The 61690-nt window shown below is 54.8% G+C and overlaps 2 protein-coding genes across 5 annotated transcripts; both read left to right on the plus strand.

The window, feature by feature from the left end:
• The first annotated feature begins 3785 nt into the window (after positions 1-3785).
• Positions 3786-29478, plus strand: LOC139676954 (diacylglycerol kinase beta-like). Of its 2 annotated transcripts, XM_071566429.1 has the most exons (25): positions 3786-4171; positions 9193-9460; positions 11616-11692; positions 12683-12848; positions 13617-13847; positions 14671-14841; positions 15174-15223; positions 15811-15885; positions 15986-16105; positions 16955-17072; positions 17346-17434; positions 17840-17956; positions 18070-18168; positions 18340-18453; positions 18541-18614; positions 18735-18809; positions 18898-18983; positions 19190-19279; positions 19641-19801; positions 20736-20800; positions 21693-21783; positions 24444-24645; positions 25776-25896; positions 25985-26045; positions 26606-29478. In XM_071566429.1, exons 2-25 carry the CDS (start codon positions 9394-9396, stop codon positions 26702-26704), a joined length of 2619 nt encoding a protein of 872 aa, XP_071422530.1. In that variant the 5' UTR covers positions 3786-4171; positions 9193-9393; the 3' UTR covers positions 26705-29478. The 2 variants fall into 2 exon arrangements, with proteins under 2 accessions (XP_071422530.1, XP_071422531.1); XM_071566430.1 differs by lacking the exons at positions 3786-4171; positions 9193-9460 and having other exon boundaries at positions 11622-11676.
• A 1956-nt stretch (positions 29479-31434) lies between these two features.
• ETV5 (ETS variant transcription factor 5) lies at positions 31435-45300 on the plus strand. Of its 3 annotated transcripts, none has more exons than XM_071566610.1 (13): positions 31435-31605; positions 31954-32229; positions 32419-32506; positions 32656-32703; positions 32807-32857; positions 37814-37943; positions 38055-38312; positions 40020-40279; positions 40979-41038; positions 41504-41572; positions 41856-42025; positions 42749-42850; positions 43516-45300. In XM_071566610.1, exons 2-13 carry the CDS (start codon positions 32185-32187, stop codon positions 43735-43737), a joined length of 1503 nt encoding a protein of 500 aa, XP_071422711.1. In that variant the 5' UTR covers positions 31435-31605; positions 31954-32184; the 3' UTR covers positions 43738-45300. The 3 variants fall into 3 exon arrangements, with proteins under 3 accessions (XP_071422711.1, XP_071422710.1, XP_071422712.1); XM_071566609.1 differs by having other exon boundaries at positions 32093-32229; XM_071566611.1 differs by having other exon boundaries at positions 32093-32229; positions 32422-32506.
• The last annotated feature ends 16390 nt before the right edge of the window (positions 45301-61690 follow it).

Genomic DNA, 61690 nt, shown 5'->3' on the forward strand with positions numbered 1-61690 from the left:
GTGCAGGCTGTTTTCTAGGCACAGAGGCAGTGATGGACTCAGCTGGCAGCCAACAGCTGAGCTGTGGTTTCCTCTCTGATGCTCAGCACCCCAGTGCAAGAGGTTGGGAAGTCTGCTGAGGTGACACCAAGTCCTTTGGGAAAATCCATTGCAGTGAAAGTGGTGGAGCGGGTGACTGTCCTGCCCTGCCACCAGCTCAGCTCATGGGGTGCAGGAGCCCCAGCAAAATGCCCAGGGCACCCGTATCACCATGACTGGCAGATGGGAAGGGGCCAGTTCAACCACATTGGCATCCCCTGGCTCTGAGGTTGAGTCCCTCTTGGGGTATATCCCATCCCTGCAGCGTTTTCTAATTTCTAACCTAATCTACCTCTCTCCAGGCTCACCGAGGCTTAATATAACACTGGCAGCTTCCTGTGAGCAGGAGCTGGAGAGCTCATCCTTCTCCCAGGGCATTGCTGCCAAGCAGAACTGTACAAAAATCACCCTGGAAATTTCTCAAGTGTTTTTGGGGGGCTTTACCACTTTTCCTGTGGTCACTGAGAAATAACCAGGGTGTGAAGGGCTTCCCAAGGAGCTGCTTGTCTTTGGAGCAAGAGCTGGGACCAGGGGAGTCTGGGCTCTTGTTAATTTTGTCTTCACTGCAGTGCTCATTGCTCTGCAGTACCCATCTGTAATCACACATTCAGTAAAATAATCAAGTTATAATTGCTTGGGATTCCTCCTCCCCTACGTCATAGAACCCAGGAGAGGAAGCAGTGCTACAACTGACTCAGCAGCCAACTCTGGCGTTGCCTCAGGCCAGCATTTCAATAGCAAATTAAGAGAGTTAAAGCAAGAAGAGGGCTGATAAAAATCCCCCAAACCTGCCCAGATGATGAAAAGGCATTTTTAACCTCTCCTTTGCTTGTCACACTGAGAAAAGCATTTCTTCCCTCAGGTGCCCCAAAAATAAGGCTGGGTCTGTGCCCACCCTCTGCAGAGCAACCATCTCCATGGGAGCCCAGGTGCCCAGGGTGGGCAGGGAAGGGGTTTCAGCCCCCTTTCTGCTGATCCCCTCAGGCTTTGGGCTCTGCCAGGGGGAACCAGTGAAAAAGAAGAAATCACTGAGGATCAGAACAAAGAATCATAAGTGACTCAGGTTTAAGAACAATTTCTGCCAGGCAAAATGTGATGGCTTTTTTGGACAGGGATAGAAAGTGGGGCTGCAGCTCTACTTAATCTATCACTTGTATTAATCTGGAGAACAAAGGTTTGCCAGCCCTGGTGTTGAGGTGCAGGGCTTGGCAGGGGCACTGTGCCAAGGGGCACCAGCAGCCGCAGCTGCAGCATCTCTGGTGGGTGATGGGTCATCCCAGGGAGCCATCGGCACAGCAAGGAGAGAACTGGCAACTGACAGGGGCCAGGAAGGCATGACAAATCCCCAGGGTAGCATGTCCATGCTGGCACCTTGTCCTTCCCACTTCTCCAAACTGGGCATTTACTCCTGTGTGGGGGAGGCAGCACTCAGAGGCTTCACAGCTGCTGCCAGCACCCCTGGACTACAGCTGGTGCCACCCAACAAAGGGGTTCTCCTTCTCCCTCAGGTACAGAGCACTGTGCACTGCATGGTCAGGGCTCCCAGGCTCAGAAATTGGTGTCAAGGCATCCATAAGTTGCTCTCATCCTCCCAAAGCTGACCCCAGTGTCCCACTGAGGGAATCAATCTGGGGGGTCAATCTGCTGCTGCAGCCCTTGGAGAAAGTGGGAATGTGTCAGGACACAGAATGCAGATCTGCAAGAGAGAGACATCACCACCAGGGCTTCTCACTAACCATAATAATTTGGTCTTTCTACCATTTTAATTTACTAATTAATCCCTGGAAGGGATACCTACTTGGATGCAGGGAAATAATGAAACTCTCTTATCTGGGACTGCTGGGAATTTCACCAGTAACATTTTGCTGGGCCAGCAGTTTCTCGTGGTTGAGCTGGCCACTCTGCCTTGGAAAAACATTCATGCCCAACTCCTGCAGGGCCATTCCAATGGCTGGAAAACCTGGGGGAGTTCCCAGTCATCTGGAAAGCCCCGGGGGACTGGTGCTGGCTGGAGAGAGGTGTGCAGCCTGAGTGTGGTGGTCCCATGCAATGTGGAATCAGCCCTGATCTGCAAAAGGTGTCATCTGGTGTGAGGTTTCTTTTGGGAAAGAGCTCTGTGTCTGCCAGCTGAGCTCTTGCAGAAGGGATTTCATCAGCTCTGGCCAGGTCTCTGCCTGCCCAGTCCAGAGATAATGTGCCCTGACACCCTCTGTGCAGGCAGTAGTGGATGTCCAGCCCCAAGACTACATCATCCTCCTCCTCTTCCTCTTGCCCACGTTTGGAAAACTGTTGCCTCCCTGCAATAGTTGGTAATAGATGACAAAACTAATTTATTATGAATTTCTCACCCTGCCTTGCCATAGCACCGGGGCTTTCCCCACATCCCACCAGCTCTTCTCTGTGCCCTGCTGCTCCCCACCCCCATCCCAGTCCCCAGCCCAATCCCCATCTCCAGGACAGAGGAGAAGTGACCCAGAGCCATCAGACAGGATGAGGACAGGGCTGGGACGCTCATCTCAGGGGAGAGGAGAGGTCACCCACTTTGGCTCAGTCTTGGTGCAGGTTACAGCTCCTGAGGGAGACAGTTGGCACGGATGGGAGTGGGAAGCTCAGGGTCCTCTTCATGCTGCTCCAGAGTATGGAATCCTCTGTGGTTTGGCACAGCCCATCACCAGAGACTGGTTAGTTCTTTGAAGGAATGCTCTTCTTTCCTGGGCACAGAGGACAAGTGTCACCATCAAAAGTTAATGGTTGGACTCAGAGGTTTTCTCCCACTTAAACGATTCCATGACTGTCTCCCCTAAAACTGGCTCTGGGGACTCCATCATCCTCAGCATCCCAGAGAGGAGCCCCAACCCATCTCTCTGGAGTCCCAGACAGAAAGGAAGTAGGGAAAATGGGGCTGGGATTGGAGAGATCCCCAGTGTAGAGCAGGAATGTCATCTGGGACCAGCACGCAGTTATAGATGTGGATCCTGCTCCTGTTTCTCTCAAGAAAGTTCAGTCCCAGCTGTCAGTCCCCTTCTGCTTTTTTTGAAGCTGGAGAGCTACGTGCATGGATGGCGTCTCTAATTAATATAAATATAGTGAAACATAAATAATAGACATGCCTGAAATAGTGTCACTCCCAAGCAGGCAGTCAGACGCGTCATGGAAAGAAAATAAAAATGCTTTTTATCTGTTTTGGCATTTTTTGTTTGTTTGTTTTCAGTGGTTTGTTCCGTTCCTGAGGAAAGAGCAACCTTTGCCATGAGTGAAACTGCTTGAAAATGAGAGACCGATTTGCAGAGGGAGGGAAGGCCCGAGGAAGAGAGTGGGATGGGGACTGGGATGGGGACGGAGACAGGGATGGGGATGGAGATAGAGATGGGGATGGAGATGGATGGGGATGGAGATAGGCAGGGAGGGACAGGGACAGGAAAAGGAGCAGGGATGGGGACAGGGAATGTCGAGGTTGTGGGGCAGGGTGCGGGGTCAGTGGGAAGTGGGGAAAGCCTTGCCGCTGTGGGAAAGTGGGAGTTAATAATAAATGAGTTTTATCCTGGAAACGCGACTGCCGCTGCCCCCGCAGCCGGCTCTGCTCTCGCCACGGCGCTCCCCGGCGCTGCCCCGGCCCCGGCAGGGGCAGGGGCAGGGGCGGGGGGGCGGTCGGGGCCGCCAGGCTCTTCCCTTCAACTCCTCCTCCTCTTCCCGCTCCGTCCCCCACCGGTGCCGGCGGAGGCGGGTGGAGCGGAGCCGAGCGGCGGGGCGGGTCGCGCCCGTTCGCATCCCTCCATCCCCGCCCCGCCGCGGGAGCGCGGAACCACCGGGCTGCCCAGCGCTCCCGGGCACCGCCAGCCCCGCAGCCACCGGGGCTACCCAGCGCTCCCGGGCACCGCCAGCCCCGCAGCCACCGGGGCTACCCAGCGCTCCCGGGCACCGCCAGCCCCGCAGCCGGAGCCACCGCGCTGCCCAGCGCTCCCGAGCACCGCCAGCCCCGCAGCCGAAGCCACCGGGCTGCCCAGCGCTCCCGGGCACCGCCAGGTCCGCAGCCGGAGCCGCCGCTGGAGCGTCCCGGCCGGTCCTGCCGATGGCACCGCGCTGCCGCCGCCAAGTAAGGGAACAGCGGCAGGGGGACGCGGGCTTGGGCAGAGTGGGGGCCGGGGACCCCTGTGGGCTCACCCCTTTCAGTCGTGGGCAACCCCCCTGATCCACGTGGAACCCCCCGCTCTACGCCGGAGCGGCTCGGCAGCTCACGTCGGTTCCCGTGCGCTGCCCTCGGAGTCCCCGACTCTCCTCGGGCCGGTCGTGACTCCCTTCCCGAGCAGTCTGGGGAGCAGTACAGGCGCTGAAGGAATGGGGCAGCACTGGGGTTGGGGAATCGGGATTCCCGATGCCCGGGGTTTGGCTCGGCCCGTGGGAAATGCTTCCCGAAGGGTGGAGTGGGAGAGGGCAGCATCCTCTCGTCCCCAGGGTGGGGAGCACGGCAGCCAGCAAACCCTAACGCAGCCCAGGGTGCTGTGCCACCTTCACTGGTGTCTCAGAATGTGTTGCTTCTCAGCTTGGCTATAAAACTACACGTTCTTTGGCTGGGCAGAAGAACAGTCCGATCCAGCCAGGCCAGAAAAGCTCGTTAGTGTCTTTCTTGTTAAGTAAAAATTGCTGGGGCCGTTGGCTTTGGAAAGCAGGAGGACTGAGGAGGTACTTGGCATGCTCGGCCTGCTGAAGGAGGCTGGATGCGACTTGTTCTGCAGGTTGTGTTGGGAATGAAAGGGGAGAAGAATGTGTTTCAAAGCTATTGGAAAGCAGTGTTATCCTGCACAAGGAGTGGTTAACCCATGGGACCCATGGCTGCAGGACTCCTACAGGGAGAGAGCCAGAACTTCCCTCTGTCAGGTTTGTAGCATTCCTGGAGCCCTGGGCTTAGTGATGAAGGTGGGATCCCTCGGGAGAATCCTGGCCCCTAGGCTGTGGGACCAGCATTTGCCTCCCTGTCTGGCATGGGAAGGGGCTTTTCCATGAGACAAGGGCTGGTCTGGCTGGGACCTGCATGGACAGTGGTGTGGGGATGAGTCTTGCTCAGAAGGCATCCTAGCTCAGATCCAGTGTGCTCTGAACTCAACCAACAAAACTATTCTCTAAAAAGGCAATGGTAGTAAGTCAGGAAGTTGTTGGTGTCCTTGGGATGTGAACAGAGTTGTCCTGACCCTGGGTGGGGACGAGCTCCAGGGGTGCAGTGCTGGGTTGCTGCTGTCACAGGGTTGAGCTGAGGTCTCCCAGTGCACATCTGGGAGTCAGTACATCCACAGCCCAACCGTGGGGCCAGAGGAATGGCTGTGGCCAACCTCCTCCCTGTGTCACTGTGAGGGAGAGCAGGGATGTTCTGGTCACCTCTGCCTGCATCTTTGCTTGCCCTGGTGCCATAAGGGTGCTCAGAACTCAGAGCAAAGTTGGTGTGAGGTACCTGGCTCTGTGTGGGTGGGTGGTTGAAGGGTTAGGGGAACACGTAGACAGCAACAGGCTTGGAGAATGGGAAAAGGTGATCCTGAGTGTCCTCCTGGGCTGGCAAAATGAAGCAAAGTGCCTTCTCCTGTCACTGCAGAAAATAGTTTGAGCATGACTTGGTTGGGGTTTGTTTGCTGCAGTGGGACAGGAGGGATTTACACTCCACCCACTGCCTCAGGGGCCTCTCCCCATCCAACACAAAAATAGGCTGATCTTTCCAAAAGATGGGGCGGGGAGGCTGGAAAATGCCATTCCTGCAGGGACCTGCCGTGCTTCTGTCCCAGGAGGAGATACAGCACTTGACTGTGGCTTTCTGTGGGCCTGGGCAGGGATGCAGGCAAGAGCTCAGAGTGTTGTTCCATGCTGTGTCCCGCTGCCCTCAGGGAGCCACAACCCCTGCACGTGCCCATGTGTGTGTGCTCAACAGGAGCATTTCCTCCTCATGGCGTAGCTTGAAGCTCAAGGACCTGATGTTTTTCCTTCCCAAAAGGCATCTGAAGCAGAAATCTCCTGCAGGGCATTGCTGCAGCCCCGTCCACAGGCTCCTGTGGAGCTGGTCGGAGGCTGGAGGCTCTGCTAACACCTGAAAGCTGCCATCCCACTGCCCGTGGTTCTCTGCCCCAGCATGGGCAGAAGTAGGTGCCCATCAGTAGCTCAAGTCCTGGAGAGGCCAGGGGAGTGCCAGTGGAACAGGTCCTCTCAATGCCATGGTGAGCCCCACAGCACTGTGGTGTGACGGAGAAGCTGAGTGCTCCATCCTTGGGCAGCATTGGGCAGCCAGTGGCCAAGGGCTTTGGGGAGGCCCCTGGCAGGGATGTCTGGGTATAAAAACAGCTCCTCTGCTGTCCCATTGCTGCTTCTGGGAGACCCCCATCACTGGACAGTGGCAGTGCCCATGGGACAGCCCTTTCTCGGGGATATCATGATGTTTCCAGTGCCCGTGGCTTGGTCCTGCTGCTTGTCTGGGCTCTACTCACCGACACAGACTGGCCCATGGCCAGCTCCTGCCTGGCATTTCCCTTGTTGACGTGTTTCAGGCCCTACATGGCTGTGCCCTGGCTCCCACTGAGCCCCACCTCTGCCTGCACCCTTTGATGCTCCCCATGGCACCTCCTTCATCACCGGGGCTGGCAGGATGCTCCACGCAGCTTCCCAAGGGCTCCAGCACCATGTAATCCCCTGGGAGGGTTTGGAGGACTCCAGGCTCCCCCCTCTCCATCCTCCCCCAGCCCCCTGAGCCACCCTGAGTCACGCCATGCCGGTGCTGCTGCCAGTGCCAGCAGAGCCCAAGCGCGTGGCTGGCGGGCACAGGGCGAGGAGGGACAGAGGGGCCTCGTCCCGGTGAGCACTTTCAGGCAGGGCAATCCAGTGTTATTTGTAACACTAGTAGGGAGCTATTTATAGCGAGAGGCAAATTTGATTTAATAGAACATAATTTGCCGCTGACAATTCAGAGGGCAGCCAAACGAGGAGCAGCTGGATTCCTAAGGAGGCTTTCTCCTGCCTTTCCTGAAATCCAAGGCTGACGTGCCAGAAGTGGCATTTGTTATTCCAACGATTGCTGGGGGAAAGCCCCTTGGGATAGCCCAATTAGCTCTGCTTGGTGCCGCCCCATTGCCCGCCGTTAAAAGAAGCAAGGGATATTTTTCCTGCTGTCTCTTATGGGAGGGCTCAATGCTCCCAAACCCCTTCAGGCAGCTGGAGCCACCCTTGTCCCCCTCCTTTGCCTTTACTTCTCACTACCTCTGTGCTCTCAGCATCTCCCTGGACAAATTTAGAATGAATAACAGGTTCTGATCAAACCAAACAGCTCATTTTCCAGGAAACACGAAGTTTGTGGGCACTTCTGGGGGTTGTTCTTACGGATTGAGTTCTCCTGGACCAGCCTCAGAGATACTTTGGGACAAACCCATCACCCAGGAAAGGAACAAACAGCGTGTTCTTGCTTGTGCTTTCCCCAAGATGAAGGTTTCCAGAAAACCGATGTCACTGTGGGAAGACATGGGGTAGTTCTTTCCTAGCCCTACCTGTCCCCAGTTGGTGGGATGGGGACAAAGAGCTGCCAGGATGAGGTGGGACAGCCACATGCGTTGCCCTGGGAACGCCGAACCCTGATGAGGGTGGGAAGGTGACATTTCCTCCAGGATTATGTGTTGTTCCCCCACAGGTGCTGCAGGGCAGAGCAGTCAGGACACTCCTCCCTATCCTGGGACAGCCATCCCCCCACCACCCTGGGCAGGAGCAGCATTTTGTAGGGTCCCCATGCTCTGCAGCCCTCTGAGCAGCCTCAGAAGCAGCCTGGAAGCCCCAGGCCATGGAGGGGTGAAACAAGACTCCAGCAGCTGTGTCCTCCCAGGAGGAAAGGACCGAGAGGGACTAAGCATTGCCATGATGTTTAACTCCAACAGATGTATGCCCAGAGTTTGCTGGGCTCCTCTCTAGATGTGCAGTCACTCCCTGCAGCTGGAAAAGCCTTTGGCAGCCACCTGGATGGGCACTCAGCCCTGTGCACATCGCCCTGAGGGGGGGTTGCTCTCTCCACTGCCAACACCAGGCTTTGCCCCTGGACCACATCTTGCCCTGGAGCACTTGTAGCAGCTGAATATAAAGCCAAAATAGCATTAGTAAAGAAATACCAGGGTAAGTCCTGAGAATGAGGGGTTAAGTGACTGCTGCACCCCATATGTGAATGTCCCTAGGGATACCACCTGGGATTAATGTGGCATGTGGGACCAGACAACTCCCCAAAAAGACTGGCTCCCTTAATCAAATACCTTTTTCTGTGAATGAGAAGGTGCAGTCAGCTGGGGGTTGTGGGTGCTGCTTAAGCATCACCCCCAGTCCTCTGACCTTTCCCAGCTCATCCTTGCTCTGCTTTTTCCGGTCTGCCAGGAGACAGCTCAGGCTGGTGGAAACTGAGAGCTAACATTTAGCAGGGAAACAGCCCTAAAATGGAGATCTAACTCCTTAGAGAACAACCACCTCCTTCAAATGTTGCCCTTTGCCTCATGACCAATTCTGTTAAATGAAAAAACTAATCAGTTTTGAAGCCTGAAAATGTGTGGGCTGGAGAGGGCTCCTCAGTTTGGGTTTCTCTGTGACACAGGTATTTCCCTAGTCCTCAGTGTTGACTGTAGATGTTCATTTAGTGATACTCTGAAGGTCACCACCAGCTTCAGAGGTGGAGGAGTGAGCTGGGAGTTTCTACTCTTTTGTATCTCCTGCCTCCAGGTGCTACATCTTCTCTAATTAATCATGCCCTTCCTTCTGCTACTCGTGCTGGGTTCCCCTGGGAAATGCTGGGGGCTCCCCCCAGGGACACCAAACCCTGGGGATGGTCACACAGAGAGGTGCCCTGCTTCTCTTAGTGCCCACCCTTCTTTCTACCCACCCCCTGCTGCAGTGCACACACACTCCCCTCCCTGTTCCCTGGAGAAGTGGTCCCCCACAGGGTCCTTCCCAGCTGGGAAAGCACCCTGGCACCCTCTTTCCATGCTCATGCACCCCCTGCCCCACAGCCCTCCACCGCTGAAGGTGGCTGTCCCTGGGGAGCTGTGGCAGGGCAGCCCATGCAGCAGGACAGGGGCCAGGGCACTGCTGACCTCCCCCTCTCTTTCTGTCCCCCTCCAGGTAGGAAGGTGCTGACCAGGGGCTCTGAAGCTCTGGGGTTCACTGCCCACGGGCTCAACAGGATGATTCCAGCAGTCCAAGAGCCCCCCACACCCCTCCCAGTGCCGATGTGACCGAGTGGCCAGCGGGGATCTGTGGCACTGAGCCTGGCACTGTAGTGCAGCAGCTGGTGGCCCCTGCCACGGGCCCTGCTGCCCAAAGATGAGCGATGGCATGTGGATCTCACTCAGTCCCGCTGAGTTTGCCCAGCTCCAGCAGTACACAGACTGTGAGTACCCCCTGCCCCCTCCTGGGACAGGGAGAGGGGCTGGAAAAGTCCTGTTGTTCCGTGCCAGACTGGTGTCCTATGTTTCCATAGTGTCCTCCTGGAGAACTAGTGACTCCTTAGATTTTGGGTGGGGAGGCTGGAGAGGTCCCTGCTCCCCAATGCTGCCTGGTGGGGGTCCCCATGCCTGTATGCCTGGCAGGATTTAGCTGAGCTTTGGAGGCTGGACACGTGAGCACGGCTCCGTCCCTCCGAAGGCGGCGGCTCCCACGTTTGTTAGCGAAGTGAAATGCCAACCAGGAAAGCAGACTGGCTTTTCCCAAACACATGGAGCTGCTCCACAGCTCGCCTTGCTTTGCCAACCCCCTGTGGTAATTTTCCTTAGTGCTTTTGAAGAGCAACCTTCTGCAGCTTGTGCCAAGGGATGGAGGTTGGCGGCACTGCTGGAGGGTTCCTGGGGCTGGGAGCAACTGGAGAGGGAGCCTGGGCAAAGCTCAGGGGTCCAAAACCAAGTCCTTGAGGTCCTGCCTGCCAAAGAGCCAGGTGTGCTCAGAAGAGCAGTTGATGGAAAAGCAGTGCAGTCCAGGGGGGTGCTGAGGTCAGGATAAGATGTGCAGGAAAGCTCAGCCTGGATGACAGGATGAAGGCAGAAGCAGTGTAAAGTCTCAGGGGTGTTGCTTTGCAGGATGGACACGACCCTGGAGTGAGCAGGCTGGACAGGGTAGGACTGAGGGGCAAGGGGCCCTCTGAGTCTGTCTTTGGGGTTGCTGCACATCAAAGGGATGAGACTGGGGCATATTCTCCCCAGGCCCCTGCTCACCAGCCAGAGAGCTCAGGCAGGGGCAGGCAGGGATGCAGGCAGAAGTGTGTGTGCAACATCCCTCTCTGCTTTTTATCCTGCCTCTCTGAAGGATGGGCTCTGCTTTGCTGAATCACAGACCATAAAACACCATCTGTAACGCTGGGCTCAAAAGACGGACAGCATCTTTGTTTTGTTAATCAAAGTGTGACCAGCAAGGCTGCAGCACAGGCAGCTGCTTCCTCCCCAGGAGAGGGGCCTGGCACTGGGCTGGGGAGTGGGGCTCAGGGCTCCTCCCAGCCCTGGGGCCAGAACCCCCTCTTTGAGCACCCCAGACATCCCTGACAGTTGTGCAATGCTGACTTCCATTCCCAGTGGAGGACTGGGGCCATCAGAGCTGGCACAGCCCTTGCTTGGGAGAGGATTTCACAGTAATTAACAGGGCTGGTGTGTCCGAGAACCTTTTAAATTGCACATGCCCAGAGATGTGTGTGAAGACGAGGGCTGAATGTTCCCTCCCCTTCATCTCTTTTTTTTCCCCCAGCTTTTCCCCTTTTTCTTTATTTCAGAAGGACCAATTTCCCTCCAGATATCCAGCCAGGGAAGGTCATTACTGCTCGTGTGGAAGTTTGCACAGAGCAATCCAATGATAGGACAAGAGGAAATGGCCACAAGCTGCACCAGGGGTGGTTTAGATTGGACATAAGGGAAAATTTCCTCCCCAAAAGGGTTGTCGAGCACTGCAACAGGCACCCAGGGCAGTGGTGGAGTCACCAGACCTGGAGGGATATAAATGCCATATAGATGTGGGAGGTAGTTTAGTGGTGAATGCAAGTGCTGGGTTAATGGTTGGACTCTATGATCTTAGAAGGCTTTTCTAACCTAAATAATTCTGTGATTCTGTGGGTACTGTTCTATTTCTCCCTCCTGGCACCCTATGAATATGCCAGTGGGGCAGCCCAAGGCAGCCTCTGGAGTGGCTGGGGCTGCCAAGGGGTGCCAGTGTTCACCCAAAGCCCTGCACTAGGTCAGGGGCATCCAGGGATGTGCTCATCATCCCCAGGGCAGCCAGGACCGGGAAATGGTTTGGGCTTTCCTTGCTTTGCCCTGTGTTTGTGTACATTTTCATACAGGTTAGAGGAAGCTCACTATATATGTAAAGCTTCCAGGCCAGCTTTCCATATCTGCTCTGCTCTCTGAAGGCAGAAGGGGAAGCAGAGCATGGATGGCCCCTTTCAGGCATGGAAAGATCCAGAAATTGCATATGAAGCTGATAAACCCCTCTGCACCATCCTGGTGGTGGATGACATAGGGGGCTCAGCGAGGCCGTGCTCAGCACAGTGCCTTTTGTCTCCCCAGACTCCACCAAGAAGCTCAAGGATGTTCTGGAGGAGTTCCATGGGGATGGCGTCCTCTCGAGGTACAACCCTGAACAGGTATGGCCCTGTCCTGCCAGCATCCCCCTGTGCTGCTGGCAGCTCCTGGCCCCCTGCCAGCTCCCCCAGCCCAGCTGCCACACCTGAAAGCAGCCAGGAGAAGGCAGGGCTGCCTGACTGTCCCACACCTCTCCCTGTGGTCGTGCTCCCAGGACTGGACTCCCCAGCCATCTCGGGGACCATGCACACCACGTGGCCATCCCTCCCCATGCCAGTGGTGTTGCCATGGGTGCTGGCAGCTGGCTGCCTTGCTGAGAGCTTCTTGGGGCATCACATTGCCAGTCAGAATCTGGGAGGGATTCGCTGTCCCCCGAAAAGCAGATTACTTTGTCAGTGTGGTGACAAGAGGGGTCTGTGCCCTCTCTCTCTCGCCCACAGAAGGTTGGGATTATTTTTCCTGAGTGGTGCTTTCAGAGAGACCTATTAGTGTGCCAGCAGGACAGAGCCTTCCACGGGGGCTGTAATCACTAGAATTGAGGCAAAATGTGGAAAGTCAGTGGGCTGAACACGGCAAGGAAGGGCACAAAGCCACTCTGCTATTCCAGGGCACCACAGGACCCTCTTTCCAGCTGGGGCCACAAAAGCCATTGGGAAGGCATTGTCCTATGCAATGGCAATGCCCAGCAGGGAAGGAGGAGGGGAGGAGACCTCAGGAGGATGATAGTACCGAGGGCCTGGGAGCAAATTGGAGGGTCTTGCTGCTCTGCCTTTCCCTGCCACTCCCCCAGCTCCTGCCCTGGCTGCTGAGCCTGCTCCCAGTGCCACTGGCCTGGCTCAGCAATGCTGGCACTGGGCATTTCTGGCCATGCTGCCTCCAGGTCCCTTTAGGTTATATCCCACACTGGGAACTGGGGAGGCAGCATTTTAGGGAGGGCTCTGTAACTGATGTGCCCAGTGAGGGCAGCCAAGGGCATGGAGCCCCAGCCCTGCTGACAGCTCTGCACCCTCCTGGTGTGCCTGAAACACCTTCATCCTCTGTCTCCTCCCCAGCCCATCGACTACGAGGGCTTCCGCCTCTTCATGAAGACCTACCTGGAGGCGGATGTGCCTGAGGAGCTTTGCCAACACCTCTTCACGTCCTTCAAGCGTAAGATATGCCAGTCCTCCCCCGAGACCCAGCGCCAGAGCCCCAGTGTCTCGCAGCACAGCACCCTTGGTAAGCCAGCTCTGCCACCCAGCTGGGCATGCTGAGGCACCATGGCATGCTGGGGTTACTCCCACACTGCTCATGGGGATGAAGACTGGGGAGTGACTCCTGAAGTGGATGGCATCGGGGCCAGCACACAGTGCAGCTCTTCTCCATCCAGGGGATGGGCTCTTGGGGCCCTGCGCTGCTCCACAGAGGGATTTTCCTAGGATGGGCACCCACAGGGTGCCATGGCATTGCTTCCTCCCTTTCCTCTGCACATTCAGAGCCCAATGTCAGCATCTCCATCCAGAGTGAGGTGGCCTGTGTCCCTCTCACAGGTACTGGTACAGGCAGCCACCCTGCCCTTGGCAGCACCCTGAGCAGGGAACGTGTGCCAAGCACTCAAGTCTGCCTCCCCCAGCCTTTCCTGGGTGGATTCGTGGCTTGTGGAGACATCTACTGAAAGGACTATAAATTGCAAAAGGAAAGAGAGAACTTCCCTGACACTGGGCTCTGGCTGATGGCGGAGGACAAGGTCCTCCTTGTCTGGTCCCAAGCCCCATGGTGGCCATCATCCAGGGATGGGAGCACTGCTGGGAGCCACTGGGCCAGGCTGGAGGTTGAGGGGGCCATCCGTGGTACCCCTCAGAGATCCCTGGGGTTGGGATGCTGGGACAGAGAGGCATGGGGCTAGCAGAGAGGACCTAGGGCAAGCACTCAACACCCACTTCCTGGAGTAAGAGGCACAGGTACCCTGGTGTCATGCTGCCCTTGGTCATATGTCCTGCTTTCCAGGGATCAATGGGAAAACACTTCGAAGTGCCCTGGGACGACATGCTCCTGAGCCCAAGAGCAATGTGGCTGAGCTGCAGCCAGTGTCCCTCACCCCAGCATCGATCCCCAATGCCTCCCCCAGCTGGTCCAGATCATCTTCCCAGAAGTCCACCACAGGCACTGCTTCTGCTCACAACTCCTCAGGCTCTTCGAGGATCTCCTCTGTGTCTGTGCTCAGCCCTCAGTCACCAGGTGAGCTCGACTGGGACTTTGTGGCAGGGACTTTGTGGCAGTGACAAGCCCTCCCGAGTTTCCATGCCCTGGCAGTGCAGCTGGTCAGGTCCCCGGCATGGTGGCAGTGACCTTCCCAACTCAGCAGGTTCTTGGCATCTTGACACCTTTGCTTGGCAAGCTTAAGCCATCAGTCCCATCCCACAGACCCTCTGCCAGTCAATGTCTTAATTACCTGGCAGCAGCTCATGGTGATGGGGAAACGGGGTGGTGAGTCACGGCTGCCCCCACCCCGCTCCTGCCAGCCCCCCAGGAGGCAAGCACTGGGATGGGCCCACTGCCAGGAGCTGCCATTTGCCAAAGGCTGCCAAGCACAGGTGATAGCAAGCGTGAGCTGTACTGGCACCTCAGCAAGCTGCCTGGGTGTCTGCTGAGCTTCTCACTCCTCCTGAGTGGGTGCTTATCCCCATCAGGTCACATCCCCTTGGTCTCTAACTGCTCATCCTGCCCTCACCTGAAGTGATTGAGGTTATGGGGGTCTGTGCCCCAGGGACTGAGCGGGAATGCCCAGCCCTGCTCCTGCAATGGCACCCAGCCACATACCCCCTTTGTGCTCCCAACCCTACTTCTGCAGTGTCACACAGCCCCACATCCTCTCTGTGTTCCAGCTCTGCTCCTGTGGTTGGCCCCAGCCCCATGTCCTCTTTGTGGCCCCTGCCCTACCCCTGTGGTGCCACCCAGCCCCATGGTGAATGGGTCCCCACCCCAGAGTTCTTGATTCCCACCAGGGCATAAGTCATGGCTCAGTATCATTCCTGTGTGTGACCTCTCTTCCTGCCCACAGGCACAAGGAGTGTGGAGAAGAGATTACCCTTCAGCCTGCGGAAGAGCCCCAGCTCCCAGAAAGCCACCCCACCTCCACCCCCTACTCCCCTGGCCCAAGTGGTCCACCTGAAGGACATCGTCTGCTACCTGTCCCTGCTTGAGAGGGGACGAGCAGAGGACAAGCTGGAGTGTAAGTGGGACCCCACGGTCATGCCATGTAGAGGCGAGTCCAGTGGCTTGGGGCATCACCTGAGGGGGGGTTGACCAAGGAGGGGTGCAAAGCTGGGTGTTCCTGCTCACTTGGGAAAACCATTCATCATCCCCTCTGCTGTGTTACCCATGTCTGGCAGAGGAGCTTCACTCCCATAGCCTGCAGCCCCAGGGCCACATCTCGCCCCAGCTGAGCCAGCACAGCATTGCCCCCACCTCAGAGCCACAGCAGCCTGGAGATGGGTGGCTGGGGTGCTCCAGGTTGCCCTGGGGCTGGGCTCTAACTATCACTGGCTTCTCTCCTCCCTCCAGTTATGTTTCGCCTCTATGACACCGATGGAAATGGCCTCCTGGACAGCTCGGTGAGCCCTCCTCAGGACAGAGAGCGGGCACTGCTCGGGGGGGCTGGAAGCATGCAGGGTACTATTGGGGTGCCCATGCCCAAGGTGAGGTGCTCCAAGCTGATCAGGGATATGGGAAGGGAGGAGGAAGGCAGTGGCTGGACCGTGCAGGGCTGGGGAACATATGCCAGCTCCTCTGCATCCAGCAGCAGTGAGAGAAAATCCACCCCAGGAACTGTAGCTCTACAGCAGGTTGTGCTGTTTCAAAGGAGGAAAAATCATGGACAGCTCCTTCTCCCTTGGGGATGTTTTCTCTTTGTTCTTTGGGTATCACCCTTGAAGTCTGTTGCAAATAAAATCTAGTTTGTCAGAACAGTTTTTCCCAGGGAAAACCCACAGCAGATTTTCTTGCAGATTTTCAGGGCAGAAGGCAGCTCCCAGCACCCACCAAGGATTGGGGTGTTGCTGCCCCTCCTGTGCAGGTGTGGCCTTGGGCATATGGGAACATAAACCTGATACATCCCCAGTCTGGGGGCTTGGGGCTGTACTCTCTGCTCATGCCCGGAGCCATCACTAAGCATCGGGCACCACCGTCTCTCTGTGCTCAGGAGCTGGATCGTATCATCAACCAGATGGTGCACGTGGCCGAGTACCTGGAGTGGGACTCCACGGAGCTGAAGCCTGTGAGTGTGGGGTGCTGGGGGCAGCTGGGGTGGGCATAGGGACACTCAGCTGGAGCTGTGGCTGGCATCACCATGTCACCACATCTTCTCCCTCCTCCAGATCTTGAAGGCGATGATGGAGGAGATAGATTACAACCACGATGGGACTGTGACGCTGGAGGAATGGATCCGGGGTGGCATGACCACCATCCCCTTGCTGGTTCTTCTGGGGATGGAGACTGTGAGTGCCCCTTCAGCTTCAGCCGCATCCAGTCTACCTCCAGCAACAGACTATGCATTCACACAGCACCACATAGTCCCACACTGGCCCCCAACCCCTCCTGACATCCCCACCCTGTCCCTTTCACCCACAAATCTTCCCAAGATCAGTTCTGAGCTGCAGTCCCTGCCACCTGCCATGCCCAAGCAGGCTGGGCTCACTCCTTGCTATTGCAGTGCACTCCAGTTTGATGAATATTTAATCAAAAATTGAGGTGAGCACCTAAAATGGTAACTCCTCTTATGGGGTGAGTTTCAAAGAGCAGAGGTTGGTGTGGTTGGAACCTCCCTTATTTCTCTGTGTTGTTTTTTCATCCTTTTGGCCTTAATTTCTTTCAGGTTCATCCCTGACCGTTGGGAAATAGTTTGCAGGGGAAAATCAGTGGTGGAGAGGTGGGGGACAGGCCTTCTGGCAGGAAAATTCAAGAAAGCAAGGGATTTTAACTGGGTCCTGCAAAGCACACGTGCCTGGCCCCAGCTGTAAGAGGCTTGTGCTTTGGTCACCCCATGGTGGTGATGGCCTGGCCCCAGATGTGGAGTCACCTTCTTGCCAGCCACTAAGATCCTCCCTGTGGCTGGGCTGTGCAGAGGGCCTGTGGAAGCCAGAACCTGGTGCCTGGAGCTTGACATGCCCAGTATCTGCAAGCTTGGAGGAACACCAGGGAGAAGGGGAGCGGGGTAGCCCATGATGCTGCTGGGAGCAAACTCCCACAGAGGCTTTAGGGGATGAAAAGCTGATAAAAATGGTGGACTGAGGGGTCTGGGACTCCTGGCAACAGAGGGATGACCCCTCACCTCTCCTGCCCTGCAGAATGTGAAGGATGATGGGCAGCATGCCTGGAGACTGAAGCACTTCAAGAAACCTGCCTACTGCAACTTCTGCCGCACCATGTTGCTGGGCGTCCGCAAGCAGGGCCTCTGCTGCTCCTGTGAGTCCTGGATCCTGGCCCGGATGTGGCATCCACAGGCTGGCAGCTCCCACCCCCTCTAGTGCCCTGGGGAGGGGGGAGTGGACCCTGTTAGTGCAGGGAGGGGACAGCTCTCATTCTGGGGAGTGATGCTCACCACCCACTTTGTGGCACTTGGGGATATGGTTTAGTGACGGCCTTGGTAGTGTTGGGGCAACAGTTGGACTCAATGGTCTTAAAAGGCTTTTCCAGCCTAAATGATTCTCTGGCTCTGTGATTCTTCTCTCTCACCAGTCTGCAAGTACACAGTCCACGAGAGGTGTGTGTCCAAAGAGATTGCCTCCTGCATCAGCACTTACGTTAAATCCAAGAGAAACACGAGTGTGAGTACACAGCCAGTGCATTTCTGAGTCACTGGGTCTCCTGGCCCCTTGGTCTCTTGCTCTGAGCCCCCATGGCTTTTTCCCCTGGGATTTTCCCCTCTCACCCTGGGCAGCAGCTCACAGGCATTCCCAGCATTCAAAGCCTTGCAGGATGCACTCTGTTCCCAGCCCCTGGGCACTCACAGGTCCTCTGCCCCGAGGTTTGCCATGGTCCAGGCTGGGGAACAGCCGTCCCCACTGTGCTGCATGGAACAGCAGAGAGGGAAGTCAGCCATGGAAAGGGCTGGGTTGGATCAGTCAGCATCCCTGCAGGACAAGCCTCTGAGGTTGTGGCAGCTGCCCTTAGCAGGAGGGAGATGCCCGTGGGTTGGCTGTGTGCCCCCAGTGACACTCTGTGCCTTGCAGGTAATGCAGCACACCTGGATCGAGGGCAATTCCCCCGTCAAGTGTGACAGATGTCACAAGAGCATCAAGTGCTACCAGGGCATCACGGGCCTGCACTGCGTCTGGTGCCAAGTCACCGTGAGTACACAGCACCCAGGGTGCCCCCACAGTGTCCCCTACACAGCCAGCCCTGGGGAGCAGAGGCTTACAAGCACCAGATGGCAAGTGTCTCCTTTCTCCTGCCCCTCCAGCTCCACAACAAATGTGCCTCCCATGTGAAGCCAGAGTGTGATGGGGGCCCACTGCGGGACCACATCTTGCTGCCATCCTACATCTGCCCAGTTGTCCTGGTAAGTGACCCTCTCATAGTGGTAAGTGCTTCCCTTGTCCTGATAAGTGTCCCCCTCCTTGCTGCCAGTGATAAGAACCTGTCAGGGCATCACCAAGGCTGACATGCCTTCCCCAGCTGCTGGCACTGCCTTCTCAGGCAGTGTGGGCATCCACCCCTCTGTTCCTCAAAGGACAGGCAATCCCACTGCCGGCGATCAGAGAGTGACTCCCCTGCCAGCACCAGCCCCGAGGACACTCAGGGCTTCAAGTTCAACTCCACCACAGTGGATGGGCAAGGACTGCAGGTAGGTTCCTGCTCTGGGTTGCAGGTAAGCTCTGCCACTGAGCCCAAGAGCTGGCAGGAATTCACAGCTGCATTTTCTGCCCTGCAGATCAGCCCCCGACCTGGGACACACCCGCTCCTGGTGCTTGTGAACCCCAAGAGCGGAGGAAGGCAAGGGGAGCGGTAGGTGGGGTCCTGCCCAGGGAGGGCATCCCACCAGAGCTGGGGGTTGCTGGCCCCTTGGGCATCCTCCCTGATGTAGGACTCACATCCTCAGCGTTCCTCACACCTTTCTCTTCCCAGGGTCCTTCGGAAGTTTCACTACCTGCTCAACCCACGCCAGGTGTACAACCTGGACCGTGGTGGGCCCGCACCAGGGTATGGAGTCACTGCAGGGGACCCTGTGCCCTCTCTCCCCAGCTCCTGCTCCCCCATGTCACACCTTGTCTCTCCTGGCTTTCCCCAGGCTGAACTTCTTTCGGGACACTCCAGATTTCCGTGTGCTGGCCTGCGGAGGGGACGGCACGGTGGGTTGGATCCTGGACTGCATCGGTGAGCAAGGGAGGCTGTGCTCCCACAGAGCATCACCTGTCTGTATCCTCGGTGCTCTGCCACACATTCACAGTATTGCCCATGTGACAGTGGGGGAAGGTTCCTGCCAACAGCACCATCCTAGGCTGCCAGCTGAGGAGGAGCGTGGAGAGGAGCAGGGAGTGAGCCTTGTCAGCCCCAAACTTCTCTTTCCCCTTGCATTTCAGATAAGGCAAACCTGGTGAAGCACCCGCCGGTGGCTGTCCTGCCCCTGGGGACGGGCAATGACCTGGCACGGTGCCTGCGCTGGGGAGGAGGTGAGGCCACATGAGTGTTGCCCAGGGGGTGCCCAGCCCTTGGGGACCCTCCTGTGTGCTGGGTGGGTGCCATCCCAGGGGAGGGAGGACTCCTGAGCTTCTGGGATGTGGTTAGAGCTTCACCTCAGCCTGATGCCTCTAGCACCTTCCAAACAGAGCGACCACTGGTTTCTCAACCCCCCCACAGCTGGGTCCTGCCCAGCCTTTCCCATCTGGAGAGACCACCATTAGCTGAAATCTCTGCCACTGCTGTGAGGATGTGCCATAGCAGCAGCCCAAGGGTACCACAGGTGCTTGGCACCCAACTATGACATGGCTGTGCCGCCCTTCATCCTCCTTCCTTCTCCTGTTTCCCTTTCAGGCTATGAAGGAGGCAACCTGATGAAGGTCCTGAAAGACATTGAGCACAGCACAGAAGTGATGCTGGACCGCTGGCAGATCGATGTTATTCCCAGTGACAGGGAGGCCAATGGAGATCCTGTTCCATCCACTATCATCAACAACTACTTCTCCATTGGGGTGGTGAGTTCCATGAGGCAGGGATGGATCTTTCCCTCCCTGTTCCTCCGGCTTACATTCCCAACCTCCCTCCATCTCCTGGCCTTGTTTTTCTGCTTTTATTGTAATGGCAGCACTTAGATACATAAGCAGACATTGGATTTCTCTCTTCCCAGTGGCAATTTTGCAAGAGCCAGTGTGAAAGGAGCTTAAACAGGGTTCAGGGAAGTTTGGGGTCCCAGGGACAAGGGCACTCCACCTGCCAAGACAGCACCCATTAGGAAAGTCCTGCTTTGGTGCTCAAACCATGTTCCCCACATGCATTCCTGGCCCAGGGGAAAATGGCAGCCCTATGCCATGGGGTTTTCCCCCACAGCCTGGGGTCAATCCTGAGAGCAGAAGGGCTTTGGGGAAAGCCTTTCTCTTCCTGGGGGCTTGCAGCACTTTTTTCCTGGACCATGGTGTGGGTACCCCCCTGCAGCTCTGCAGGATGCTTCCAGGTTCACATTAGCTCTTGCAATTGCCAGGGGGTGTCACTGCAGGTGGCATTTGGTGACAGCTTCTGACTTGGGCTTAAACACCCTCCCCTGCATAAGGAGAGGTTGTGATGAGCATCAGGAGAGCTGTCATCCTGCTAGGGGAACTGTCGGGGTGCAAGGTCTCAGGGTGTCCTCAGAGCCCCAGTGGTCTGCTGATAGCCCTGTCTCCCCTCCCCTGTGATGAGGGAAGGAGGCCAAGTGCACTAATTACATCTCACTTAACGGGCTTTGGGAGGAGTCTGGCTGAGGGTCCCTCCATCGCCTTGGCACAGCCCCACACCATGTCCTTGTGCCATGGGGGCCAGTGATGAGCATGAAGAGTTGAGCACCCGTGTCCTGGCACATGCCCATGGAGCACAAAGTGGGGGCTCTGTTTCTTGGCTGTGCCACTGAAGTGTCTGTGCTCCTGCTCCCTGCAGGACGCCTCCATCGCCCACCGCTTCCACATCATGCGAGAAAAGCACCCTGAGAAATTCAACAGCAGGTAACAGCTTCCCGGGGCCCTCCCAAAAGCTGGGCGTGGAGAGACACCCTGGGGCTGCCATGCATCATGCCAAGGGCACTTTGTGTTCAGCCAGCCTTAGGGGACAGGCTGGGCATGTACTGGGCGTGGGAGGGGTCCAGGGCCAGGCATGGCAGGGGTTTGGGTGCTCCTTCAAGCCCCGTGTGGTGTGTCAGGCTGCTGGAACTTGGCCACACACCCAGTTACGTTCATTCATGCTTCATAATTAGCATGGAATTCCAGGACAGGCAGGAGCAGGCCAGGCAGTGAGTGCAGGGCAGACAGCAGATCACAGCTCACTCCTGCTTATGCTTGGGGCACGTGGAAATGGGGTGATGGCAGCAGGTGCTGTGGCTTGTGACCCCCATGCCCAGGTTCAGAAATACCTGCTAGAAAAATCCTGAATGGAGCAAAGTCTCTGGCTCTGCCCTGAAGTTCACTTCCCCTTGGCTAACAGCTCCTCACAGCTTACAGCCCCCACTCAAAGCCTGGCACAGCAACTGATGCAGGGGATGAGTCATGGTCAGGGGCTGCCTGGCATGGTGCCAGGAGGGTTCTGAGGTATGAGACATCCCCTCCATGGGTTACCCTGTCCCCAGCAGCCCTGTCAAGATCCACCAGCCTGTCCCATGCCAAAAGAGCCCCCAGCACTCCCATTTTCCCCTCTCCAGATCTGAGCCAGATCTGCCTGTCTCATCACACAACTCCCCAGGGTCATGATGCCAGCAGTCCCTCTCCATGATGGCTCGTGTCCCCATCCATGGCTCATGTCCCCAGTGCAACAGCTCCAGACAATCTCTGGCAGCCCATCCTGCTGCTAACTGGAGCAAGGCACCATTTCCAAGCAGGATGCTGACATGTCCTTGTGCCCCAGGATGAAGAACAAGCTGTGGTACTTTGAATTCGGAACATCAGAGACCTTTGCAGCCACCTGCAAGAAGCTCCACGACTATGTTGAGGTGGAGGTGGGTTTCCTGGGGGCATCCCTGGCTCCAGCCATGGCACTAAGGCTTTTTGGGAGCTGTTGCCTGTGGGTCTCTCAGGCAGGGCTTTTGGCTGTTTGGGGACAGGGTTCCACCATGGCTTTGACCCCTCACAGTGGCAGGAGGGCACAGTGGCTGGCAGGACCCCCTACTTCACCACGTGGCATTGCTGCAAAGCCAGCCAGCTGCAGGCAGAAGAATAAGCCTGTATTCCCCACTTCCAGCTGTACTTTAGAGCATGCCTGGAATATTCTCTCACTAAACTCCATGCTGCTCCCAGCCCTTGTTGGATGACATGGAAACAGCCTTTAATTAGAGCTGGGAGGAGGGCCCATGGTTGCTAAGAGTCCTGTCACTTCTCTGGTGGCGCTGGGGGGTTTGGGCTGTAAACTTCCGTCTCTCCTTATCTCTGGATATAACACCCTTTTATAACTTGGGCTGGAGGGTGAGGGGAGAAAAACAGTGCTTGCTGCAAGAAACTGGTGGGAATCAGAGGAGGTGGTGTGTGCAGGGTGCTGGCAGTGGGCAGAGAGTGGGTCTGCAGACCTGTGGCCATGAGCAGAGCAATTTTGATGCCTGTTTCTAGACAGGGAGTTTCATCCCTTCTCAAAGCTTGAGGTGGGTTGCTGCACCCATGGAATCTGGTGGGAAGGAGCAGGACCAGCATCAAAAGCATCTCACCCCCTTCCCCATCCATGCAGCAGTGTCCTGGGGTGGATAAAGTCTGTGGTTTGGTGCTGCTGGAGATGGGAATGAGGTGCCCCCTGTTCCTTGCTGGGTGCTCTCCACTGAGCACCCCCACCAGCTGAGCCTACTGGCAGGAAAGTGTTAATCCCACAGTACACGAAGTTGAAAGCAGCAGCCTGTCCTCCCTCAGCTCCCAGGCAACTGTCAGCCTTGCAGAGAAATGGCAGTTTTGTTTTGGAAATTGGCACTCATTCTCCCTACGACTCCTGGAAATGAATTTGCTTTTTCCCCCAGCTGCAAATTTCTCCTTCCAGCCTCGCTGCCAGCACACCATCAGCTGCCCCTGCTCAAAGGGCCCATTGTAGCTCGCTGGCACACAAACCAGGGAGGACTCCACAGAGAGAATTGCTCCTGCCTGTGGGTGTGTGGGCAGGCGTGGGCAGCTGTGGGCAGAACTGGCTGCTGCAGCATCCCATCAGCCCAAACCCTGGGCAGCCAACTCACCCCCATCCCACCGTGGCTGGGTTGGTACCCACTGCCTTGCAGGCAGGTGGGAAATGTGCCTGCAGCTGGTGATGATACTCAGGGTATGTTGCCCATCCCACAAGGAATTGGAGCCCTCTTGCTTGGTACCCACTGCTCAGAGTGTTGAAGCCTTTCGTCTCCCACAAATCACAATATCATTAAGATGTACTGAGAATGAATTGATTTACATGCTTTCCAAGAGATAGTTCTTCCTCAGAGAGATAGTTCTTCCCAAACCAGAAGATTCCTGCATTTTGCTTTCAATGCGAGGCTAAAAATAAGATCTCACAGCACCAGGGCAGGCAGAACAGATCTGACACACTGAGGTGTTTGCTCGTGTGAGCACCCAGCTCTGCACACACAGGGCTGGTGCCCTCAGTGCTGGCCAAGGGGGTGGCAAAAATAAACTACAAACCTTTGCTAGAGGAAAACAACTGGAGTCAGAGCAGTAGCAGGGGCTTATCAGCCCATTTCATTCCTCTTGGCACAGCAAGTGAGAGCAGAGATGCCTTTGCATCACCAAGATACAAGGGAAAAGCTGTGCTGGGATTTGCTGAAGCACAGAGTGGCAGGTAGGGAGCAGATGCCTCAAGGAAAATAGGAATGCTCTAGAGAAATTCCAGCTGGATGGGAGAGTGGCTGGTTCCACCGGAGGTATTTAGGAAGGGGACCCACGTCTGGGTAAAGTGAGAAGACCTGAAGTTAAGAAATGCATTTCCACAGCTGCTGCTTTCAGTCCTGTAGGAAAGCTGCAGGCAATGGATATTTTACCTTTTGCAGGGAATTTTCAGCCAGGGCAGTCCTGCTGTACAACAGCAAAGCCTGGGATGCCAGTTCTGTGTGCCATCTTGTGGATTTCACTCCAAAACCTGACATTTTTCCATCTGACACCTTTCCCATAATTTCCTTCCAGCCTCATTTCTAGTTTCCAAGTGTCTCTGGAAGACAAACTGGTTTGAGCTATTTTTTGAGCAGCCAAACTTTTCAGTCCTTTGGAGTCAGTTTGAGCAAGGGGAGATGGGGAAGCATGTGCTGGAGCTCCTTGGTTGGAAGTCACTTCAGGGCTGAGGTGATGTTGCCTCTTATTTTGGATCACAGCACCAAGCCCAGCCAAGGTTTTATGTGGTCTCCCAGGAACTTGCTTTTTGAAACTGCTATTTTGGACATGTAAAATTCCTATGGAAATAGAGGGGAGAGCAGCACAAGGAGGGTGAAGTGGTGGTTGTCAGCTCTCAGAAAGCAAAGTGGAGAGTATGTCTGCATCTCCAAGCCCAGCCACGCTGGGGCTGCCTGTGCCAGCCTGGGACTATCCCAAGTCATACTGTGCCAGGGACCTCTGCTCCTATGGGGGGGAGAGCAGGTTGGACCCCATGGTGGTGGGCACCAGCCTCCCCAACCCCATGTTCTGACTCTGCCCATGTCCCTGTCAGTGTGACGGGACCCTGCTGGACCTGAGCAACACGTCCCTGGAGGGCATTGCCGTCCTCAACATCCCCAGCATGTACGGTGGCTCCAACCTCTGGGGCGAGACCAAGAAGCAGCGTGGTTACAACAGGCTGGGCAAGAAGGCACCAGAGAAGCTGCCCAGCACGGTGGTCACCGATGCCAAGGAGCTGAAGTTCTGTGTGCAGGGTGAGCAGTGGGTGATAGGGGTGCATGGGGGCACTGGGCACCCACCAGCTCTGAAACAACAGCACTGGAGGGGTTTTACTGGCTGGCTGTCTTTTGGGCTGCCAGGGTGACCCCACAATGTGGCAAAGGAGGAGTTGGAATAGAGCTGCAGAGCTGGCATCAAGGGCTTTTGTAAGCATCTCTTCCCAGGCTCTGCCACAGTGCTGCCAGCCTGGATGTGGGGTTTGGGAGCAGCACAGTACCCACACTGTGCCCTGGCTGGCACCCTGCACCCACTGCTGCAGGCACTGGAGCCATCCCCGTGGGCAAGGGCAGCCTGAAGTGCTGGCAGCACTCCCCGGTGGGTAACAGTGGGGTAGGAAGCAGCCAGCAAAATAAGCAAAGTGCCTGGATTTTCCACCCACCACCTCCCACATCCTGGGGCTGGGGTTGGAAGCAACAACGCTGTTGGGATGGCAGTGTCACATTCCAGGCCATCACTGGCCTGAGCGAGCCAGGGGGTAGAGGCAGCAGGACAGAGCAAGAGCCAGTCCCAAAGGCACTGCAAGGGACAGCAGAGTCAGTATCTGGGGACATCCCCACTTGTGGGTAGGTAGTATGGTATCAGAGGCTCAGAGGGCTTCTCAGGGGTGTGTGAAAGGGAACCCTGGAGGATCGAGTTGTGCCAGAGCTGGGTGCCCTTGCTGGTGGCCCAGAAGAGCAGGAAAAGGGGCAATACCCTGGGATTTGATCAGATTTCTCACATTGAGGATTCTGCCATGCCTGCTGGTTCCTGGGAGCTGCAGCACCCCTGGGCACCCAGGGAAGGGGTGTCACTATTTCATACAATGCCAACAAACAGTCAAAGGGCTGGGGATCAGGGCTGGCACCCTGCAGCCATACAGGCCCAGGTACTGTTGCAGACCAGGAGTATATTTGCTCCAGAGGTTCTGGATAGCAGCATTGCCCAGCACTGCAAACACCCAGATTGGTGGTCTCAGGACACAAAGGACATGAGGACACATCCCCACAGTGCCATCAGCCCTGCTGTGCTTCAGGACAGCCAGCAGCCCTGGTGTGCTGGCTCTGAGGGCAGAAATGGGGGGATCCCTGGAGATGGGGGAACCGACTCAGACCTCTCTCTCTTGCAGACCTCAGTGACCAACTCCTGGAGGTGGTGGGGCTGGAGGGTGCGATGGAGATGGGTCAGATCTACACGGGACTGAAGAGCGCAGGGAGGAGACTGGCCCAGTGTTCCTCTGTCACCATCAGGTATTTGTCCCTGCCACAGCTGAGCACTCAACCAACAGCCAAACCTGACACCTGTGTCATCCCCAACCCCTCTCTTTGTGCTTTGCAGGACATCCAAGCTGCTGCCCATGCAAGTGGACGGGGAGCCCTGGATGCAGCCATCCTGCACTGTGAGTCTCCTGGGAGGGGTTAGGAAGCCAGCATGGGCAGGGGCTGGCAGGATGTTGGGATGGGGCTGCAGGTGCTGGCAGGATGGCAGGATGAGTCAGGAGGGCCTGGAAGGACAGAAGGATTGGACAGCCTTGTCTTCTGGTGGCAAAGCCTCTGGATTTGAAGGGAGGCTCCTATGTTTGCTGGGTGGGTGACCACAGAGCCCAACCAGCTGTGACTGCCCCAATGAAGGCTCTGGACTCATGACAAGCCATTGTGGGAGGTGTGGGGACAGAGACACGCTCATCCCTCTCTGGGTGGGTGGGTCACAGCAGCATTCCTTCCTGGGGGAGCTGCAGTGGCATCCCCCACCATTCAGAAAGCAGTTTGTGCAGAGGAGAAATCCTCTTCGCATTCCAGCACTGCCTGGATGTGATTCCAGAGCCCTTTGTCCCAGTGCTGGGTGCTGAGCTGCTCCCAACTTGCTGGGGTCACTCCCAAGGGTCCTGGGGCTGGAGGGTGTCCTGGAGAGCTCCAAGACCAGGACCCCCTTACTGAGCTGGGTTTTTCCTCTTTTTAGGTCAAAATTACCCATAAAAGCCAGGTGCCAATGCTGCTGGGCCCACCCCAGAAAAGCAGCTTCTTTTTCCTGAAGAGGAGAAGCCGAACTCGGGATTAAACAGCATCCAAGGAGCTGCAGCCTGGAGGCACCTGGTGTCCCAGCCACCACCTGCTGGGGGGTCACCAAATCCCTATTCTGCAGCTGTGACAGAAACTCCCCCACCAGGCCCAGCAGAGGCTTTATCCTGGGAAGATCTTGGAGGCTCCTTCCTGACCACCAGAAGCATCTTTTCCAGCTGGGATGGAAGCAGTGGGCAAAGGCAGGCTGGCATGAGGGAGAACATTTGCTGGAGCAGCACTAGGACTGGGACATTTTTCCCCTTTATTTAAATACCCCCCATCTGAGCTGAGACTGGACTTTCTCCTGAGGCAATGCCAAGCTCCACTTATTTATTTTTCACCCTCCTGAAGGCCACTGGATGTCTTGCTGCACTGGCTGTCTGTTCTCCAACCCTCACAATGGGAGGAATTATTTATTTTCTTAACCTAAAGCAGCTGTCTCAGCCACTCACCTCTCTGCTGTGGGGTTTAAGAGACATGCAAAGAGCCATTGCTGCCAGCTCTGCAAGCCACCAGGGTGTGGGACAGGCTGGGGATCTGACCATGAACAGGGACAACTGTGGGGTGGATGGGAGGAGACTGTTTTGATGGGGAAATGGATAAAAAAAGGAATTTTGGGAGGAGCTGCCAATTCTGGGAAACCCCTGTGCCCCAGCTCTGGGCTTCTGTTTATATTTATGTATTTATTTAGCAAACTTTGGGGGAACTTTGGGGGTTACCTTTTTATGAGTCTGGGCTGGATACAGAGACCACCTCCCTTCTCTGCTGGCTGTCCTCCATGGCACCTCCTTCCACAAAAATTTTCCTTTCCCCTGAAGCCTGCCAGCCTGCACCAGGGGCTGGGGACCCTGGAGACAAACATCCAGAAGCTCATCTCATGTGGAAATGTCCCTGTTACACCTTCTGACACATCTGCCCATGTGCTTCACCAGGCTGGTGCTTTCCCAGTGCAGCTGATGCTGCCTCTGATGCTCTGGATGGCTGCAGGGACTGGGGGAGAGCAGTTGCCCCTCAGTTTCTCTATGGTCAAGTCTCTCTGCAACCCACTCCAAATCCAAGGAGTCTTGCAGACGCTGCTGCCTGCACAGCTGCCAGAGCCCAGTGGGGATGCACGAGCTGGTATCACCAATGGATGGACAGATCATACAATGCAGCTCCTCCGCAGGATGCACAGGGACCAGGAAATGGATAAATGCATGGAGGCTGTGGTGGTCTGGATGTGCTCCCTGGAGTCAGGAGTTGGCAGAACTGGCCCATAAGAAGGCCTGCTGGTTGCTTCTGCAGGCACCCCCTGCCTCCAGCAGTGGCCTCGCATGCAGGGCACACCCAGATCCTGAATCACCCCTGCTCCCAGGCAGCTCCCTTGGGTCTGGTGGAGGCTCCTGTGCTGCTATGAGCATGCTGGGAGCGATGTGTGCCCCACTGATGGCACATCCAGCAGGAAAATTGTTGTTTGTCCCTATTATGCCCCTACCACAGAGCTGGGACAAGCCACCCTGTTCTCCCCAGTGTCCTAATGCCCATCCTGTCCCTTCTGACGCTGCAGGTCCCCATTCAATAGCATTCCTTTGGCAGTGCAGAGAGTGCTGCTGTTATTATGTCTTGGAGTGAAGAGTGAGATGAAAGGGAGCTGTTCATAACCTGTGTACACAGGCACACTTCACCAGCAGTGCATAAATCCACCCTCCTCCTCCTCCTCGTCACCCGAGGCAGTTGTTAATGAGTAGCCAGGTGAGAGCAGCTGGAGCAAGGCCAAACAAAACCCAGGTCCTGTAAACCAGCTGCCTCCATTTCCCTAGCCTGTTCTCCAGGGCAGCAGTGCCTAACAGCCCCACACTTGGGGAGGGTGAAAAAACCACTCCTGCCATCTCCAGAGCTTTGCCAGCAAGAGGGTGACAGGTTCATTCTGTGGGATGGCAGCACACAAGGGCGACAGGTTTGGTTCCATTTCCCACCCAGCCACAACCTGGGGTTTTATCCCAGTGTCTGCATGGAATCAGCAGTGCTCCTTGTCCCCAGTCATGGTTTGCTGGGCTCTGGGCAAAGAGCAGCACTGGTGTCTCTGCTGTGGTTTGCTGTCAGTGGTGGTGGAGCCAGGGGAAGCAAGAAGGCACGGTGCCCATGCCCACACCCATGGGCCTGGCAGTGCCAGGGGCATGGAGTGCTCCTCTGAGCTTAAATCCAGGGGGGAGTCTCAGCCATGTGTCCTGCAGGGCAGGAGTGGGACCATGATATGCCAGCACTTGTCCGCCAGGAGTGCTGGGCTCCAAGAGAGACATTCCCTCTGATGGTCAGGGAGGTGGTTCTTGCCAACTGCCCCCAGGGACAGAGCTCCAATCTGCTCATGCCCTGCTAAAGGCATGGTCCAACAGGCATGGCAGCTCCCAACCTCCTTAGGGTGAGGGTGCAAAGGTCCCCAGCCCAGGAGGGCCCCTTCAGCACAGCTGTCTCCAACTCCAGGGAAGAATATGCCATGCAGCTGAGGGACACTCGAGGCCCCGAACCCCCCTTTTCCTCTCAGTGTCCCTCAGTCCAGCCTAGTTCCCAAGCGCAAAGGATGGAACAAACCCCCAGGCAACTGCCCCGGACAATGGTGCCAGCACTGGGGGATCCCTGCGAGCCAGGGCACTCCATTCCCATGGGAGCCCCAGCCCCCTCCTCGCGCTGTGTGTGTAGCTGTGGTTGCCTGCATGGAATGGCGTCCGTAGCATAGTGCGTGTTACTGTATACACCTGGACTGCTGTGGGTTTGCCTCTAATAAAGATGGTGATCAACATCTCTGCTGGTCCTGGGGTGAATGGGGGGGGATTACTGGTCAGGTGTGGGGTCCCAACTTTGGGGACTAAAGCGGGTTGTGCCCAGTCCAGGGTGCCGGGGCTGAAGGGGTGATGGCAGCAGCAGCACGATGGAGTGGCACTCAGTGGGAGCTGCACTGGGCTAAATTTGGAGCCTGCAAATTTTTTTTTTCCTGAGTGGGCTCTAAATTTAGCAGGCACTGGTCTCCAGCCCCCCTCCCAGCGTTGGCTCTCCAGGGGCTTTGGCTCTTCCCGAGGCATTCCTGTGACCTCTCACCTGCCTGTCCCACAACTGCCCTCAGCCCCATCACTTCTTGCCTCCCTGTCCCAGGGGCACTGAGCAGCCCCTGGCCAGTGGCAGGTGTGGCCACCGTGGGTCGCACATTGTGACCCCCAGCTCGTCCCAACAGCCCACCGTGCTCCCCAGACCAGGTTTTGCCATCCACCCGCTCATGTGTCATCTGCTAATTTTACCTGCGGTGATTTAATCCTGATTGCCTTTGTGCAGAGGGGAAATGAGAGCACTGGTGACTGCAGAGCCCCCCAGGAGCTGGGTGTCCTTGCTGCCCTCTGTGCACTTCCTGCCCCCAGCACACAGGCACTGGCAGGTGGTGCATCCTGGCAGCCCCTGCCATTCTGCCCGGGACACGATGGCAGGTGAGCCACTTGCCAAGGCCAGCATTATCCTTGGGCAGTGGAGCTGGCCCTGAAAGGCTCTGGAAGCTCGTCAGTAACCCAGGATTGACAGAGGAACTCCCTTGAGCAGCCCAGAGATATGCTGTGCAGCTCTCCTGGGACACCACCAAGTCCATGACCTGAGGCTGAGGATTTCAAACTGGCCAGGACAACACTGTACTGACAGGCTTCTAACCCCTGGGTGACTTCCCAGGGTCAGAGCAGAAGTCTCCTCTCCTTCCCAAGCTGAGAAGAGCAGTTTGTAACTGAGCACTGTCCCTTGTTTTCGCCATCTCCAGCAGTAACTTCCCAATCCACAACAATATGAGGCCTTCACAGAGTCCATTTATCCCGTGCAAACTGCTGCATCCTCCCTGAGCAGACACTGGCAGGTCCCCATGGTGGGTCTTACCACCTTCAGTTACAGGTGGGGAAACTGGTGCACTTAGCATGGAAATGATGCAGTAGGGTGCCTGACAGGCCCCAGCAGCACCACTCTGTCCTAAACTCATTCCCAAACCTCTGGGACTTTTGCAGTCCTGCAAGAGCACGTGTCCACAAACTTGCTTGGGGGGATCCGTGGCTGAGGCAGCCCCAAACCCCTGCAGGTGGGAACTACTTTTCTCCTGTCCCCTTCTCAAAGGCAACCCTTGCTGCAGGGTGCCTGCAGGTGAAAGGCTACCCAAGCACGCACTCAGGCGTGGGTTAACCCCGGGGCTTGCAGGGGGACCCGTGTGAAGCCGCCTTGCTAGTGTGAAACCACCTCCCAAGAAAGAGGAGAGGACCTCACGGCCTGTGAGGCCCAGGGTTCATCCATCTACATGGCTTGCAGGTTCTTGGGCACGGTGTGCACGGGCTAGGTTCGCCCGCCACGCCAGATCCGGTCCCTTGGGCTGCCACGCCGGATCCGGTCCCTTGGGCTGCCCCACCAGCCCCCCCAAGGCCGCCCGTTAGCCCCCCAGCCCCCCTCCTGCAGCGGGCCGCGGCCCCTTTAAATGCTGCGCTGCCCCAGCCCCATCCGCCAGCCTTTGCCACCTTCTATTTTTTTATGAATGAAAAACGTTGGGGGCGGAGCCAGGCAAATCCCGCCGCGCCCATTGGCCGCCGAGGGCCCCGCCCACTCGGCCGGCATCAATGGCGCTCGGTGGAGCGGCGCGCGGGCGGGCGGGGGGCGGCGCCGCAGCCAATCGGAGGGCGCGGGGCGCCGAGCGGCGGCGCCCCATTGGGCGGCGCGGAGGGTAAACAAGCGGCGCGGGGCGGGGCGTGGCGGAGAGCGCTGGCTCGGGGGCTGCGGGCGGCGCAGAGCGCAGCGCGGTGCGCGGGCTCGGAGCGGAGCGGAGCCTTCCCGGCCCCGGCTGGCCCCTGCCCGCCCCGGCCCCGGCCCGCCGCCGCTGACCCCGCGCCGCCTGAGCCCGCGGCGCCCGGCCGGGTAACGTGCGGGGCTGGCGGCGGGGGCGCGGCGCGGGCCTGGGGCGGGGGCGGTGTTTATGAATGGCGCGGGCCGCGCGGTGTGAATGGCGGGGGGCGCGCGCGTGCGGGCGGGCGGGCGCGCGCGCGGGGGAAGAGGGGAGGGGGGGCGGAGTTTATGAATGGGGCGCGTGGGAACGGCCTGGGCTGCGGCGCGGCCCTGCGGCTCCGGGCGCGGGGAGGGGCGGGGGCAGGAGGGGAGGGCAGGGCCGGGAGAGGGGCGGGGGGGGGCGAAGCGAGCGGGCCGCCCGCCCCCCCCCGCTGCCTCCTCCCGCTCCTACGGCGCGTGATGTCACGGCTGTTTCTATAGAAATTAGGTGACATCACGAGCTGGGGGGCTGCGACCCGTCACGGCAGGAGCGGGCCGGCTCCCCTGGGAGGCCCCGCACCGAGCCAGCCCGGGGGCCAGGGGCTGATCCTGACCCCTCCCCGTCCCCTCCACCCACCAGTCGCGCACCTGCCGGAGCCCAGGCGGGACCTCTCTTACCGGGTCGGCGTCGATGCTGAGCGGGCCGGGGGCACTGCCCGCCTCCCCCGCACCATGGACGGCTTCTACGACCAGCAGGTTCCCTTCATGGGCCCCGGCGTAAGTTTGCCCTCCCTGATCCCTGTTGACACCTCTCTTCCTGACCTTGGGGGCACCCCCTCCCCACCCTTGGGCCACCCACCTCTTATCCTTGGGAGTCCCCCCCTTGCCCTTGGAGGCACCCTGTTACCCTTGCGGTCACCCGCCAGCCTTGGGGGCTGCCGCTCTCACGGGCCCTGGTCGTTGCAGAAGTCCTGTGCAGAGGAGGGCCGAGGCCGGCCGGGGGCCGATAGGAAAAGGAAATTTTTGGAGACCGACCTGGCCCACGACTCAGAAGGTAGGCAGGGCTGGCCCAGGCGGGCATGGCCTCTCTGTGGCCCAGCGAGAGCGTTTGCCTCGCGTTCATTGGTTTAGAAATAATCCTGCAAATAATGGCAGTTTTATTTATTCTTCTGTGGAGCACATAAGTCTTTCACTCTGTTCCAGAGCTCTTCCAGGATCTCAGCCAGCTCCAAGAGGCCTGGCTAGCTGAAGGCAAGTCTTCACCTCTGCCTTTTACCATGTAAAATCTTTATATGAGAATTTTTTTTGAGAACTGAAAACACCATAAACGCACTTTTTTCTTTGGTTTTTTTAGCTCAGGTCCCCGATGATGAACAATTTGTCCCAGATTTCCAGTCTGACAACTGTAAGTGATTGTTTTGACTTTTTGTTCTCCAGGGGCCAATGTTTGGGTGCCTGTGCAAAACTTTGCACTGGGTTTGGAGTTGCTCCCTTGAGAAAGCAGTTGTTGCTGGAGCTGAAATGTGGGATCGTGGGCTTTTGGGAGAAAACGTGTGGTTTGGGTGCATCGAGATGAAACTTGAAATGTCCTGTCTTTTGGAAATAGGGAAAATCATGGCCAAAAGCGTGGTAATCTCTCTAACTCATCTCTGGGCTCCTCTGAGACACGCTGCTTGTTCGTAGTAAGGTGGATTTGCTTCTAAACGCTGCTTTTCCTTTTCAAGTAGAAGCGAGAGCCCGTGCTGGGCTCCTTGGTTAGCCACAATCTCTGCAGTTTCTGGAGCTTTTCACAGTCCTGGCCCAGCGCTGTTGGCAAGAGTGGGCCTGAGCAGTGAAACTTGAGCCGCTTTAAGCAGCATTAATCACTGGCAAGCGAGCGTGCTTAAAAGGAGGCCAGTGAAAATGCAGTCCCTCGTGAATTGCATAAGAGCCAGAGTTGGTTCTGAGCCGCGGTGCGTTGCTGGGTTAGCGGCGAGGGCAGGGCTGGGGGATGGCGTATGGGGCTTGTGCAGCCTCGGGTGCTCTAAGGGTCGGCTGGGGGGGGGGGGAGGGGGGGGCCAGTCAGGATGTTTTGAGTCGTTACAAGGCAAGCACAAGTAGTAGCTTGGTGTTGGTGGCTGGGTTTTGCTACTGAGCCAGACAGCTACGGAACTTAAAGGAAATCAAATTTAGCCTGCAGTCGAACAGATTTTTCATTCCAGCTCTGTCACAGCATGCAGCAGGGTATCTCCTCCGACAGCAAATGCATGTTAATTATTGCTTTTTGATTACTTCGGAGTGGGAAGCTTGCCATTAAGCTGCTCCAGACAGCCCGAGTTTCAGATGTGCTTTTTTCCCTGTCTCCCCTGAGATGAAAGGCGAGCCTGGAGTCAGAAACACAACGGACTGTTGACATCCCCAGCGCAGCCCGGCAGCTCTTGCTCGGAGCGGTAGAAACTGCAGTGTGCGTGGGAGGGTGGCTCTTGGAGCTGAAGCTGTTTCCAGTGCCTTTTGGCAGTCTCTTGTTTCCTTGTAACCTGAAGAGCTCAGGGAGGAGAGACAAACTTTTCTGGGCAATGCAGGGAAAAGAGGGGAATAAGAAAAAGGCTTTGGGTCAGGACTCTTAAAATGTTCTGACCTGCTCAGCCTGCAGACCTGGCGTTGAAACGACTCCGTCACTTGAAAAGAGATCTCCCTGCATGACTCCCCACTACAGTAACCTTCCTTAACTTTCCTAGGGAGAGAAAGCAAAGGTTTCCTCTGCTGCTGCTGTGTTGGCTTTGAGGGAGCTCAGGTTCAGCTGCAGGGGAATGGGGAGCCTGGCTTTTCCATCCCTGCACTGAAGAGATTTTAAAGGAGAGAGAAACTCCAGTTTACAGCTTTCTGACCCTGTTTTCTCATTTCACTCCATTTTTGAACCCTGTGCCATGTGGAAAGGAAAAGAGGGACGGCTCTGGTGCAGCTCCTGCCTGCACCTGGCTTTCACTAACGGGGACAAACTGCTTTCCTGGGCTGGCAGTCACATTGGGGTTCAGTGTCCTTTAGGTTCCAGGGGAAGGTAAATCCCTTCTCAGTCCCTATGTGGGCTTCCATTGGACTCTGTTCCTGCCGTTGGTGCCTTTTTATTGAGGAAGCTTCTGCTCTCTTATCCTGAGCAAACTTCAGTCTCCTGCCCCATTGTGCATTCTCAGGGCCAAGCTCTCTTGGCACAGCAGCAACAAGCAGGCTCAGTTTGGACCCCACTGCGATGGGCGAGTCATGCACTGCTGCTTGTGCTGTGTGGAGTCTCAGAACTTCAGCATTCTTTTCACCTTGCTAAAACCCTGCCTGCAGCTCCACTGCTTCCCACTTGCTGTTCCCAATTCCATAGCCGAGATCCCTGGCAGACAGGGCTTAAAGTTGAGGTTTAGGAGCAAAATAACATGCTGGAGGGCAGTGGGTTGCTGTGCTGGGGAGGAAATCCCACTGCAGGGAAAGCAGGGCTGCTCTGAATGAGGGATGTTTTGTTCTCAGCACCCTGGGCTGAGCAGCAAGAGGCTGGATTCAGTGTTTATGAGTTGCCCAGGAAAGTGGTGGATCCTCCTGGGCAGGCAGGGACTCCACAGAGCTCACCACACTGGCTGTCATGCTGTATCCTTGGCTGGACACAGGTGTGGGTTCACCAGCAATGTGGTCCTGGGGAGGAGAGTGGAAGGGTGTACAGAGTTATATCTCCCTCAGTTGTTTATATACCTGAGAAGCAATGGGATCATTCTGAGGAGATCAAGGACCACAGAAGGTGGCTTGTTCCCACGGTACTTGTGGCCTCCCTGCATGGGAGGCACGTGGCAAAAGCCATGGGCAGGGCACAGAGTGGGTTTTCTTATGCACCAAAATGAAAGCCAGAGGTTTGTTTGTGAGGAAGAGTTGTTTAAACAAAGGAAAGCAGGAGCCTGGCTTCTATTTCTGGCTTCTCTCCTGGCGTGACCTTGGGTGCGTCCTGTAGCGCCGGGAGATGGAGGGGCAGGCACGGAGCCTGGCTCCCAGGTGATGGCTTGGGCAGGTGCCAAGGGCCCTGGGCTGGAAGTGGTGCTTTAATTGCCTTCCCCTTGGCTTGGACAGTGGGTGCTACTGGCAAAGCTGGTGTCCTCCAGGCTCTGCCTTTTGGAGGTCCAGTTATGCTGGTGGGTGGAAACAACCTGCCCTGTGCCCCACCAAAGGATTCACTGGGAAATCAAGGCCTCGAGTGGCCTTGGGGTGTCACCCCTTTCCATGGGAGACCTCTTGGCTGATGGTTGGCATTTGGGGCATCTCCACTTTGGCTGGTTGTAAGGCACTGGGGTGGTTTGCCTGAGGTCCCCCACCTTCCTCTCCTGGCTGGGCACAGCAGTGGCACATGTGGCTGGTCCCTTGCCCAGCCTCCCCAAAATCCTTTTGTCCCTAGGGGCTAAAGCAGCCCAGAGAGGGGCCATCAGCCTCCCATGGGTGCTCTCGCTGCTCCCATGGCTTAGCCCTGGAGTGGATCTGCCGAGGCGTGTTCTCCAGCCCCATCTATAGTTGAGCTGCTCCCTCTGCCTATTTTTATGTATTTTTTTAGCTTTCAATTATAGTGCCGAGGGCAGGCCCAGAAAGGGTAAAAGTGCTCATGCACCAACATTCTTTGAGACATTGGGTGCTGGGGCAGGGCTCTCCTTCCCAGCCAGGGAGCCTTCCTACCTGGGATCCAAACCCACCACCCTCCCTGGTGCTGGCCCCACTGGCCTTGGTGCCCCCTCAGTTCCTCCAGCCTCCTCAGCCCTGAGCTGGGCATCAGGAGTGCATCGTATGAGCAGCGCCGGCTGGCCCTGCGGTGTTTGTGTAGGAAATCCAAACGTTGCACAGAGTCTGGGCTTGGACAGCTGGTCTCTGTTAGGATCTTAAGGCTCATTTCCCTTTTTTTTGAATGGCAGCACTAAGCTCTGGGGAAATTTTTCCTTTCTTTTTTTTTTCCTTCCTCAGCCACATGAATGGAGCGCTCCAAAGTGTTTGTGAATGGAGGGTGGTGCCTGCTCAGGGACTGGAGGTTTTTTTTTTCAATGAATAACCAGACCCCATTGTAAGACTGGGAGAAAAACAACTCGCTCCAACAACACAGAGCCTGTTTGGGAGAACCATGCCTGTGATAGGCAGCTGGAGCCCTTCCAAAGCCAGTTCCCCTTTGCTTTCCCGTGGCTTGTGGGGCGCCTGGACTTTGCCGCCACCGTGCCGGCCCCCTGTTACGGCTGGAAATGCTGAGAGTGGCAAAACCTCACTGGGGAGGGGGGAAAGGAGGAGGAGTGGGATAAATCCGGCTCGGGAGCCAGTGGAAGGCATGTGGGGGGCTGTGCTGGCTCAGCACTGGCCTTTGTGTTTCAAGTCCTTCTCGGGGGGTTTTATGCCCTTGGTACCAGCTGTGCTGGGCCCTTGCAGGGAAGGGGGACAGGTAGAGAGAGGAGTCAGCAGCTTTTTAAAGGTTTTGACAAATTAGGGGAGCAGCTGATTACCTGGCAAGCTGTGAACAGTTGTCCTGGAGCTACTCCTCTCACTGTAGATGGGCTGTGTTTAGGCTTCACATGAAGCTGATACTCCACTTCCGATTAGTCTTGGCTCTCCTCTGAGGCACTATTTAGGTGCAGATCTCCGAGGCATTTTCCCTTTCCTAGAGCGCCTGCTTTTAGAAATTAATTAGCTTAAGCGTATATTATTCAGTTTATATATAGCAAGTAGGCTCGGGAGTGGGTGGTGAGGATTTGTGTTTAATGGGATGTTTGTCACTTGAGCTCATACAATCGTGGGACCCTGGGGCTGGGTCTGTTTGGAGCACCTTGGCTGGGGGAAGGTGGATCCCATTTACTGACTCTCTGGAAGCTGGGTATGCCCCTGTGAGGACAAGTGGGTTGTGGTGTCCTGTTTATGAGCTCTTGGAGCTCCAGTCTGTCAAGCTCCTGCATTTCTTGCTCCATGGCTTGAGGAGGCAGCCACTCCATCTGTGGAGCCTGGGCTCAGCTCCACTTGTTGAGGGACTTTTGGCCTGGACACAGCAACGTGTCTCCTTCATGGCTGTTGTTGAGCTGCCTGTCCCCCTCTCATAGCCTTTGTTCTGTCCCTCTTGGATCCCAGTGGGGAGCAACTCTCCCTCTGAGAGCAATGTCCTGGGCTGCTGTGACTGTCCCAGTTCTGCCCTGCCACCCCAGCTCACTCCTGTGCCAGTGTTGGGGTCTGTGGGGGCACCATCCTGTCCTGGTTCAGTTCCCTGATGCTCCTGGGGCATAATTCAGCACCTGATTGCCAAGCAAAGAGCACTCAGGCAGATGTTCCCAGGGGTGACATCCCTGTGACTCTCTCCTGTGTGAGTGAGCCTGTACCCTCCTTGGTCTCCTTGCAGTGGTCCTGCACGCCCCACCTCCGGCCAAGATCAAGCGGGAGCTGCCCAGCCCATCCTCGGAGCTTTCCTCCTGCAGCCACGAGCAGGCTCTCTGTGCTGGTTATGGGGACAAGTGCCTCTACAACTGTTGGTAGGTAGTGCCGGGACAGCTGCTGCCCGCAGCCCTCTCAGGGACTCTGCCACACGGCAGTGTCTCTGTTGGTGTCGCCGTCAGCCCCTGGCCCATCATCTCCTTTGGCAGTGCCTATGACAGGAAACCTCCCGCCGGGTTCAAGCCATTAACGCCGCCTGCCACGCCGGTGTCCCCTGCACAGCCTGGGTCGGTGCTGCCACCAGCGGCCCCGGCCGTGCAGGCGGCTGCCCATGGGGCGGCCCCAGCCCCCCACGTGCTGCAGGAGCAGCGGCAGCAGCAGCAGCCCTTCGCTGTGCCACGGCCACCACACCCGCCCATGCACATGCCAAAGATGATGTCCGAGAACCAATACCCCACAGAGCACAGGTAAGGTGTTCCCCACCCCCCTAGCGACTGCTGGGATCATCTGGGGGTTTATGAGGGCTCTTGGTGTGGGTTAGTGACCCCAAAGTGTGGGGAAGGAGGGGGATGCCTGTCCCTTTTTGTACCCATGCTGCAGTTGCAGACGGGGGCCAGATGTTGCTGCCCGGGGTCCCATGTGGCAAAGCTTGCTATTTCCTACTGGGATCTTGTGGCTCTTTCTCCTGCTAATGGGGAACTGCTCCTCCCAGCCCCTGGAGCATCAGGCAGAGCCTTTTCCTACCCCTCTGGAAAGGTGAGGGAAGCAGGCGCTGCATCCTACATCTGTCCCTGTGCCAACGGGTGATGGTGCTGAGTCAGGGCTCTGGTCTCCTTCTTCCCATGCACTACAGCTGTGCCCCCGAGCTGAGCCCCACCAGCCTGGGGAGCTGTGACCTTCCCTGTCCTGTCACTGTGCACTGCTAGACTGGGAGTTGGTCCTGGGTTCCCCTGTGTATCTCATGCCATCACCATGATTTTGGGGTCTGTAGTGGGAGACCCCTCTTCCGTCCTTCCTCTTGAAGCTGTGGCTTTGTCCCCCATCACTCCCACATCCCTGGACGCTTTGCTAGTCCCCACCTTCACCATGGGTTTGCTCCCATGGGTGCTCTCAGTCGGTGCCACAGCGCAGGTCACAGAAGACCTCTGGCTTTGCTTGTGGCTTCTGGATGCCCTTTGTGGTGACAGCCACTTTGTCACCCCCCCCGTGGTCATGGTGCTAGATGTGGCAGCCTGGGAAATACCATGCAGTGGGGCCATAGAAACCCTTGGAAAGTGCTCACAGTGGGTGAGCATCCCTCCCCAGCAAAGCAGAGCTCTGGGTGACCTTTGAGCTATGCAGGGGGCTAGCTGTGACCCCTTGGGAAGCACCGTGCCAGCGTGGGGCTTGGGTTTCGCTCAGGAAGGGCAGAGGGACACAGATCGGAAATGGAGTAATCCCAGCCCGGCAGCTGGGAGGGCTCTGGTTACAAAGCCAAATGGTCCAAGGCCAGCTGATAGGAGCCGGCACCCGGCACGGAGTTCCGAGATCGCCTTTCAAGGTGTTGGAGGACAAGGGGATGTGGCAGCACTCCCTCGAGTTGGTCCCGCATCCATGGCCACCAGCAAAGGCCATGCTGGGGCTCTGACTGGTGGTGGCAGCACCCTGGAGCCGAAAATAGTGCTCCCTGCTGTCGAGTTCAAAGTTTAATCCCAGCTGTGCAGGCAGATTAGCAACCAGTTGGAGCTGTGGAGTGGATTTGGCTTTGCATAAAAGCCCACCCATGTGCAGCATCCCCCTGCCCTGCAGTGCTGCCCCTCACCCTGGGGGCAGATTTTACTGGTTTGCAGAGACAGGATTGTTGTGGGCTACTTTTTGGTTCTGTTTCTCACTCCTTTCCAGATAGCTGAAGTCCAGACTGCTTTTCTGTGATGGCCCATGTGCTATCCTGCCCCTGCAGCATGGGGTCCCCAGCACTTGGAAGGGGATGGGGCTCCTCAGCACCCCACTGGCCCCCATGGGATGAGCCCGTGTGGTGGCCATGCTCCTGAGGAACCATCCCACCCTGCCATGGGTGCACCCCGGGAGCACCCCAGCCTGAAGATACCCAGCTGCTAATGCAGTCCTAGTCTGGAGTGGGAGCTGGTGGCAGGGCTCACCCCCACTCCACAGTAATGCCATATCCTTTCCCCCAGGTTTCAGAGGCAGCTGTCTGAGCCCTGCCACACCTTCCCACCGCAGCCTGGGGTCCCGGGGGACAGTCGCCCTGTCTACCACCGGCAGCTGTCGGAGCCCCTGGGCCCAGCTGCCCCCCGCCCTCCTCAGGGATTCAAGCAGGAGTACCATGACCCCCTCTATGAGCCCAGCAGCTCCGGTCTGTCCGGCCCCCCTGGCCACGGCTTCCAGTCACCCATGGGCATCAAGCAGGAGCCCCGGGACTACTGCATTGACTCAGGTGGGTGTGAGTTGAGGGGTGACAAAGTGCTGGGTGGGGTTACACCAGTGACATCTAGAGGAGCAGAGCATCTCTGCCATCAGCATGGTGGGTGCAGGGCTGAGCCTCAGGCAGTGAGTGCTGTATCACCCTGGAATTCCTGTAGTCCTGGGATACTGCTTTGACTTTTTCTTTCCTCTCTTTCCTCCTCCCTTCCCAACAGAGCAGGCATTCACCTGATGCCATGTGGTGGTGTGGTCCGTGCCATAGCCACGGGCTGGGGTGCCCCACAGCACCCATTTGGTCCCCGTGCAACCCTGGCTTGGGGCCAGCTGGGATTGCTGACTGCTGGACCCCACCAGCATCATAGAAAAATCCTCTAATCGCCTTAAGACCTAAAAATATCCCAACCTCGAGATGGAGAGTGGCACAGCTGAGCAGATGGTAGGGGAGGCGTGGCGGTGCCTCCCTTCCTGCAGGGCCTGTGTAAACCTGAGCCAGCTTAGCCCTTGTTCCAGTGTTCATTGCAGTACCACCCCTAATCACACTGGGTTTTTACCCCAATGTTGAGAATGGATGCAGTGGACCAGGGAGCATGGGGAGGGGGGAAGATACCTGGACTTTGCTGCAGGACATGCTCGGGGTAGGGAATAAGCTGCCAAATGCTTGGTGGGACCCAGGGGACTTACATCCTTAATGTCACTTTCATCTCCCTTGCAGAAGTGCCTACCTGCCAGTCCTCGTACCTGCGGGGAAATGTCTTCCCCAGCAGCCATGACGGTGAGTGATTCCAGCCCTTTCTCCCCTGTTCGTGGCATCCCTGGTGGGTCCCATCCCATCTCTCTTTTGGGGCAGGCAGAGCCCTCCAGGAGGCCAGCAAAGCTTCTGGGAACCCCCAAAACACCCACAAGAGCACCGTGGTGCTCGTAAGAGCCACATACACTGGCACTAGCACTAGAAGCAGCCGGCAGCCTCTGCGAGTGTGCCACAAGGGCACAGCAGTGCCGTGTAATCTGGGATAATGTGCCTGATATAGCTGCTAAGAGGGTTTTGATTCCACCAGCTTCCCACAGTTAGGGGGGGCAGAGCTGCACAGCGCTCAGCCACTGAAATAACTGGGGAGGAGTCAGCTCCTGGAGTTGGGGATGGGTTCCTGTGCTGGGAGTTGGGCCAAGCCAGGGTTTTTTGGGGTCCAGCCAGAGTGGTGGAGAAGCCCTGTGCTCACTGAGGGTCTTTTCCCCATAGGGTTTTCATATGAAAAGGACACACGATTGTATTTTGATGACACGTGCGTGGTACCAGAGAGGCTGGAGGGTAAGAATCTGGCCTCAGAGGAGGCCTGCAGGGGGAGCAGGGATGATGGAGGGAGATGTGAAGATGCTGGGATCCAGTGTTTGTCTTCTAAAGCCAAGCAGTGCTGGTACAGTTCTCTTACGAGCTGCTGAGCATCATCCCACACAGCAGCTTGGCATCATTGCCATGCCCATCTCAGTCCCTGCCACCTCCCTGCCTGCAGCACCATCCCCAGCACCTCTCCCATCTCCCACCCCATGGCCTGATCCTGCCAGGGTGTTTAACCAGGTGTTTGTGTGGGCAGGTAAAGTGAAACAGGAGCCCACCCTGTACCGCGAGGGCCCTCCTTACCAGCGGCGTGGGTCCCTGCAGCTGTGGCAGTTCCTGGTCACCCTCCTGGATGACCCTGCCAATGCCCACTTCATCGCATGGACTGGCCGGGGCATGGAGTTCAAGCTGATTGAGCCTGAGGAGGTATGAGAAGTGGTCCTGCCCTGCAGCTGGGGAGTGGCCATGGGGGATGCAGAAGGGGCTGAATCCTCCCAGTACAACAGAGTGCTCACACTTGCACTTGAAGCATGACACGTGTCTTCACTCCCCAGGTAGCTGTAGAAATTTGCCGTTAATCTCTTCCACTGGCTCTTGGCATGGCATATGCCAGTTCCTGAAGCTGCCTGTGGTCACCAAACATGGGTGGTGTTGCCTCTACCAAGGCCCCCTCCTTCCCAAACTGCTCCCATCCTTCACCCTGGGTTTCAGCAGCGTCTCCGTGCTGGCTCACTGCCGTGCTGGAGCCATGCGGCTCTGCAGAGGGTGACACAGAGGAAGAAGCTGTTTGGGGAGTAATTGAAAGCAGCTGTAGCAAGCACAGAGCTGTGCATTGTGGGTAATTACCCATAATGTCTCTTATGCCGTGCATGGAAATTGTGGTTTTTTGAAGCAGCTTTTTTGGCAGGCTCCCCCTAATCAAATGGCTTTTGATTCGGCTCCCGGTTTGGCGGTGGCTGCATGTCTGCAGCTGGAGCGTTCATAATGGCAGGCGGGGCACCACTCCTGGACCATGGTGATGCCTTCACCCCTGGCTGCTTCAGCTCTCTGAGATGAGCCCCTAGCCTGCATTTCTGGTGTTATTTCCTGTGAGGATCTGTGTCCAAGCCCTGGCTGGAGCCCTCATGGCTGCCCCCTCTGTCCCCACAGGTAGCACGGCGCTGGGGCATCCAGAAGAACCGGCCTGCCATGAACTACGACAAGCTCAGCCGCTCCTTGCGCTACTACTATGAGAAAGGCATCATGCAGAAGGTGAGTGACCCCCCTGCCACCCCACAACAGGGTGTGACCATCCCCCCCTGTCACTGTGGCATCCCAAGAGGCAGCAGGAGAGAGATTAGCCCTGGTGCCAGGTGTGCAGTGCTCTGTGACCGTCCTGCCTGTCACTGTGGCATCCCAAGCAGCAGCAGGAGGGGTTGCAACGTGTGCAGTCCTCTGTGACTGTCCCTCTCTGTCACTGACCCCCGCTGTCACTGTGGCATCCCAAGTGGCAGCAGAAGAGGGGTTAGCCCTGGTGCCAGGGGTGCAGTGCTCTGTGACCATCCTCCCTGTCTCTGTGGCATCCCAAGCAGTGGCAGGAGAGGGGCTAGCCCTGGTGCCAGGTATGCAGTGCTCTGTGACTGTCCTCCCTGTCACTGTGGCATCCCAAGAGGCAGCAGGAGAGGGGTTAGCCTTGGTGCCAGGTGTGCAATGCTCTGTGACCATCCTCCCTGTCTCTGTGGCACCCCAAGCAGCAGCAGAAGGGGGATTAGCCCTGGTGCCAGGTGTGCAGTGCTCTGTGACCGTCCTCGCTGTCACTATGGCACCCCAAGCAGCAGCAGGAGGGGAGTTAGCCCTGGTGCCAGGTGTGCAGTGCTCCCCAGGGGCAGGGCAAAAGGTCAGGGCACCTCTCACACCCTCCCTTCTGCTCCCCACAGGTTGCCGGCGAGCGGTACGTCTATAAATTCGTCTGTGACCCCGACGCCCTGTTTTCCATGGCCTATCCCGACAACCAGCGCCCTTTCCTGAAGACAGAGCCTGACTGCCCCGTGCCGGAGGAGGAGACGGTGCCCCTGACACACTTCGAGGACAGCCCAGCCTTCCTGCTGGAGATGGATCCCTGCGCCAGCCTTCCCTATGCGGAGGGCTTCGCCTACTGACTCGCCAGCCGGCAGAGCCATCGGCACTAGCACATCCACCTGGGGCAAACGTGGTTTTCTAAAGAGTATTTTTGGCTGTTCATAAGGAAAAACACACATAAACAAAACAACAACAAACCACGTGGGTGCATACACAAATTGGAGGGATCTAAAATACCCTGTGTGTGTCACCAATGAATTCCCACCCTTCCTGTCCAAGGGCTAGTGCACAGGACTGCCCGTGGCTGGCACCTCCTGCCACACATCAGCGTGATGTTTTGGGGCACCGGGAGCCTAAAGTTGCAGTGTCTGCCCCAGGCTCTGGCTCTGGCAGTGCCCCAGGACTGGGCTGCGTGGCCACCGAGCCAGTTGTCACGACAATCTGCTTTGCATCGAGCACAATCCGCGTAGCTGCCTTGTGTGGTGGAAAGGGCTTTGATTTGCACAGAGAGGAGGGATGCAGTGGGGGCCGCCTCGGCCAGCACCCCGGGGCTGATGTGTGCAGCATCCTACCCCAACCCTGAGAAGCCTTCTGCCTTCCTCCCAAACCTCCCTCCTCATATAACCTGTTATTCCCATATAATCCACTGCGTCCTCTCCATGCCCTCCTCGACCCTCCCCAGCTCTGGCTGTGGGCCATGGGTTGCATTTTGGGGAGGAGACACTGACACTAACCCCCTCCTTGTCCTGGGTTTTGGTTGGTTTTTTTTTTTGGTGGGTTGTTTTTTTTTGGGGGGGGGTGGGTGTTGTTTGTTTTTGATGTTTTAGGAAAATAAGAAAGGTTTCTAAGCTGATTTTTTGTAGATTTTTGTATTTTAAGGCAATGCTCTTTTTTGCAGCCCGGCTGCTGTTCCCGAAGCCCCTGGGGCCATCCCCATGGCTTTGCTGGTGGCATGTTTGCAGGGGCAGCCCTCCCTGCCTGCAGCCCCCCGGGATGGCTGCCAAAGGGTCTGGTCCACTCCATTTCACTTGTCCAGTCCTCTTTCCCAGGGGAGCCAGGGCTAACGTGCAGTGCCGGCTCAGCTGCGCTCCCCGTGCTCAGCATGGCCTTGGAGCTGGGCTGTAAGGCTGAGGTGGGCAGGGGTGGGGAGTCCCCCACTCCCCTCCCTGGGTACCCCACTTCTCTCCAGCTCCCCCCTCCCTGCTGCACCTCCTAACACTCATCCACCACTCATATATCCATACCTGCCTCCCCTGCACCAGGCTACATGTTTTCGTTGTAAATGCTGTATAGGAATTTTTTTTTTCTTTAGGTAGCTTCGGTTGGAATTTTTTTGGTTTGTTTTTTTTTTTTGATCTGATTCATTCTTTTTTGGGGAAGTATGAAGATTAACTCTACAAAGACTCGGTTGTTCTCCCCATGGTGGCTGCAGTGGCCTGTACCCATGGGGAGCATTCGGTTTTTGGGATCCCCAGTTTGGGGACAGGGTTTTAACCATTTGCTCGGTGTGGCAGGTCTGCAGTGCAGAAGGGGTTAATCTGAGGACTGATTTGAAATATCTTTACTCAAGCAGGGCTATGTATCTCCTGCAAAGCTGCATTACATTCTGTACTGTGTACAATAAAGGATCTTGCTTCATGTTCCTCCCAGACTGCCTGGGCTCATGCTTTGCCTGCACTGTGGGATGCTTCCCAGGCTGGGAGGGAGCCCCTGGATGTCCCTGTGGGATCTGAAGTGGTCCAGGGTACAAGCTGTCACTTGGGACCTACAGGGCCATGTGTCAAGCTGGAACCAGGTCAGCAGGGCTGCTCTCCCCAGTTCTGGGTTTGTTGCTCCTGGATCTGGATGCTGCCAAGACTTTCACAAAGCCACGTCCAGTGAGAGGATCCATTTGGAATGGAGTGGCTTCTTCCCAGTGAGCTGCAATTTAACATTCCTTCTTCCCCAGGTTTGCTCAGTGGGTCCTTCACTTTTCCCTGAAAACCCAAGCCTCTGCCATCAAGCAGAGCTAAAGCTGGTGGGGACCTCTCAAGGAAACCCCTCCAGGACTTGCTGGTAGCAGTCCCTCAGCACTTTTCTAGGCTGGAAAAAATCCAGGGTTTGCAAAAAACTGAGGGAGGTGGGTGAAGGGCAAGGGCTGCTCTGTGGATTCAGTTAAAGGGTCTGTGTTTCCCCTGATGTGCTGAAGAAAAGCTCAAACACCCCAGAACTGCCAAGTCACATTGACCTTAATTTTAGCTGGGCTAAGACAGAATGTCTGTCCACTGGCTCCCAGCCCATCCTTTGCAGGGTGAGGGGCTGATGCTGTTGGAGATACTCTGACAGCTCTTCTTTTGCAGGTTTTCATTGCCCAGCCAACCCCCATCCTTAGATAGGCAGTGGAGAGATGGAATGTCCTTAAGTGCCATGATGCTCTTTATACACCTCACCTAAATCCACTCCTGGCCACAAGCCACATTGCTAATGGTTCTTGAGCTGCTCTTCTTCCATTGTGCCTGAAATACTAACCTGAGCAGAGACCTGTGGCTGTCTCCCAGCCCAGGCAGGGAAAAGCAGGATCTCAAACACCTGCCAAAACCAATTCATCTGGCATGAAGCCTTCCAGGAGCTAAATCAGCAGCTCAGCCCTAGGAGACATCTTGCATTTCCCTAGGGAGCTCCATGCCAGCCTCCCAACCCTATCCCAATTTTATTTTCAACAAAGCTCTGTCCTCTTGCCCACGACTGAAAAACCCAGGTGATCTGAGCTCCAGACAGCACTTGGTAATCCCACCTCGATGGGGATTTCAGCAGGCTGAGTCCTGGTGGTCAGGATGGAGCGAGGGGGAACCGGGGCCACCGGCAGCGCAGCCGGCAGACAGATGGCTCAGGGCGCCGGGACCTCAGTCTGGTGCACAGCAAGTGTGTGGGACTAGTTATGGATGGCTGGGATGAGCAGATCAGGCAAAGCCTTCATCAAGTGTTTTGTCACACTGTGCTCCCGCTCCCAGCCCTGCAAATCCTGCTGTGGGCCCCAAGGGCATCCCTCACACTGCGCTTGCAGAAGGGAAAAGATATGATAGGAAAAGAGATGTTTTTCTATGTCAGCCCATCAGTGTGGGACAAAAGAGTTCCATCCCCAAAGGGTTTGGTACCACGCTGGCTTTTATGTACTTTTGACACCAAGAATTTGCTCCTCATTTGATTCTGCTAAACATCATATCACTTTCACACTCCATGCAGAAGGAATGGAGCTGCCTTGGGTGCATGATCCCATCTATCCCCACTCTGAGCATTAGGGACAAGACACAGCTCCGTGTCCTGCCTGCAGCCACCCAGGGATGGGGACAAGAGCTCCCAGGCAGCGCAGAGACTGCACTAGCATTTGTCAGGAGCTGGGGAGATGGGAGGGGAAACAGGTGGGAAAGCTTCTCTGCTCTCTGCACACCTCCTACCCCATCAGGTGCTGCTCCCAGGCCCTCCTCAGTCACACTTCAGTGTGCTCTGGGATGGGGAGCCTGACTGGGGAGCACTGCCACAACTACGACCACTTCCTTCTAGGACCAGGAACAGCTGGGGCCACCACTACTCCATCCCCAGGATCAGCCACTCCGGCCCCTCCTCACACGCCCCAGCACTGTCTGCGTCCTGCCTTCCTCCTCCTCCTCCGGGCTGCTGGGGAAGATGAAGAGGAGTGAGCAGAAAGGATGGTGAAGGATGAATGAGCATTTGGGGGAAGATTCCAGCCATCCAGACTGGGCAAAACTCTGGTGCTGGTGTCCAATCCTGTCTCCAACTCTCCAGCTCACAGCTTCCATCTCTGTATGGTCCATGTGGTAATGAGCCCATCAGTGATTAAGGGTGAACCATCTCTGATACTGTGTAAGAAGACAATAAAATCATGGCTGCTATTGAATGGAGACTAATGTGGGGGTTTTTATTTTCTTCTCTTCACTGTCTTGTAACATGCCCCAACCTATCCCCTTTCTGGAATGAAAGCTCAGAGTTACCAGCTAGTCCAAGAGCCGTTTGAATGAGAGGTGCAGGTTAAAAATAATTTGGAAAAGAGGAGTATGTAAAAGGGAGAACATCATTACAACCCTCCACACATCCATAATTCACAGAGTACATTTCTGCTCTGCCTGTCTTGGGAGCATATAGCTGGACTGGAAAACATTCAAAAAGCAATGGAGACAGCCAAAGGTCTGCTATGGCTCTTACACAGGAGCATATAAATAATCTGGCACTTCCGACTGGGGCAGAATTAGTGGCTCAGAGACTTCATATTTAATAGCACATGATGGAGTTTTCCATCACTGACTGGAAGAGCATTTTTTGGAAGAATTAGTGCCCAGGCAGTTTGTTCTTATGGCAGGACCGACAAGCCCAGGACTGAGACTAGATGTGCTGTGTGGCCCACCATGGGCAGCAAGACACAGCTCCCACCTGACCCAAGTCCCAGGGACCATCATTGTGGCTTTGTGTCTGTGCTTTGCAGCTGGTGCTGCCAGGGAGATGGGTCACATCACAGCAATCCTCTTTGCCCCAGCTCTTCCAACACTTGGTGTTTTCAACAAGTGGGCTGATTTAGCTCTTAAATACCTGGAGCAACATGAGTGGCTGCTTATGTGACAGCAACTCGGTATGAGTTTGGGTTGGTGAGTGAGGAAAAGGGGAGGAATCTCCACCCAGAGGTATTCAGGGCATCCTTCACACAGGTGTGGCACCCTCTGCTGCTCCTGGCTGCCACAGGTTTGGTGGTAGCACATCTGGAGAGGCCTTTGGTATTGAAGGTGTGGGTCAGTTCCTACCTACAGGCTGGAGCATTCTGTGGCTGAGAGGACTCCCCTCCCAGCCTGTGTCTTGGGGCTTCTTTCTGCTTTGAGATGACTTTCCTGGAAGATGTGGGTCTAGATCACTGACATTCCTGGGCAGGTAATAAGTAGAGGGAGACCACTGGCCCCACTTCCTCCTGTGCTCCCACTGAGAAGAGAGTCAGGACTCCACTTACACCTTGGATGCCTCCAGCACTGAGCTCCCAGCCACATACAAGGCACTAACACCAGAATAAGCCTCTAAGTGGCTTCTGAAACCATGAGCCAATTGCAGCATTAAAGGTTCTTGTGTCACAAGGGAGGCTCCAGCATCCTCTTATGGCAGTAACTGTCTGTACTATTCCTGTGTTCCGTAGGTACCCATGGACTATTCCCATGGACTATTCCCAAACTATCACAGGAGTAATCCTGAGGAAGGTGTCCCTGCCCATGGCAAGCAGGTAGAACTAGGTGGCCTTTAAGGTTCCTTCCAATCCAAATCATTCTAGGATTCTGTGATTTCTTGGCCACTCTTCAGAGAGGCAAGCAAAAAAGGACCCCAGAGGCTCAGATTTTGGATGGGGAATGCTCTCACCTCATTCCAGAGGGAGCAAGATGGGGTGAGACCCCTTTCTGCATTGAAGGTCTGGCTGCTCACCTGGCAGGCTGCTCCCAATGTCTGCGATGGGATCCTGGGCAGGGATGGGGCAGAAGATACAATATGAGGTTTTGCTCCAGCTGGCAGTGAAGCCGGAGTGAGGGACAGAGCTGGGGACTTGTCTGGAGTACAAGTAATCAGCCATAGCTTCTTATTTTGAAGGCGTTTTAGTTGAATATAAACAAAACCATCCTGGATGGAACAGGCAGCAACTGAGGTGAGAAACCACGAGCTCCCACAGTACTGGGCCAGCACACCTGTACCCTGCACCCCAAGTTGGTCATCCTTTGCCTTGCCATAAATTTTGCTGGGATTCATGAAGGAATCTGATAAAATATCTTCAAATGGCAAGCCCTATGCCAGCATCCTTGGACCTGGCACCCTCTGAAGGCTGTTCCCCTTTTTCCCCTGCAAGGATGAGAGGATCTGTCAAGGGTGACCTGCACCCAGACTTGCAGGAAGTGCTTTTAAAAAATCATCTCCTGGTTTCTTGGCTGCCTTGGACCCAGGAGAGGGCAGCAGCAGCCCAAACTGCAGCCTCAACTACCCTTTCTTAAGCTGCTTTTCATCTCCAAAGCTGCATACACACCACTGAGAAAGAAAAACATTATGTGGAGAAAGGAAACGAAGAGCAAAACCCCAGTGGGCAGGCTAGTGGTATTCCCCTGGGCTTCAGAATTGTTTTCTTTCAAGGTGGAAGTGGAAAGAGAAGTTTTTCACTGAAAGCAAACCAGAGTGCCAGGGCTTTCCATGGCAGTCTTTCATTTTTTGGCATTGGTGATCCCTATGGATGCTTCTCATGGCACCAAAATGTAAGGTGGTGATGCTGGGGATGTTCCTGGTAGAGGTGGGAGGTGAGTACAGGTGACAGCATGCCCTGCATACCCATCATGGTGCTGCAGAGAGGCTAAAATCCCATGAGATCCTGCTCTGGAGCTCCCATGGCTTCACCCAGGGCACTCCAGGGGGATGAAACATCATTACCAGTGCTCCACAGGCACACTGGCCACCTTGCCCTTGCTCAGTTTGCAGTCCCTGAGGGGACAGGAAAGCATCACAGAATCATAGAATCAGTTGGGTTGGAAGAGACCTCTGAGATCATGAAATCCAACCCTTGATCCAACCCCATTGTGATCACCAGATCATGGCACTCAGTGCCACGTCCAGTCTCAAACACCTCCAGGGATGGAGAATCCACTCCCTCTCTGGGCAGGCCATTCTAATGCCTGGCCACTCTCTCTGGAAAGAATTTCTTTCTGATATCCAACCTGAACTTCCCCTGGCAGAGCTTAAGCTGTGCCCTCTTGTCCTACTGTTGGTTGCCCGAGAGAAGAGACCAACCCCCACCTGGCTACAACCTCCTGGAAGGCTGGAAACAGGGGAAGTTTTCTACTTCTCCCCCTTGGCACCCCAGCACGGGCTCACCCTCATCTTGGAGCTTTGCTGAACACCACGTAATTCACACTGCCCATTTCCACCAGCAGCTTCCCTGGTGTAGGTCCCCATCCCCCTGTGCAGCTGTGACCTTTCCACCCAGCCAGGCTGGCAGCACCCTCCTGCCTTTCCGAGATGAGCTCACCAGGCTGAGTCACAGAGCAGGTGAGTGGGAGGATGACATCCTTACAGCCACCTGCTTTAACAACATGTTGTGGAGCCAACTTGGGGTTTGCTGCAGGCAGTTCCATTTCTGCCTGCATTGGCATGCCCTATGGCACTTGGGCAACAGTGTGCCCTGCTCCTGGCTCGGAGCACACAGCTGAGCCCACAGCCATGTGGCTTCTGTTCTTAGCTGGGCTCAACTGATGCTTTTTTTTAAAATTTTTTTTTAAGATCACACCCTCTGAAATCACAGAAGTGCACAATTATTGCTTACCAAGGCTGTTCTCCTGAAATGAGTCATGAAAGAAGGAGCTCTGTCACTCTGCCAGACACAGCCTGGATGCTTCTCCAAACAGAACAGCACCAGAGAACAGCTTGATGCTCCCTTTGGGCAGCACCTCCTGCCCCCAGGTGCATCCATCCATCCATCCATCCATCCATCCATCCATCCATCCATCCATCCATCCATCCATCCATCCATCCATCCATCCATCCCTCTCTCCTTCCCTCCCTCCCTGGTGGCACCAGGGCAGAGGAGAGGCTGTGGAAGGAAGGAGCAGCAACACCATCTCCACATCCCATGCTGTGTCCACACCAACTATTCGGAGATATTAAAAAAAAATCACAGCCAAGATTTGAACCTACAAGAGCCACCAGATTTATGCACTACATACAGCCTGGCTTTCTTTCCCCCCCTGAAATGACATCTCATGTCCTAAGTCAATGAAAATTAAGTATTCTTGGTGCACGAGAACAGCCAACCCACAGTACTGGGTATCTCACTGCAATTTGGAGTTTAGTTCCTCACCTTGAGGTTTTGAACTTCTCCTTCCCAGCAGGAAAGGTGATATTCTTCTGAAATCAGTGCCAGAGGCAGGAGGCAGACACAGGTCTTTCAGAAGTGTCTCATGTGTCTAATGAGGGACTAAGAGCACAATGTTAAGTCTGTGCTACTTTCCATGACTGCTCTTAGTTCTTTTTGCATTATGGAGCTGACACAGGCCCAAAATGCACTGCTAAGGTACCTGTTGTTCCCCTCCAGCCAGCTGTAGGCAACTCACAAGCAAGCTGTAGAGTATAGACTCCTGAATTTCCTTCATTCTTTTCTCTCCTCTGCAAAGACTCCCCAGCCAAATTTTGGGATGGAGCCCCTGGGCTGGATACTGTGCACTTGGCTCTCAGCCTTCTCTGCATCTTCCAGGTCCTCAAACAAGTGCACATCTCTCACAGGAGGCAGCCCATGCTCAATTCCTCCTAAGTCCAAAGGTGTGTTGGCAGCAGCTTTTAGATGAAAGCAGGTATGGCTTGGCTTCAGTGAGATTTTTTGGCTTTTTTTATTTTCTTAAAGTAATAAAGGAAACAGATTCCACCCATCAGGTGAGAGGATTTGACAAGCTCTGGCCTGATTACTTCATTTTTCTTTAAAATTGCTGATCACTGGCAGCACTGTTGAAACACGTCCGAGGCTGCACACCTGGAGGCAGTGAGGGCTCACCAGCCTGAAAGTGTGCCCAGAGAGCTGAGCTTGTCAAAATGAGCTCACAGCTCTGTCGTGGAGGAGACATCAACAGGCAGGATCAGCACAGGGATCATGATTTGAAGCCTGGGGCGTTGTATGGTGAAAAGTATTATGGGTGAAAATAGTCTGGGAAAAACAGCAGAGGTGTGGGAAGGGAGCTGAGAAGCTCTGTGGGCACCACATGTATCTCACAGCTCCAGAGCTGCCAGAATGGCATCATCACCCAGAACAGCATCTCCACCAACAATTGCATCATCACTAAGAATGGCATTGCCACAAACAAGGGCATCACCTCCTGGACTTGGTGCCAAATTCAGAAGCCCAGTATGAGAGCACAGCCTTGGCTTCAGCAAACACAGCCAGTCCCAGCCTTCAGAATCCCAGCAATCCTTTAGCTGAAATCCAGCAGGACTGCTGCCTGGATCAGCCACAGACAGGCTGTGGAGGAGATGCCCTCATTGCCACTGTGTGCTGCCTGTTCTGACAGAACTGTCAGCTTGGAGTGGGTTTATTTTTAGCCCTTTTTTTTAGCCTGGTTTCCACAGGAAACAAATCTCCAGCAACCCTCATTCATCTGTCAAACCCCTCTGCAACTTTTGAACAGTGGCTACTTTGGAAAATCTTTTTTGTTTGTTTGTTTTGCTGGGGAGATAGAGCTCCAAAACATCAAACACCCAGGAGCATCAGGAAAACAGGTGTCTGGGTAGAGGCAGAAATTCCTCTCCTTCCAAAGTCATCGAGATGCTTCAAGTACCCACGTGCCAAAGAATCCTCATGGACGTTGATCCCATGTTGGGCTTGGGATGGTCCCACCATGACACAGGACACCTGATTCCACTATTATCAGAGTTCATGGGTGGGAGGATGCCACCCAGCACAGAGATCCTGCACCTCTGGCACATCTCCTTCCCTCCCTTGGTACAACTGAGTGGCCATGGTTAGCAGGAGACATCCTTTGTGCATAGGCAAACACAAACAGGAGGAGGAACTTGTGTATTTACCCCCTGACGAGGCTGGGAGCAACTTCCTCCTTAACAGGTTGTATTCACCGTGGTACTACTTGATGCCTCAGGGATTTTTTGATTTTTTCATTTTAATAGATTTTAGAAGTACTTGTAACTGTAGTAAAATGCAGGTTTAGTGTGTTAATATTTCTAGCTCCTTAAGTTCAATGTTTATCTATTGTAGCCTCTACCACATATCAACAGCTCAAATTCTTTTAGCTATTTAGACTTCTCTTCAAGGTAGAAGGCTGAAGACTATCAGAAGGCCTGCACCATGAGACATAAACATGAGCCAACAACCTTGGGTGTAAGAACACTGGAAAACCTCCAAGAGCCATATGTGTGCTGAGCAAGACAAAAATGATGAAGAGAGGGTCCCACAGCCCCCCAGACTCACATCCTGAGGAGGTGTGACCAGGGGCAGGACAGGGTTGGATGAGAGATGTGTGACCTGGGGGTTGGGTGGACAATATTATAAAAACCATGGAGATCAGTGTTCGGGGGGAGGTGTGTCATCATGTATTCCTGAAAGCCCTAAGCCTGGACATTAAAAAATCTACCTTTTTATCTTATCTCCCCTAACTTGGCTCAGAGTCCTGGTTTTGGGGTCTCTCAAGGCATCATACTCACCTTGCTACACAAACTGCTTGCTGAGGTGCCCTGTGCCAGACCTGAGCCCTCAGCCTTTAGCAGACACTCATTTTGCACTGATTTTGATTTTACCTGAGTTCACACAAGGAACACATTCTTTCCAGTTTTCACCTCAGAATGTTTCAATAATGCACAGTTTCTTCCCAGTCTGCCACATGGCAACACCTGGACAAGCCCCTTGGTCAAGCTCTAGGGTCATCTCATCTAATCCATCCCTCCAGGGATGGTGACTGCACCACTGCCCTGGACAGCCTGTTCCAATGCTTGATCACCAGTGAAGAAATCTTTCCTAATATCCAGTCTAAACCTCCCCTTTTGTAAGGCTTGAAATGCACACAGATTACCCCAGGCACAGGCTGTGGCTAAAGTTTCAAAGAAAATTCATTTTAACAGTCAAGAACTCTACTATATATCTACCTATCTCTATCTCTATCTCTATCTCTATCTCTACCTATGTCTATGTCTATGTCTATGTCTATATCTATATATCTATATCTATATCCTAAATGGTTGATACTGCTGGCCAAAAAGGAGAAAACAAAACCCCGTTTTGGTGCTTTTATAACAACACCAAATAATAAACCCCCAGGCTGAGTTCTCACCTCGGTTTTATGGCCTGCCTGGCCCCTCTGTGGGAGCCCCCGGGCATGTCTGTGAGAGTTTTATCACTTGTAGGGAGGGAGTTGCCTCCTGGCAGACAGATAAAGAGAACATACACAGCATCCTGCATGAGAATGAATTCCTTTCCACTTTAAAGAATTTTCCTGGCAGCAAAAGTTTCCTTTAACGGGTGCTGAGCTTTCCCTCCTCGCTATTTCTTCTGAAGGTCCTCTGCTCCTACACCCTCCCACTGAGGGAGAGGCTGTTTGGTCTCACCCCATCCCAAACCCAATGGCTGGTTTACCCACACAGGTGATTATACCCAAAGTGCTCATCCCACCTCAGAGAGCCCCCAGTTTGCCAAGGCAAACCCAGTACACAGCACTGGGTAGGTGGGAGACAGAGGAACTGGTTTGTCAGCATCACCCAGAGGTTGAACACAGCCATGTCCCACCTTCCCGAGAGCCCCACACCTCCTCTGCAGAGCAATGGGTGTTGGAAAGAGCAGCTCTCTCAGAGCACCCAAGAGAGATGCTTTTCTGTAGAGGGCAGGGATGGTAAAACAGCATCAAAGAGCCAACACACATTTATACCTATTTACAGAATCACAGAGTCACAGAACAGTTATAAAGCATCTCACTCCAAACTCCCCGCCATGGGCAGGGACACCTTCCACTACACCAGGTTGCTCCAAACCCTGTCCAACCTGGTCTTTATATGCAGGATTAATCAGAGAGGCTGTTTCATGCCATTGTTGTTGTAAGGAATTGCTGCAACCCTGTGCAGAGATGTCCCCCTGCACTCTGAGGCCTTTGTGCTGTGGCTGAAGCTTGACTCCCACTACAGCTCTGCACCTGCCACCAGCTCAGCCTGGAGAAGAGGAGACTGAGGGGAGACCTCATTGCAGTCTACAACTTCCTTGTGAGGGGAAGAGGAGGGGGAGGCACTGGTCTCTGCTCTCTGGGGACCAGTGACAGGACCTGAGGGAACAGCCTGAAGTTGTGTCAGGGCAGGATTAGGTGGGATATTAGAAAGAGGTTCTTCCCCCAGAGGGTGGTGGGCACAGAACAGGCTCCCCAGGGCAGTGGGCACAGCCCCAAGGCTGCCAGAGCTCCAAGAGGGTTTGGATGATTCTCTGGGGTGCAGGGTGTGACTCTTGGGGCCGGTACTGTGCAGGGCTGAGGGTTGGACTCACTCATCCTTGTGGGTCCCTTCCAACTCGGCACATTCTGTGACTTCGTGACTTTCTGCAGCACCAGTTTCCCTGATTTTCATCACACAGCACAACCACAGCGTTTTTAACTGGCATTGTCTTTCACTTCTCTCTCAGTGCCACAGGTGAGTGTCAGCATCATCACATTCTCCTCTGAGCAGCTTCAACACATGCCTGGTCCAGCCCCTTGATCTGAGGCTCCTGGTCACCCAAGGAACATACAAACCCAGAGGCACCCATGCAGTCTGAAACTGAGAGCTTGGACTGAATATTCCCAATTTTTCCCCAAGCATTTATAACCAGTGTTGTGTTTCATAAGCTAAACTTTAAGTCAGATGAGGTGGGGGAGACAGACAGCAACTGGCCTGTGCTTAGAGGCTATTCTGTCAGTGATGCCACAGCAGCAGCTCAGGATCCTGCCAGGAGCCCCTGCCTGTCCCAAAGCCCACACCCTGAGCTCTGAGCCTATGGGGAAGGAAGTTACTACCTCTACAGAGTTACCCCTGGAGAGTCATGCCCTGCAAATGCAGAGGTCAGTTGTGCTGCCCTGTGTGATCCCTTCAAGGCATCAGTTCTAGGATGCTAAATCCCCCTGTTTGCTCTCTTGGTGCTTTGCTCTTCCTTTCCTGCTTCATTTCTGGCCATGGGATGGGAATGTTCAGCTCTCCCCATGGTCATGGGGCAGGGAGGGACATGCACAGGGCTCGCATCCTCCAGACAAGTGGCCCAGCATTTCACTCCCTCAAAGCATGAGGACATCACCGTCCTTGGAGAAGCTGCTGAAAGCAAATTGAAGGCGCTTTGCTAAATATTTCAAGTGAAAGATAGACCAGGATTAAATTCCACTTTTGATCTAATCCTCAACTCCCTCTTCAAGGGAAGTGCAGCTTTGCCTCCAGCCCCGGCTGGTGCCTCCATGCTAAATCACTCTGATCCGAAAGTAAATAAAGCTCTTTGAGAAAGGGCAAATGTTTTCTCAGCTGCGCTTCTTCCCTTCAAATGCGTGGCTGATTGAAATTTTTATGTCTGCAGACAGAAATATATGCAGTCCACACATGCTTCTTGCTAAGAAGCTGTCTCCACAAGATAACTGGGTTTTGGAAAGTACACTGTGAATCCATGGGAGGCTCCTGGACCACACTGCTGCCCTCATAGCTTTCTCTTCTCCGTTTCTTCAGTGCTTTGCATTTCATGAGCTCCTAAATGAGCTGATTTAAGTTGCTGCGCATTAATCTTGGCATGTTGAGAGTTCAGGCTCCTGGTGTCCTCAGGATGTGGTTTCTGCTCAGCCCTGGAGCTGTGTTTGCCATGGGAGGCAGCAACAGAAGCCCTTTGGCATTGGATTCAGCAGCATTTCAAAGGGCCAGAGCTCTGAGGAGGGTGCCAGGCTGCTGTGCCCTGGATGCCCGTGTGCTCCTTCTCCTCCACCTCCAGGTCTGAAACGGGAGTTGAAGCCTAAAACAGACAAGAAAACCTTTTTGCCAGTTTTGATGGCAGAACACTCCACTCAGCTGCCTCACACAGCATTCCTGCTCCATCCAGTCTTCATCCCTACAGAAACCTTCAAAGCTGTGAATTAATAAAAGTCAATACTGGCATTCTACTAACTTCATTTCTATTAAACTGTTTAAATATAAGCAAAGCTTCTGTGCAATTTTTCCAGTCTTCCCCCTGATGTGCTGCAAAGGTTGGGAAGGGCACCTCATAATTTAGCTTGAGCCAGTTCCAGCCTCCAGCAGGTTTATTGCTTGTGATAATACCCAGCCTGGGCTTGACTCTGTGAATCCATCACTCTCCTCAGACACAAAACATGAGCGTAAACATGTAAGTATTTTTAGTAGTGCTGTCCTCCTCCTCCAGTTAAGCCATGAAACCTGAGGGCACAGATATTACAAGCACCTTTTCCCAGCTTCAAGTAATCTATCCTTAGCCACAGATTACGGGCTCATGGTGTTCATCAGCTGGTGAGTGTGCCCAAACCCTGAGAGCAGCAGCCTTTCAGCAGTGGCACAAGCTTTGAACACAACCCTTGGAGCTGTTTTCTCCCTTTCAAATGCCAGCCATGCTTTCTCCTTTCCCACTCTGTATAAATGCATGGATCAGCCATAACAGAAGGGGAAAACACACCAGGCAATGGGGCACAATGCCCTTTGGGGGAGCAGCCACCAGATGATTTTCACAGGGTTACCTTCTCTGGGGGACAAAGCAACCTGTTGGGTCAGGTGGCCCTGGGGGGTCAGATACCTTTGCCCAGGAGCAGTGCCAGTGAACTGAGGGGAAAAGCTGACAGCAAGGGAGTTAGCTGGCAGAAGCTTGCCAGGCTTAAAAAGGGCAGTCTGGCCATTCCTGGCTGAGGAACTGAGAGCAAAGTATGTTCTAGCAGCTTAAGAGTGATTTAATTGTTCTTTTGAAGCACCAAGGAGATCAAAATAAAAGGCTATTTTGGGGGGGGACTTTAATCCCCTTCTTAGATTACTAGAAAATCCAGGCTCAGCCCTGGTGGGAAAGGGAACAAACTGTCCTTGTGGTCACCACTGCACAGCCCCCGACTGACACCTCCACATTAGGAGTAAAAAGGCAACATCATGATGCTGGGAAAGCTTCAAGTTCAACTTTCAGGTGACTTTATGCTCCCTGGACAGTGTCACACAGCACTGGGAGAGTGAATCTGCATAGCAGGGACCAGCTGCAGGATCTGCAGCTCCTCCCCAGTGAGAGTCAGGTGAGACACTGAGAGGGCTGATCCTGCCAGTTCCCATCCTCCCATCAGACTATGGACACTGGAGGTCCTTGGTGCTGCCCATGGTCCTCCAAAGAGCAAACCAGTCAGCCTTCAGGTGACAAAGTGACCCAGCATGAGTCACATTCCAGCAGGGGAAGGGAATAGAAAACATACCTTATCTTGCTTAAAAGCAGAGCTCAACAAAAGCAACAGTGAAGGTCACAAGGAAAGGCTAGAAGTGGAAATTTGAAACAACAGGGGATTATGTTTGACACCAGTACAGGTGTATCAGCAAGTCTCCCTGCAGTGATGGAGAAGACAAGCTCTGGTGCTGTCAGCTGGTTTATGGGCAAAGAGATGAAATTTCTCCTGAGTTAAAGCTCTGAAATATGCTCGTAAGGCAGCTGGAAATTTCCTTCCCAAGTTTATTTTTTTCCTTCTGTGAAAGGGGAAGCTTTTTTATTCATCTGACCTTGCCTGGACATGGTCTGCATGTCATGTGGTTGACCCAGGGGCACTCAGTTTCCCACAGACTCTGCCTGAACATGCAATGCACTTCCAGGTCCTGGTGATGGTGTAAAGTTCAATCAAGGATCACTCTGTTTAGCTGTGCTGGGGGCTCATAATCCCAGTGGGTCAAAATGTTTAGAGTTAAAGAGGTTACAGGCTTTTCTGAGGGAGTATTTAAACTCCAGCTGTCAAACCACTTGCACAGAAGAAATTTATACAGTCAGCCAGCAGTACATTAAATTGCTGTTTTCTTGTCATTAATCTAGTGGCATGCATTGTTTCCACACTGCCCTAAGAGAATAATTAATCTGTGGCAAATCTATGCCTATAAAATTATAAATAGTAGACTTAAAAAAGGACGACAGTGAAGAAATTCAAGGGGACACACATTGACAAGAGCCACACCAAGGAGGCTCTTGGCAAAGCTGTTGAAATGCCTTCAGGGACTAATCTTTTCAGAAACTTGTCTAAAGGACTTACAATCTGCTTCATATTCAGTTTAATTGTGCACCAAAAAACCTCCACTTGCAGACTTTGCACATTAAAAGGAGTATAAAAAAATTACGCAGAGTTTTTTCTCACGGTCTAAAGAAGAAGTCTGAAACTGAGGAAGTTTGGTGTTGCAATTTCCTAGGAAACCTCAATCTCACTCTGTTACTATTGTTCTGTACTTTGCTCTGTAATACAAATGCAAGTCTGATAAATGAAGGCCTTCATAGGCTGTTTGCTTTCTCTTTGCAGGAGAAAAAGCAGTGCAGGAACACAGGTGTGACATCTGCTGCGAGACTGAGACCACTTTCTTCAGTCCCTTTAAAGAAGGTGAACCTGCTGCCAGTGTTTGACATGGCAGAGGTGAGGCACAGCTCAGGCAGTGGTCATGTCTAGGACGGGACAAACACTGCTCAAATGCTTGTCATTGAAACTCCCAAGACAAGGCAGCTTTTGTGATAAAACAGGTATTTCCATTGACTGACTGTAGGTCTACTACAAACAAACAGAGAAGGAGGTTGGTGGTGGAGGTGGAGGATGGTGGGATAATCCTTACTGGAGCAAGTTCTGTGAACAAAGAACTGAGGCTCAGGTTCCTCCAGGCACTACTCTCTGACCTTTACATTCCCCACTGCTATAATGTACAGGCCACTCTCCTCTGCAAAACACTCTATAGCCACAAAAAAAAATTATTTCTCCACCTCTATCCAACCCTTTGTCCCTCCTGCTGTGTCTTCCCAGGCATCTCCCAGACCTCCACCTGACCCTGCCCCATCTCTTCTCTGTGCCTCCAGCTTTCCTGGTGAGACAGCAAGGCAGCAGAGAGCTAAAGCTCATCTGGGTTTTATGTGTGGCAGCAGCCACGTTGTCCCCATGCTGAAAGGAGGTCTGCCACCACTCCCTGTGACTGCTGCTCTTCAGCAGGACAGCATGAAACAGTGGACTGAAAGGTCACTGGGACAGGGAGCAGCCCCCACAAGACAGTTGGTGTGTAGGTAAGTCTCACTTAGAACATTCAGTATGAGGAAAACAGCTTAAAAAAAATGAAGGCAGCTTTTACTGCAAGCAGTTTTCTCAAGCAGATAATTGGAAGCCTGGGGGAAATGGATGAGATGGGAAGTTTGGGTGTTTTCAGTTTTTGATGCTGGAAGAGCATCAGGTTTTTGGTATGAAGAAGCACAATAGTACTGTAGTATTAACTCTGGTACTTGTTTATTCTTGGTTTTCTTTAACAACTAAATAAATGAGACCTACTCCTGGGACCTGCACCAATCGTTCAAAAGGAAAATGTTTATTGGGGTGATAAACAACCAACCCTGATGTCTCCCATCAAGTAGGACTGGCCAAAAGAGAAGAGGGAACAGAAAAATTCACAGAGCCCCAGGATTGTTGAGACGGTAAAGGACTTCTGGAAGTGCTCTGAAATGCCTAAACATTACAGCTACGACTGAACACAACACAAAACCTTGGCTGCAACATGCTCGGGGCTGTTACTTTCCAAAGGTGCAGCTGTGCGTGCAATTCTGTTTCTTTTGTTGTTTATTTTGGTGGCAAGGCTGGTGCTGATGTGGTTATGGCAGGAGTGAGAAGGCTCAAAGGATCATCCCTTACCACCAAGTGGAAGATGAGCAACAAACACGCTGTTCAGCTCCGATTTGTGTTTTGCAGGGACCAGCAAATGCAAGAAGACAGAAAAAAGCCAGAGAGGTCTGAAACCTACTCGAGGGCAGCAAAACCACCTCCTCATTATTTGGCAGTTTCCAGGCTGAGCCTTTGCCTGCCTCTGTAACCCCCTTCCCACCCACACACATTCCTTTCCAGCAATGCTGCTTTATTTGGCTTGTCATTATCTTTTCGTTAAATCCACTTAATTGGTGCATTTAACTCTTTATGTTCCTTAATAGTCTCTCTGATAGCACTCTTTTACTGAAAAAGTAGAAGTAGCCTTAAGTACTGCATTTCAAAACAGCATCTAAATTGAGAGAGGTCTTGCCAGTCCCAGTGTCAGACTGTGCTGCTTCAGTAACTCCCATGCACTCCATAAAACACAAGGAATGATAACGGCAAGCTGGACTGGATGACTTGTGAAGCTGTCCAAGTCAAAGTCTGCACACAACCAGGGTAAATCCAGAAATCCAAAGTCTACTTTTCCACAAGCTCCATTAGGACAGCACAGCTGTATCCCCTGCTATGGACTACAGAGCTTTCCTTGCCTCTGTTGCAGGCTGGAGGGAATCCTCCCTCTGCTGCTCAAAGGTGATTGGTGTAGGTCACC

This window comes from Pithys albifrons, chromosome 11 (assembly GCF_047495875.1).
Source record: "Pithys albifrons albifrons isolate INPA30051 chromosome 11, PitAlb_v1, whole genome shotgun sequence".
In the NCBI taxonomy this organism is placed as follows: Eukaryota; Metazoa; Chordata; class Aves; order Passeriformes; family Thamnophilidae; genus Pithys; species Pithys albifrons.

Coding starts and splice junctions, on each gene's coding strand:
- LOC139676954 (XM_071566429.1), top strand. CDS start 9,394: ATGAGCGATGGCATGTGGATCTCACTCAGTCCCGCTGAGTTTGCCCAG. Junction 18,169..18,339: donor ACATCTGCCCAGTTGTCCTG/GTAAGTGACCCT, acceptor TGTTCCTCAAAG/GACAGGCAATCCCACTGCCG. Junction 26,046..26,605: donor GGATGCAGCCATCCTGCACT/GTGAGTCTCCTG, acceptor TCCTCTTTTTAG/GTCAAAATTACCCATAAAAG.
- ETV5 (XM_071566610.1), top strand. CDS start 32,185: ATGGACGGCTTCTACGACCAGCAGGTTCCCTTCATGGGCCCCGGC. Junction 32,858..37,813: donor AGATTTCCAGTCTGACAACT/GTAAGTGATTGT, acceptor GTCTCCTTGCAG/TGGTCCTGCACGCCCCACCT. Junction 40,280..40,978: donor GGACTACTGCATTGACTCAG/GTGGGTGTGAGT, acceptor TCTCCCTTGCAG/AAGTGCCTACCTGCCAGTCC.